At 47.6% G+C, this 70,192-nt stretch overlaps 3 protein-coding genes and 1 long non-coding RNA gene across 5 annotated transcripts; 2 read left to right on the plus strand and 2 right to left on the minus strand.

Annotated features, from left to right (window-relative positions):
- The first annotated feature begins 6,099 nt into the window (after positions 1–6,099).
- Positions 6,100–18,219, plus strand: EFNA1 (ephrin A1). Of its 2 annotated transcripts, XM_081841419.1 has the most exons (5): positions 6,100–6,359; positions 14,427–14,722; positions 15,606–15,671; positions 16,480–16,530; positions 17,617–18,219. In XM_081841419.1, exons 1-5 carry the CDS (start codon positions 6,253–6,255, stop codon positions 17,733–17,735), a joined length of 639 nt encoding a protein of 212 aa, XP_081697545.1. In that variant the 5' UTR covers positions 6,100–6,252; the 3' UTR covers positions 17,736–18,219. The 2 variants fall into 2 exon arrangements, with proteins under 2 accessions (XP_081697545.1, XP_081697546.1); XM_081841420.1 differs by lacking the exon at positions 16,480–16,530.
- LOC309330176 lies at positions 13,235–22,628 on the minus strand. The gene is made up of 3 exons (XR_014151345.1): positions 22,057–22,628; positions 21,733–21,794; positions 13,235–13,456 (listed from the first exon to the last, which is right to left on the minus strand). It is a non-coding gene; the product is annotated as an uncharacterized lncRNA (long non-coding RNA).
- Positions 22,629–47,380: 24,752 nt separating this feature from the next.
- Positions 47,381–58,016, plus strand: SLC50A1 (solute carrier family 50 member 1). The gene is made up of 6 exons (XM_081841415.1): positions 47,381–47,619; positions 48,835–48,912; positions 50,850–50,973; positions 52,964–53,125; positions 56,749–56,868; positions 57,703–58,016. The coding sequence occupies exons 1-6, from the start codon at positions 47,546–47,548 to the stop codon at positions 57,802–57,804; spliced, it is 660 nt and encodes a 219-aa protein (XP_081697541.1). The 5' UTR covers positions 47,381–47,545; the 3' UTR covers positions 57,805–58,016.
- An 8,409-nt stretch (positions 58,017–66,425) lies between these two features.
- Positions 66,426–67,412, minus strand: DPM3 (dolichyl-phosphate mannosyltransferase subunit 3, regulatory). The gene is made up of 2 exons (XM_081841662.1): positions 67,297–67,412; positions 66,426–66,815 (listed from the first exon to the last, which is right to left on the minus strand). Exon 2 carries the CDS (start codon positions 66,793–66,795, stop codon positions 66,514–66,516), a length of 282 nt encoding a protein of 93 aa, XP_081697788.1. The 5' UTR covers positions 66,796–66,815; positions 67,297–67,412; the 3' UTR covers positions 66,426–66,513.
- Positions 67,413–70,192: the final 2,780 nt, after the last annotated feature.

The raw sequence follows: 70,192 nt of genomic DNA on the forward strand, positions 1-70,192 counted from the left end.
ACGGGTCTCCAATCATGTTAAGTTGGAGCAGGGGTCAGCAAACCTTTTCAGCGGGGGGCGGGCGGTCCATTGTCCCTTGGACCTTGTGGGGGACCAGACTATATTTTCAAAAAATAAAAAATAAAAATGAACGAATTTCTGTACCCCACAAATAACCCAGAGATGCATTTTAAATAAAAGCACACATTCTACTCATGTAAAAACACCAGGCAGGCCCCACAAATAAACCAGAGATGCATTTTAAATAAAAGGACACATTCTACTCATGTAAAAACACGGCCGTCTGAGGGCCGGATTCAGAAGGCAATTGGGCCGGATCCAGCCCCCAGGCCTTAGTTTGCCTACCCATGAGTTAAAGCTTAATAATTATTTTCACTATTAATATACCGGTACTTCTTCTTAACTGCATTTCAGTTCAACAATTACTTTGATAAAATACATATTTTGTTATGTGCAAATGGCTTTAGATACCTATTAGGTCCATAAGTTACCATGTAGCATATATTCAACACAAAAAACAGCAACAATTTGTTGTTGACAAAAGACAGCTGGACATACAAAGGGCCCCATTACCTCCAGTAGTTCAGGGCCTCATCAAACCTAAATCCGGCCCTGAACCTACCCAGCGCTCCACAGCATTTTTCCTACCTCTTTTCTAGAAGCAGCTTCCGTCTTCTCCCCTTCCATCTCCTCTTCAGAGCCCATCAGATTTGCTGCCTCAGTCCAGCTGCCCTTCCACCCAGACTCAGCTGCAGCCTATTTTGGCTGATGGCTGGTGGGGCTGCCTTGAGCAAGCCACAAAATTTAGCAGCTTCTTCCCCAATAGATCAATTAAACTTGTGTCTTATACTTGCACACACATAAACATATATCAGCATCCTCGTAGGCTTGGGAATTCTACCAACCAACCCCCCCCCCCAAAAAATAACAGCAGTTTTCAGCATAGGTTTGGAAGGGTCCATCCGCCATCTTGATTCAAAATGGCGTCCAGCCAAGCAAGAAAGAACAAGCTCGGTCTCAGGAAACCATCGCACAAAATTTGGTTGCGATGTCTTGAGAGGTGCCCACATGCAAACAAGCAAAGGACTGGCAGTGTTTCCCAAACTTGGGTCACCAGCTGTTTTCTTGGACTACAACTCCCATCATCCCTAGCTAGCAAGGCCAGTGCTCAGGGATGATGGGAGTTGTAGTCCAAAAAAAACAGCTGAAGGCCCAAGTCTGGGAAACTCTGGATGAACTGGAAGAATAGGATCCAGTTTAATCAATGGATTGATGACATGATGACACTCGCAACTTATGAGTACAGGCATTGTTTTGACAAATATCTTCACATTTGGGACAAGATTATTCAGAATATAGTAGGTTTCTAATAATGATATGCATTCAGACAATAATATTATTTATATATCTATATAACAATTTATGGAGATGTAACTGGTTATATTTATGTCTTTCTTTCTTAATGTGTTTTTTCACTTTTTATCTTTCCTTTCCTTTCGTCACTTTATTTTGTAGAACTGAAATCCTTTAAATAAAATATTAACAAGAATAACTTTTCAAAATACAGATATTATCTATAAATGCATATACATATATTGTGTACATTTATACACACATTCATATGTATATGCATATATAAACACAGAGACACATATGAATCCCTATTTTCATATGCTTTTATACTACTATTTTACTGGCTTTGTATTATATTTTTGCTTTAATTTTATTTTCTATTTTCTATTTCTGACACTGTTTAGTGATACACACACACACACACACACACACACACACACATATATATATATATATGATCAATGCCACAGCCTTGAACTGTGATAAATTTGCTTTGCTGGGTTGGCGGTTTGTTTTTCCAAGTGATGCCTGTCCAGAACTGCTGTGTTTACTGGGCAGGCCTGATGCTCTATTGGGGGGGGGGGGCTGGCTTATTATTGGGCTGCTCAGATTAGTTACCGGCTCCCCATACGTTCAGAGCAAGGTCTGATCTTGCCCTGTTCACATGGGTTATTTGTTCTCGGATTAAGTGGAAGGAGATGAAAGGAGATGAGAGCGCTGGAAACTCATAATTCCCGTTCAAAATTGGGAAACAGAAACATAAGGATTTTGACCCCAGCTTTGAAGGGTTTTGTTTGGGGGAGTCAAGCTTGGAGGAAAACACACAGGTCACTGTGAAATTTAAGGCAACCACCTCAAGCATGGAAGCACCAAATCTAAGAACTTAATTGAGGTTAGAGCTAGCTGGCATGGTGCCTTCTGGTGCGGAACTACAACTCCCATCATCCATGACAACTAGCCATGCTGGCTGGGGATGATGGGAGCAGGAGTCCGACAATGTCTATAGAGCCCTCCCCCCTATGCTGATAGACTCCAACTCCCATCAGCTCCAGTCAGCAGCACAGCCAATGGACAAGGCTCATGGGAATTGTAGTCCAGCAACATCTGGAGGGCCACAGGTTCCCCAACTGTGCCCTAAGACTTAAAGCCACAGGGGCCCTAACTGAATCCCCCCACTGAGCTAAAAAGGACAGAGCTGCGAGGACATCCTTGTGGGATTATTCAGTGTGAGCATCTCTTTGGCCACATCCACAGCCTACATTTAAAGTGCTATGATACTGCTTTAAACAGTCATTACACCCCCCCAAAGGATTATGGGAGCTGTAGTTTGTGCAGAGCATTGCTAGGAGACCCCGCTATTCCTCTCACAGAGCCACAACCTTCAGAGTCGTTTAACAATCGATCCTCTGAGCACTGAGGGTTGCTAGGGACCTCACTGCTTTCATTCCCCTCACAGTGCTACAATTCCCAGAGTGGTTTTATTCCTCTTCCCAGGGAGCTCTGGAAAATGTAGCTCTGTGAGGGAGAACAGCCTTCTCCTCCATGGATTTGTCTAACCCAGGGGTTCGCAAGGCTTACTGGGCATGGGCCGGATCACTCCTGTGGGGATCCTCTGTGGGCCGGACTGGCACAGTGCGATGCCGGAAATCTCATCTGCGCATGTCCACAGCACCAGAAATCACTTCTGCGCATGCCCAGACGCTGAAAATTGTGCCTGTGCAGAAGCGATTCTCGGTGTCTGTGCATGCGCAAAAGCAATTACCGGTGCCACAGACATGCGCAGAAGCATTTTCCGGTGCCACAGACATGCAATTTCTGGCATCTGGGCATGCGCAGAAGCAATTTCCGGAGCCGCGGAAGAGAGTCCCCACGCCAAGCTGCGCTGGTTTAGCACAGCGCGCGGGGACTCACCAAGCGGGCGGCTCGGTTCAGGGGTGGCTCGTGGGCCAGTTAAATGGCCTCTGTGGGCCACTTCTGGGCCATGGGCCTTAGGTTGCTGACCCCTGGTCTAACCCTCTTTTAAAGCCGTCCAAGTTGGTGGCCATTACGGCTTTGTAGAAGCGGATTCTCTAGTTTAACTCACCCTAGGCTACCCTCCTCTCTTCCTCTCAGGGAGCTAGTTTTCAGAGTTGCCTGGGAAGAGGGCACCGATTGTTGAACCACTGTGGAAATCATAGCTCTGTGAGGGGAAGGGGGAGGTATCCCAACAACAACAATTTTATTATTTATGTGCCGCCCATCTGACTGGTTTTGCCCCAGCCACTCTGGGCGGCTCCCAACAAAACATTAACAGCGCAATCAAACATCAACCATTTAAAACTTCCCTAACAACTCTCGGCATCCGTCAAAAACTACAGCTCCCAGAATTCTTTGGAGGAAGCCATGACTGTTTAAAGCGGCATCACCGCGCTTTAAATCTAAGTTCCCTGGGCCCTAACTGTTCTGGGTCAAAAAAGGGCCTGTCGGACTACGCTGGTGTTGCCGTGTCATGTTTTCTGGTGTGACTGCTTGGATCAGCCCTTGTGCAACAAGTTGTTGTGGCACATGGGAGGCCGCATGTAGGCATAGTGCGAGCCTGGACTTGCCCACTCACCTCCTGCTGCCGTTCCCTTCCAGTACATGAGTGTCTGGGTCCCTCGAGTTTACAAGCCTGCTGGTGTTTAAGGAGGCTGCCGCAAAAACTACGCCTGACTCCGTGCCCTGCTTCTCTGGCGCGACCCCTAAGTTTCTTCCATGTGCCAAGAGGCCCATGTGGGGCAGTGTGTTTACGCGCATGCACTGCCCTCTTCGATTTTCCTTTTCGTTTTAGAGAATTTCATTTGCTGTTGCTGGTGTGTGTGTGTGTGTGTGTGTGTGTGTGTGTGTGTAGGTGCATGTCTCTTGCGTTTGTTATTTTCACCTTTAAAAAGGTGTGTATTGGCGGTTCTTCCATTCCTGCACAAGAGATGAGTGCTTTTGTGTGTAATAATGTAAAGCTTCTCTTTGTTCCTATTTCTTTTTAGATTATTATTTATTATTATTATTTATTCAACATATCCATGGAGGTCTCAGGGAGGTTCACAACAAGAAGATTAGACTTTAAAACTATTTCTTTTATCCTTGTACATTATAAAAAGATACTTTGCCTTGAGTATAAAATTTTGTTTATCTTTTGATGAGTATCAATTAAAAACGTTTTTAAAAAATAGAAATGTAAAACTGTGATGAAGGACTATGTTGTCTTGCTGTGTGTCATTTTCTAAGATTGCATGTGTTTGATTTATAACTTATTTCCCTTTATTAAAAAATATCAATATTTTGCTTTCTGTCCAAATAGGTCCGCAGCAATAAAGCACAAAGCTGAAATACAACCATTGTCTAATAAAATAATTATTTAATACAATCATTCATGAAAGATTAAAAGCCCAAAGTAGATAAATAGTGGCTGGTGCTGCAATTCTAAACATACTTACTGGAACAGCCTTGCCCAAAATACGTTGTCCAAATGTTTGAGACTACAACTCCCACCAGCCATGCTATGCATGATCTTATATTCCTCAATCACGTCCACATCTTACTCATCATTTTGCAGAACTCACTAAGCCCCAAATGTTGCAACCTTTCCTCGTAAGGGAGTTTTTCCATCGCCTTGATCAGTTTGGATTACCCTCTTCTGAATCTTTTCCAAGAATATCTTTTTAAAGATTCCTGTGCTCATGTTTCTGAATAAAGGACTGATCTGAGCATCCAGGGTTAAGGGAGTGTGGGGAGCCCTCTAGATATTGCTGGACTCCAACTCCCATCAGCCCCAGCCAGCACTGGTCCAACAGTCATGGATGATGGGAACTGGAGTCCAACAACATTTGAGGGCCGTGGGATCCTCATCACTGTGGGGAAGTTGCTTTATACCAGCTATGACCCTTGTTCTGGGGAACCGTTTTCATCCCAATGCCCATATTCCCTCCTGGGCAGCCTTCCAGGGGCACAGTGGTGGGCGGCATCAAAGTGGGTGGAACCACAAATGCAAATACTGTATTACATTTCTACATTAGGCTTGTTTCTACATTCAGAGACTCACCCAGGGAAGCAAGAGATGCTTGATCTGGGTTCAAGGCACATCCGAGCCCGACAGAAACACTCAAGAAGGATGCAAAGCTGGGCATTTAAATCACTATGCTAGCACTTCCAACTGTAATGGCTTCCCCAAAAGAATTATGGGAGCTGCAGGTGGTGAAGGGGTACTGAGAGTTGTTAGGAGAACTGTGTTGTCACAGAACTACAATTCTCAGAGTAGTTTAACAACCAAGCCCGCTTCACGGGGAACTCTGGGACCTGTAGTTCTGAGCTCCTCTTAGTCCCCTCAGCAGACTACAGTTCCCAGGACTTTCGAGGGGGGGGGGGGAAACCAGACTGTTTTAAAAGTGGCACCATGCCTTTTAAAAACTGTAGCGCAGATGGCGCCAAGAAAAAGCAGACAGCTTTGCTGTTGTGTTTTGCTTTCTGACCCACGTGCAAAGACCCAGGGCGTGGCAGCGGCTGTTGTTGTTAGCGGTGGGGTGTGTGAGAGGCTGACTCCGAGCGGGTCTCTCCCGCGCTCTTTCCCCGTCTACCTCTCTCTCTCTGCGCGCAAAAGTCTCCGCCGCGAGTGTTGCTCTTACTCCGCCTTCCCTCCCCGTCCTAACCAGCCCCACCCAGCCCAGCCCGGGGCGGGGGCCTCCCTGGTGTATAAAGCTCGGCTCTGGGCAAGCTGCCCAGCTTGTAGAGAGAGCGAGATCGCGAAGCGAGGGAGGAGCAGTTTGGAGAGAGCGCTTGTCCGCGCCGTCGAGCAGGCGCCACTCAGCCGCGGCTGTGCGTAAAGGCGCATCAAGCACACTTTGGGTTTTCTACCCTTTTACGAGAGAACCCCAGGCGTCCTCTCCAATGGAGCTGCTGCTTTTGCTGTGGGCCCCGCTGGTGGGCCTCTGGTGCGGGCTGTGCGTGGCGTCGGGAGAGCGGCACACCGTCTTTTGGAACAGCACCAACCCCAAGTGAGTTTGGGGGGAGCGTGGAGGGGAGAACCAAGCCCTCTCCAGCCCGGGGCTGGAGAGTTATCGTCGCCACCAATGCCCAGCCAGAATTTACTTTTTGCGCGTGTATAAAAGGGATGACCCTTGGTTTTGGCGTCGCTCCCGCCCCACCCTGTGATAATGGGGTTGTGTTGGAGGGATCGCATTTGGAGATCCCCGCCTTCTAAGCAGGCACCCAGGGGACGCTTAGGGGTCCGGTTTCCGGGGGTGTTCCACTGGAGGCGCCTTGCAGGCGGGGAGCGCGGCCAGCCTTGGCCAATGATCGCTCCGTTGTTGAAAAATCTGCCGTGTATTGAATAGGTGTGCGTGTCTTTTTTTGCGGGCAGAGGCTTCTTGAAGGAGGGTGCGGACGTTCAGGGAAAGAATGAGTTTCGCCTAGAAACCCCTTCGGTTAGAAGTTAGCCATGGAGGGGTCGTTTTCCCTAGAAGTTGGAATACATCTGGGGAAAGGCCGTGGAGATTATGAGGGGTGGGGATACAGTTGGAGGGAAATAGGACTCTGCTTCCATCCCCTTGGTGGCTTTGGGCACTCTCCGACCTTCCTGTTAAGGGAAAAGGGGCAACTGGCCCTTTAAATCTGGCGTGAAGGCTCTGCAGATGAAAGTTTTCCCCTTTCTTTTCTCCCTTGTTTCCCCACCACCACCACCTCTTTGCCTTAGCTCGCCCCCTCCTGTTCCTGCGCCTGCATTTTGGGCGAGGGCCACCCAGGGCAGCCCACCTCTGGCAGCCTGGCACAGATTTCCCTTGCCAGCCCCCAAGCCTCACTCATGTTTCAGGTTGCCTCTGCTGCTACTCTTTCTTTGAAGGAGGCAGGTTTAGCTTTGCAAAATGGGGATGAGGGGTGGGTTCCTGGACCTTTGGAAGGAGGAGGTGCTGGTTGGGCATAAAAGCTGGAATTCGTAAACATCCACACCGTAGGTCTGCGCTTGGCACCCAGCCCGTACCTCGGCACCGTGACAGAGGCATGAATCAGGTCTTTGCTGGGAAAGATAGGGCAGTGCGGACGGAAAGGACCCTTTGCTTGCCGAGGTGGGGAGAGGGAGGGACGCCTTCTTCACCCCCTTTGCCCCTTGGGGTTCCCGGGTCCGGTTTATAGCATTTTTGAGGAGCTCGTGGTTTTTTAATGAGTTATGTCACGCTGGCTATAATTTATGTATGACGCACAAAGGACCGAAAAGGAAAAAGACAGGTTCTCTGCCCCAAGGAGCTTACAGATCTGTACTTCTGATGGCGCTTGTAGGAGACGCTTTTGTTTGCGTGCTGGGAATTGGAGGGTGGGGTGTGGCATTAAAAGTGGCCCACAGCCAGGGGTGCCAACTTGAATAAAATATTGGGGGGGGGAGTAAGCCTCATCCCACATAATCGATCACATAACTTGGCTCACCATTTGAATGGTAATTCCCCCCTCAAAATAGACTCGCAACAAGATGCATTAGGGAAGGAAGAAGAAGCTCTGCTTCTTGAGATGTTGTTGCAGTTTGTTTAGTTTTTTTTAATAAGAGCTGTAGGGGCTTAGGCTGAAATCCAACAGGTACGCCCCCTGGCATATCTGTTGAATAGCAGCACGGGTTTTCCCCATTTGTTAAAAGGCCCAGAGATTGGTGGGCAAAGGGTTTCCAGCCAGTTCCCGGGGAGTGAAGAGTTAATCGCATTAAGCCATTGTTTTTATGCTGGAAGGTAAGGTGAGGGGAGGGAGGGAGGGAGGGAGAGCGAGCTCTGGTGCCTTTGTTCATTCAGCCTGTGTGTGAGAAGCACAGACATCTGTGTCCTGTTGTGCAAACCTCAAGGCCAGGGATCTGGCTGGCCCTTTCCAGGTGGCCTTCCTTCCCACCCCCCCACCCCCACGCCCGTCCCCCGGCCTCGGGTCAGGTCAGCTCTGTGCTGCTGCCTTGGGTGGGTCTGACCTTGCTTTAATCAGAGCTTTTGTAAATGCTGGCACTGAGTCTTTGTAATAGGCTGAGTGATTGGAGAAGTAAACCCTCCACGCCTAGGGGCAGTGTACCTCTGAATAACATCGCTGGCAGGGAGGTGGGGGGCAGCCAGCAGGGACGAAGGGCTTGTTGCCCTGCTTGGGGAGCACACAGCAGAGGTGTTGGGTTAGCCATTTCTGAAAGCAGAACGCTGGGCAATTTGGGCAAGTTTGTTAAGGCTATCTGCTGGGAATCGCATCTGGGGAGATTTTCGGTTGAGCTCAGGTCTTGCTTTGGGGATTCTTAGAAGAGGCAGAGCTGTGCATCAGTGTTCGAAATTCAGATATATAATCTGATTGCCAAACGGCACCTTAAACCTCGGTTACGGTCGCCAGAACGGAAAGTCCAGGCAGCATTTTTATTTTGCAATGAAATTTATTATTATTATTCATTTCTATAATGCTTTATGTCCTAAAGAAAAAAAAAATCTCAGAGTGGTTTACAACACATTAAAACATCAGATTAAAAAAATGCAGAATAAAACAAATTCAGGCTTCAAGAGAAATATTTCAGATCCTTCTCTAAGTGACATTTGGCTTTTCCCATACAGTATTTATTTACCTGCTTAATTTGTAGAGCGGCCCCATAGCAGAACTACTCTAGGAAGACAGTGTGGTGCAGTGGTTAGAGCAGGCTTCCTCAACCTCAGGTCTCCAGATGTTTTTGGCCTACAACTCCCATGATCCCTAGCTAGCAGCACCAGTGGTCAGGGATGAGGGGAATTGTAGTCTCAAAACATCTGGAGGGCTGAAGTTGAGGTAAGCCTGGGTTAGAATGTCAGGCTAGGCCCTGGGAAATCAGGGTTCAAATCCCCACTGGGAAGCTTGCTGGAGTCAGTCGCAGACCCTTTACCTACCTCACAGGGTCATTGTAGGGGTTAACTGAGGGGGAGGGAATGATCCCCATCGCATGTCAGATTCTCTGCAGTAGCATAAGTGGTGCAGGAATTGGTTCCATAAGAGGTTCCTTTAGTCTGTTTGTAACTGAATGTTCCCAGCTTGGCACTGAAAAAGAGATGCTAGGACTTTTCAGCCTTGTAAGCCCTAGGGAGGGGCGTGCCTGTGGTGAGATCCTTTGGGGATTTAGAAAAAATACGTCCCTGGACTACAACTATAGCTCAGGTAGAGCATCTTCTTTGCATGGAGAATATACTGGGTTCAACCTGAAATGATCTCTTGGAGGGGCTGGGGAAAACTTTGGCCTGAAACTGCTGGAGAGTTGCTGCCAATCTGTGCAGACTAGGTGCGTGAAGACGCTGGCTCTGTATAAGGCAGTTTTCTGTGCTCCTATTGGACTCAGAACCATGAGGACTAGAATCTTAGTGTATTTTTAGGGGAAGGGCTAGATTCACCAAGGATCCGACTCAATATAAAGGAGCTTCCAGAGTTCAAAAAAACCTCCCATTGCCACTGACCACTGGACATGCTGGCTGGCTGTGAGTTGGCTTCTGGCGAGTGCCAAGTTGGCAAAGGCCCCTTGAGGATGATCCGCAGAGTTTTACTTCATTGCAGAAGATGAATCGGGTGGTGATTTCAAAGTTGAGCCTGTCTGCCCCCTGCAGATATTACTGGCCTCTTCTCTGCCTTTCACTGGTGCCTTAAACCCGCCGGCTGGCACTGCCAAGAGGGCAAAGTTCTCAAGCGGTGCAGGCAGCAGGTGGTGGGTCTTGGCCAGCAAGGCTGAATCAGCTTGGAGAAAGTTGGAAGAGAGCAAAGCCGCAGCTGGCCAGCCGCTCCTTCCTTTCCCAGGGTCCATCTCCCCCCTTCCCTGCTAGCCGTGGGCCTCTTCCTTCCCGCCCGGCGCTGGCGAGAGCCCAAGGGAAGGCGCCAAGGGCACGCGGGGCAGGAAATCTTTCTCCTTTTTTAAAAAACCAACATGTTGTTAAGATATATATTTTAACGTGTGTTTTTTCCGCCCAGGACGCTGGAGGCGAAACCGTCTTTTTGGCACGGAGGCTTAAGAGATGGCCAAGTCCGATGCCAACCTGGATGGAGGGGCGGGATGAAGCGGGGGGGGCGTGTACAGCTCCTGCTCCTGCAGGGAGGAGGCAGTTGCTGTGGCGGGTGAGAGTCCAGGCAGAGGAGATTGCAGGGCCCAGATGTGGCCACCTCTGGCAGGCTGGAAAACCCTGAGGCCGCAGTTTCCTTCCAGGAAGGGCAGCCTTAATCGCTTTGTGTTGGCCTGTTGGTTGTCAAAAACAGCAGTGATCACATCCATGCCATACTTTCAAAGCACATTGCTTCCTTTCCAAAAGGATCTTATCCCTCGTGGAGCTACAGTTCCCAGCACCCTTAAACTACAGTTCCCAGGCTGGGAGCAATGGAAATTGGAATCGAACATCTGGGAGGGGACGCAGGCTTCCCAGCTGTGACTCCTTAAAGAACTATTGGACTTACCATGGCTTTGCCTTTCACGGTCAACTTCATCACTCTCTGGAGCAGCCGCTAGCCCATGCTGGCTGCAGATTATGGAGTTTGAAAGCTGCTGAACGCCAGCCCTGCTGAGCCCCAAATAGCCAGCATGCCCAGTGGTCAGGGATGATAAGATCTGTAGCCTGAAACATCTGGAGGACCAGTGTTCTAAACTAGCCAGGTGTGTTTGCTACTGGTGCGGGTCCAATTGCGACTACGTGGAGACAGTGGCGTAGCGTGGGTTGTCAGCACCCGGGGCAAGGCAAGGAATTTGCACCCCCTAACCCGTGGATTTGCGCCCCCTAACCCGTGGATTTGCGCCCCCTAACCCTAACCCCCAGATGTTGTGCCCGGTGCGGCCGGCCCCCCCTGCACCCCCCACGCTACGCCACTGCGTGGAGATTTCTGGGTGCCAGGTTTGGCGACCACAGTTTAGAAACTTCTGCATAGTTAGTATCATTTCCCCTGTGTGTTTCTCCTTCTTGCATACTGGGACAAGCGAATTGCTGTAAGAGCAAGCGACAGCCAAGTGCTGCAGTTGAGATCACAGAATCGTAGCTTTGGAAGAGACACCATGGGGTATCTAGTCCAACCCCCTGGTGGATAGACATTCCATTGTGGCCACTGGTAACCAGGGTTTAAGGTGCTATATGGCGCTTAGCTTATATACCTGAGTTTGTAACACTGCGTTCACCACCCCGAGCTACAGTTTCTCATTCCGTGTTGTACTCCACTTTTATTCAGAGCAGACCCATTCACGACCTGGATTAACTTGGTTCCATTAATTTCTGCACACTTACCTTTTAAGTAAAAAGCAATTGACTACAACACATCAGTGCTATGCTATCCCGGCAAGTGGCTTTGGGTCACTGGTGCAAAAGGGACAGCAACTAAGAAAAGCGAAATAATAACCATCACCTTAGCCAGATCTTTGCTGTGTAGAATTAAATGCCCAGCCTTTGCATGCCAATAATCCCCCTCCTGCCAAAAACAGAAAAAAGCAAAAACCCTTCGAAAACCACCACCACCGGACCTGATGTCATCAGGCACCATTTGTCCCTGAGTGCATCACTCAGTTTTACACTTTGCTGTCCCTTGGATCATGAATTTGGGGGTGCCAGCCCCATCTAAAACTTCTGCCATCAGCTAGCAGCCTTTCTGAATCCCAGTTGCTGGAAACTGCTGGAGGGGTGCTCAGGGTCTCTGCTTGCAGGCTCCCCATAAGCATCTGGTGTGCCCCTGCAGAACAGCACCCTGGACCTGTCAGGATTGGCACCTGCTGCCTTGTGACATCAGGCAGGCGCCTTCCCTGTACCCTTTGGGGCGCTTGCTAAAAGCGATTCTTTTTTTGTTTTGTTTCGTCAAGCCTATCCAGACATGTAGAAACCGCCGTGTGTTGTTAATCTGGTTTTCGCTTATAGCTGATGTTGTTGTTTTTTGGGAGTGTCTAAAAACGCTTGCCTTTTTAAAAAGAGGATACTTGTGTTGTTGTCTTGAGGGCTTGTGGCAACCCAGCGGTGCATAAAGGTCCTGAAATAAATGGATGAGGCTCAGAAGGGCCACTGGCCCTTCTTGTTGCATTTGATTGCACTGTTTTGACAAGGATCAGCCAGCTGCTTCGGGATCTTCCAGGGGGTCAAGACTTCTGGGTGGTGCCCTGGGGCGAGGAGACAGACGGAGGGTGGGTGGGCGACCCCCCCCCAACCCCAGACCCTGCTGCTATCTCTGCACCTGAGGCCAAGATAAGGTGGATCCTTCGTTGCCACCCGCCTCGGGCGGCCAAACCGGTTTGTGGGTTCGTTCTCCTGAGGAGTCTTTCGGTTTCCAAAGCTTCTGTGACTCAGGGCGGAGTCCCTCTTTCCACAGCTGGCTTGGCGAGGCTTTAATAAACACCTTGGCTCTCTGCTGGGAATGTGGGCTAGCCCAGCAAACTTCCAGGGCCAGCCCTGAAAGGGGGAAGCAATGCTCTTGTGTCGTGTGCTCAGTGGGTAGAGCAATTGCTTTCGATCCTGGGTTCAATCTCCAATGGCATCTCCGGGTAGGGCTGGGAGTATCACCTGTCTCCAATGCTGGCGAACTGCTGCCAGTCAGTGTGGACAGCACTGAGCTAGATGGGTCAGTTTTCTGACTCTGTATAAGGGAGCTTTCTGCGTTCCCATTTAAACTATTTTGAACTGTGAGGACTGGAATCTTTCTTGAGCTTTCGCGCCGCAAACTTGCCCATGGAGGAAGCTGCCTTCTACCACTCGCCTAGCTCAATATTGTCCACACAGGCTGGCAGCAGTTCTTCCAGATTTCAGGCAGGGAGAAATTCCCCATCCTACCTGGTTATGCCACTGGAGATTATCTCCAGATAATTTACAAGTAAGCCTGCTGACTTCAGTGGGTCTTACAACTTTTCTTTCTTTGTTTGGTATCACAAAATCCTTAATAAAAACCTGTTTTTTTAAAAAATAAAAACACTAAGCACATGCAGGTTTGCAACCTAAGTTGTGACATCCAGACTCCCCCGTTCAAGTCTCCCCTCTGTGATGGGCTCGCTTGATTAGCCTTTGGCCTCAGTGTTTCTCCCACCACCATCTGCAATATGGGTATAATGTAACTGATTTACCTTGGGGCTGTTGTAAAGATGTCAGCCGGATTAACATGTGTGCAGCAGTTCCAAGGCTCATAAACGCTGTAAAAAAAGTGGATTTTATTTTATTTTTTAGCAAATGGCCAGGCTGAAGTTTGTTCTTTTGGGCTGGGGGGTGGGTAGGGGATCATCTGCCTTGCAGCTATAAGAGAGAGTTGCATAAAGGTTTATTTAAATGCATTTGGTCAACTTAAGAAAATAGTAACACTTAGGTAAAGTGGCAATGATTTAGGTTAAGAGCCAACCCCAAATAATTACCGGAGGGAGGGGTGTTTCAGCAGTCTCCCACTTTGAGGAAGTTGTTTGTATGCATTGTTTTTATTCTATTCTTTAAAAATCCATCTCAAAGATATACAGGAAGAGCTTAACAAAAGCTCCCTTTGAGTAGCGTATGAAAGAAATACACGGAATCCATTCCATAGAAAAGCATGCCGGTTACTTTGTTAGCGACTGAATCAATGGGTTTCCATTTTTTTAAAGTCCGTTTTCTCCCCTCTTTTCATCTGAATAGAATTGGCTGATTCCTGGTCATAGCCATATTGTTGTAAATTTTACTTTTCCAGCCTGGGATGTTGAAGCTATTGGGGGGAGGGGGGAGTTACGAAGGGATTCCTATCTTGCAAGGCTGTTTTGTGAGGATTTCTTGTAACTTTTATTAGCGGGGAGGCGATGGAACTGTGACACTTTTATTTCATTGGGGTGCTGGGGCAATTGAAATGGTATCGATTTCCAAACAGTGTCTGCTCCGCCCCCCCCCCCCCAAGCCTTCTACAAAGGGGTTAGGAGAAAGTTTGTAAGAATTTCCTAGACATTTCTCGCAACATTAACTTTATTGGAGGATGGAGACGAAACAGCATTGGCTTCAAAATTGTGTCTGCCTGTTCCACCGCCACCAACCTTGTCTGAAAGTGCCTACTTTACAGGGTTGCTTGTAAGGATTTCTTAGAGGAAGTTTACGCAGGCGTTAGTTTGCAAGCACTAATGTCGCTGTCGTTCCCTGCTCCTGATACAGGTTTCAGTGGGATAGCTATTCCGTCGAGGTGCGGCTGAACGACTACCTGGACATCATCTGCCCGCACTACGAGGACAGCAGCGTGGCTCCTCACTCGATGGAACGCTACACACTATACCTGGTGGAGCAGGAGGAGTACGAGACCTGCAAACCGCGCTCGAAGGAGCAGATTCGGTGGGAGTGCAACAAGCCAGATGCCCTGCACGGCCCTGAGCGGTTTTCGGAAAAATTCCAGCGCTACACTCCCTTCACGCTGGGCAAAGAGTTCCGGGAGGGCCACGAATACTATTATATCTGTAAGTGTCCGTGGCAGAGAAACCACACGCACACACCCTTAACCGGCTGTCGTTTATTTTTCCGTTTTAGCGCTCCTAAGATTTCTTATCTTGTGTCGTTCTGAGATGGTGGAAGGTCACTTATTTAAGCCCATTTTACAGATGGGGAAAGAGGAGGCTGGCAACGAGAGTAACTAGCCTAAGAGCTACATGGTGGTTTTTATTTCTAACCGGCCCTCGTTATAGGACTTTTAAGGGCCGACCTATAAGAGAGATCTGTCACGGGTTTTTCCTAATGTTTGTGGTTTGGGTTAAGAACATCCACTGGGGTAGGAAGGTTTGTGTTTAACCCTCATTTAAATCCATCTCAGCCAGAGGCCAAGGCTGAATTTTTCAGCAGTGCAGGGAATTGGGTCGGGTTTGTGAGTTGAGGGCCCCCAGATCTCTTGTTTTGGGCCTGGTAATGAATTTGAGAGAAATAGATCAGGATTACTGAGTAGGATATAAATTTTGCAGATTGAACTAAACTAAAATGACTTCTGTATTGGAAATTTGGGGGCTGTTATTGGGGTTAATCAAACTTGATAGGAACAGGATTTGTTGGTGAATTAATTTGGGCAGAGGGTAACGAATGAAAGAGGAGCTGATTTGGGGTGATCTGTGGTAGGGTGTAGTTTAATTGAAGAATTGAAGATAAGTTATGTGTTGTATAATTTTAGCCTCCACCTACCCACCCAAAATAGATGCACCAGTAAATAAAAATTAACCAAAGCTTCTGTAGTCTGTGTCAAGTTACCAGGTCTCAGATTCATATAGACTAGATGTCCCCCAATACCTACACAAAACCACCTGGCTGTTTCAACTCTCGCCAATAAAAATCTCTTTCTCAATTCCTCCCTATTAGCAAAACCTATCCATCACCACGGAGAATCTTGCCTTAAATTGAAAGTCATAGTGGTTGGAAAGAATGGTGAGTTTTCTAGTGCCTGACACTGTCTGTCTGTCTGTCTGTCCGTCTGTCTGTCTGTCTGTCTCTCTGTCTCTAGTCCGGCCTGCAAATGCTGTCTGCCAAGTTCTGCAACAGCCTTTTGCAACCTGGTGCCCATCAGCCCCAGCCAGCATGGCCAATGGGCCAGGGATGACAGTGAAATTGGGGGGGGGGACCAGCTTGGGGAAGGGTGCCTTGGAGAAATAAGACAGATCTGATATGAGTCTCTGTCTCCCCTCCACTTCCTATTCCATAAGGTGAGATACTTGGCAGTTTGGTGGGGAGCGATATAAATTGGGATAACTGTATGTGTGTGAGAGGGGGAGAAGGTTTAAACTCTCCCTGATGCCAATGCTCTGGTCTAATCTCACCCCCCCCACTTTTTTATGTGACTGCTCTTGAGCCTAATAATAATACCTGACACACGTCAGTATTCAAAACTGTTTGCCCGCATCCTCTCCACCAGGCTCCCTCAACCTCGGCCCTCCAGATGTTTTGAGACTACAGTTCCCATCATCCCTGACCACTGGTCCTGCTAGCTAGGGATCATGGGAGTTGTAGGCCAAAAACATCTGGAGGGCTGAATTTGAGGAAACCTGCTCTCCATGTTCCTTGCAAGGGGTATTGCCCCCTAGTTGCAAATAGTATTGCCCCAGTGGTATTGCCCCGCATCAAGAGAACAGGGGCTGCAGGCTGAGATTTAAGTTGGGGTTGAGAACTATGGGCTCAATATTTAGGTTGGCTGTGTTCTGGGGTCCGGCCTTCACTGTGTGTCTCCATTCGCTTTTAGGTCGTATGCCCCCCAGCCGCAGCCCCACCCTGAAGGGGAGACCTCAGTCAGGTAGGTCCATGGGAGAGAGTTTGTTCTGTAGGGGTGGGGTGTGTGGAGGTGCCGCAAAGAGGGGCGGCACAATCAGCCATTTGCAGGGGACCCATTGACAAGAGACCCCTTTGGACCTGCGTTTGCTGTTTTTCCACCCCCCTCGCACTCAGGCCCAGGCAACGGGGTGGTGAGAATGAGGCCACACGCCCCAACACGCATTTATACCATTACGGTACCACTTTAAACAGTCGTGGGTTCCCCTCAAAGACTTCTGGGAGCTGTAGTTTGTTATAGGTGCTGAGACACACACCCCTATTCTCCTCCCGGAGCTACAGTTCCCAGAGTGGTTTAACAATCAGTTCCTCTTGCCTGGGAACTGCAGTTCTGAATTTCAGGGTAGGGGTGTCTCATATCAGCTCTCAGCTCCCTCAGCAAATAAGATTTCCCAGAATACATTGGGGAAAACCGTGACTTTTTAAAGTGCCGTTGTAGTGCTTTAAACGTATGGTGGTGTGGGTATGGCGGGGAAGAGAAAGGAGCTGGCAGAAATGGTGGTGAGGAAGGAGACTCAAGGAGGGAAAATGGAGGGCGTCAGGCCCCCAAAAGGACGGAAGTGAGTGGGTTTAGGAAGTGGTTCAGGAGGAGAGGATTTGAATTTGGGTTGAATTTTGCGTGCCACGTAATTATTTTATTTTTTTAAAGCGTTTATTAATTTTCCAATGCTGTATTGTTTTTAACACTTGATTGGAAGCCGCCCAGAGCGGCTGGGGAAACTCAGCCAGATGGGTGGGGTATAAATAATATATTATTATTAATAATAATAATAATAATAATAATAATAATAATAATATTTCCAATAAGAACATCCAATTAACCTATCAAATCCAATAAAAATAAAAAACTAAAATTAAAAAGTCCAATTGTAATCTTGGACTTCCAAATTGTAATCTTAATTTTTTTGACTTCCCACGTTCTGAATTCCAAAGCATTTTCCACCTCGTAGTCCTGCCTCTCACCATGCCACATATTATTCTTGTCCTATGTGCCCAACTTTGCTGGTTACCAGACCCTTTTCTCATCTGCTTGTCTCTCTTTCCCCGGCAGACGACCCTGATGCAACGATGCTTCGCAGCGTGGGGCACAATTCGGCCCCCCGTCTCTGCAGCCCCTTCACCTTCGTCGTCCTCCTGCTGCCGCTGCTGCTGATGCCGCAGGGGCCCTGATGGCACCCAGTTTCCCAGCATGAAGCCATCAGCAAAGGGGGCAGCGCCTGTTCTGTTGCCGCCACACACACACACACACCCAACACAGTGTGGTGTGGGGGACGCGAGTCTCCACGGGCCAGCAATGCGTCCGTGTGATGCGGAGGTGCACCAGTCAGTTTTAGCAGGCTGAGCACCGGGATCAAATCGCCGGCAGCCCTACGAGGGATGTGGCTGGTGTGGTCTGGGACTGGTGAGGGGTCTTGTGGACAGATATCTCCCTCCAGCAGACAGACATGGACCAGATGGGGGGGACTCTCTTTGGCTCCCCGGCGGCAAACAAGGCTTGGATGGATCCGGCCCTGCCACAAAGGTTGTGGCGCTGAGATTCCTGCGGGCAGGAATGCCGCCTTGTATCGCGCCCTGTTGGTGGTGCTTGTGGACTTTTGGGCACACCATGAAACTGGAAACACACAGTTACCTTGGGACTCTGTACAGTGCAAAATATATATATGTGACTATCAAACAGGCAGGACCTGGAATTTTTGGAGTGGGGAGGAATCCTCTGTTTTGTGTGCTTTGACGACGACTCTTCCCCCTGCCTGCGCCCAGAGTTCAGAAGACCGCTGCCTTGTACCTGAAAGCATCAAACTGGAGACCAGTCGTGTTGAGGATGTGATAGATCAGACTGAGGGCCTCACCTGGTCCAGCATCCTGCTTAGAATCATAGAATCATAGAGTTGGAAGAGACCACAAGGGCCATCGAGTCCAACCCCCTGACAAGCAGGAAACACCATCAGAGCACTCCTGACATATGGTTGTCAAGCCTCTGCTTAAAGACCTCCAAAGAAGGAGACTCCACCACACTCCTTGGCAGCAAATTCCACTGTCGAACAGCTCTTACTGTCAGGAAGTTCTTCCTAATATTTAGGTGGAATCTTCTTTCTTGGCAGTGGTCAGCCATTTATCTCCAGGAAGCACTACCAGTCCTCCCCGTGCTGCTTACCCATGGCCACTATCCGCTTCTGGTATACTGCCTCTGCCCAGGGAGGTTTCATTTTCAAGTCTGGCAGGATGGCGGACATTTTGTGTCTTGTGTACGCAAACCCGTTGAGGACAGCAAAGGGCAATGCCCCTGTTTGGCACAGGGTGATATTCAATCACAAGGACAGAGAAATGAACAGACTGCAAAAATATATATTTCTGTGTGCGGAGGGGAAGGGGAGATAACCTTGTAGAGCTTTTTACCTCTGTAATATATATATATCTATTTTTATACTGAATAAATGACTCCAGAAGAAACGTGCTACATCAGTGTTTGTGCTCCGCTGCAGTGCCGATCCGTATGAACTTGCAGGTCACCTCTGGTGTAGGGGCAGAACCCAGGAATGGGAGGTGATTTGAATGTTGAGGGGTGGGGCCTGGTGGTGGAATTGGCTGCTTTTTGTGGGAAATGGGCTATTTGCAGAGTCTGAGTGGCAGAGACTCCTTTTGGACCTTGAATATTTTGGAGACACTTTTCTCCCTACAGATAGGTAGCCGTGTTGGTCTGCCATAGTCAAAACAAAACAAATTCCTTCCAGTAGCACCTTAAAGACCAACTAAGTCAGTTCTTGGTATGAGCTTTCGTGTGCATGGTATCTGAAGAAGTGTGCATGCACACGAAAGCTCATACCAAGAACTGACTTAGTTGGTCTTTAAGGTGCTACTGGAAGGAATTTGTTTTGTTTTTTCTCCCTACAGATCCTCTTGGTGTTCAGGGTGTCATGGTGGGGGGAAAGAACTTTGTCCACGGCAGCGCCTAAGTCATGGGTAGGCAAACTAGGGGCTGGATCCTGCCCAATCGCCTTCTAAATCTGGCCCATGGATGGTCCAGGAATCAGCGTGTTTTTACATGAGTAGAATGTGTGCTTTTATTTAAAATACATCTGTGGGTTATTTGTGGGGCATAGGAATTCGTTCATTTTTATTTTTATTTTTCAAAATATAATCTGGCCCCCCACAAGGTCTGAGGAACAGTGGACCGGCCCCCTGCTGAAAAAGTTTGCTGACCCCTGAAAGTTGTGGAGTTTCCACAAAGATGTATCCACCACCTTCATTACAAAGCATCAGCCCTTTGCTGAAGATGCACTCCGGCCTTTGAGACCAGATACATATTTTCGGACCCACCCTCTTATCTTGACTAATCTGTTTTAAACTGATTTTTAATAGGGTTTTTTATTATTACTGTAACCAGCTCCCTGGAACCTGATGGTGAAGGGGCAGCTAAGAGATGGAAATAATAATTACTATTTAGTTAGTTATTTGAGACATTAATGCACCGCTTAAATATCCGCATTTCTAAGTGGAGTGTGTAAAAATAAATATCGCAGAAAACAGGAAGATTTTTTTAAAATTATCATATAAACGAGCACCACCTTAACATGCCTGTTGGAACAAGGAAAATTGTAGCAACGGAAGTATAGCAAGAACCTACAAGTCAGGCTAGCTCAGGCTTCCTCAACCTCGGCCCTCCAGAAGTTTTTGACCTACAACTCCCATGATCCCTAGCTAGTGTAGGACCAGTGGTCAGGGATGCTGGGAATCTTAGTCTCAAAACATCTGGAGGGCTGAGGTTGAGGAAGCCTGGCTAGCTTTTGCTGTTAAATATTCTGTCACTTGAATTTTTACTTTATTCCAGAAAACCCAGGGAAGTAGGACAAAATGTCAAATGTTGAGACTTGAGGAATTTTACTGATCTTTTAAGATTGGTTTGCTACTTTTGTATATACTTTTGTGTATCGTGTGACACCCCCCCCCCTTGGGCATGCTACAATGGCTGTTTTTTTGTATTTCTACAGGTATTTTTTTTATTAATTTTGTCAATGAGGCCATTTAACCTTTCTTTTCCATAAAGCAGCTGAGCTGTTGTTTCCATTTTACGGACCAGAGACCTGGTGAATGATTAACGTCTCAAGTTGATGCTAATCAGGGACTGGTTTGAAACCAGAGTATTCGTTGATTCCAATCTCTCTGCTACATTGCACTAGCAAGTGGGGGCGCGTGGATATGAGAACTCTCCGCTTTCATTTTAAACAACCCCCTGCCATGATTCTAGTCCTTAAGGGCTGCACAAATCCACTTGACAGTGTGTGGACTATGTTTCTAAAAAACCCAGACGGAAGAGTTGCTGAATAAAGACTTGCAGTGATGGGAGAGGGTGAGAGTTTCGCACTTCTGCTGTGAGCAGCAGCAGCAGCAAGTTAACTTGGTTTTCAAAGGAGTGAAAAATAATGGAAATGTGTGACATCTGGGCACCTGCATTGAGTTTGCTTAGTTCCAGAACAGCTCTGCAAAAATTACATTGCTTACATTCGTTTTTAATACATACGTACTAGGTAAAGGTAAAGGGACCCCTGACCATTCAGTCCAGTCGCAGATGACAATAGCAGTACCTATTTATCTATTAGGCTCTGTGGTTTAGACTACTGCGCCACTCGCATCCCACTGTACAGTGGTACCTCAGGTTAAGTACTTAATTCGTTCCAGAGGTCCGTTCTTAACCTGAAACTGTTCTTAAACTGAAGCACCACTTTAGCTAATGGGGCCTCCTGCTGCTGCCGCGCTGCCGGAGCACGATTTCTGTTCTCATCCTGAAGCAAAGTTCTTAACCTGAAGCACTATTTCTGGGTTAGCGGAGTCTGTAACCTGAAGCGTATGTAACCCGAGGTACCACTGTACTGGCAATTGTTAAAGGGTAAATCGTCAAGAAGGCATTAGCTCCTTGCCCCATGGAGCTTACAATCACAAATTTACCCCAGGGTAGGATGGAAGTGAGAGAAAATTTGGGGAAGGATAGAGATTCAGTTAAAATGTACTGTACTTACCAGTAGCTTTGCCTTTTAGTAAGGGACAAGGACTAAGATAGGAGCAGACTCGGGGGCCAAACGTACCTCCAGCCCTGAATATTGGGCCCTCAAGATTCTCCCCAGGTCATGCCCATTCCTGAGCCACACCCCTTACCAGCCCTGCTGCATACCTTGCTTGAGCTTCTGCCCATCTGGAATGTGTCTTGGAGCTCGGATCATGCTTTTTCCTTGCCTGGGTGGAGGATAGAGAAGGGCGTGTGAGAAACTAGCCTACTTTGGAAAGGTAAAACCTAAGAGTCATTTCCCCCACCCACCACTTCCACAGGCATGTGGCCCCCAGAAGCTTCCCCAGACAGGAATTTGGCCCTTGGGGTGAAAACAGTTTCCCATTGGCGGACCAAGATAGTTGCGCCCAAAGGGTTTGGAGAGAAGGGTTTGGAGGAGGCTTTTAAGACAAAACTGGGATGATCACAGACTGATTCTCTGCCATGTACCTCTCAGGGAAACCTGTAGAAAGGTGAAAATGTAATTGGTTTGTTGATGATGCCTCAGCAGCAGGGGGCTTATCAGACAGGCACAAGTCATGGAAGCAATTTGTCTGGTGCTGTGGACTTGTCTGTGTTTTGTTGTTGTGCATTCGGAGTCAGGGAAAGTGACCTGACCCAGACAGGCGGCTGTTACTCAGCTGAACCACAGCGGCTGCTTTTGTGGTCTTTGTCAAAAGTTGGTTTTAGGGTCACTGTTTTCTTGTGCTTCCTTTGGTTTTGTTTCGTTAGCTGGAATACAATTCCTTTCCCATATCTCCAGTCACATCAGGGAGAGGCTGATGATTCGCAGGCTCAGACGGGTGTGAGACAGATCATCTGTGGTCTGATCTTGTGACTTCTGTTTTTATCTTCTGTGCTTTAAAGCAGACTGGGGCTGCAGACACACCATACTTTTAAAGCACAGCCTTGCCTCAAGAACCCTGGGAACTCTAATTCACCCCTCACAGAACTACAATTCCCACCAGCACCCTTAACAAACCACCATTTGTTAATCATGGAGGGTTTGTTTGTTTGTTATATTTATAAACCTCCACCTTTGTCCAAGGAGCTTAAGGTGGCAACATATACCGTATTTTTCGCTCTATAATACGCACCAGACCATAACACGCACGTAGTTTTTAGAGGAGGAAAACAAGAAAACAAATATTCTAAACGAAATAGTGGATATATGATTTTTGTGGTTCATGCTGTGGCCACAGACATGTGATCTGACCGTGAGTTTGGAGTAGCCCAATGCAAAAATCCTGAGGATCCATGTGGATCCATGCTTTGTAACCACGGAGGAGGGAAGGGGAACCATGGATCCTCTGCTCACGACTGCAGCAGATCCCCCTGCCACCCGCAGGCATTCGCTCCATAACACGCACAGACATTTCCCCTTACTTTCTAGGAGGAAAAAAGTGAGTGTTATGGTGCAAAAAATACGGTAGTTTTACCCCTCAGTGGCATAGCGTGGGGGGTGCTGGGGGGGCCGGCCGCACCGGGCGCAACATCTGGGGGTTAGGGTTAGGGGGCGCAAATCCATGGGTTATGGGGCGCAAATCCATGGGTTAGGGGGTGCAAATTACTTGCCTTGCCCCGCCCCGGGTTCCGACAACCCACGCTACGCCACTGTTCCCCCTCCCAATTTTATCCTCACAACAGCCCTGTGAGATAGGTTAGACTGGAAGATGGTGACCAGCCCAAGGCCATCCATTAAGCTTCATGCCCGAGTAGGGATTTGCACCCATAGTGTGACAATCTCTAGGCACTACACACACATCATAGATTTAAAGCACATTATTAAGCCCAAAGAATCCAGAGAACTGTAGTTCCCCCCTGCGCAGCGCTACAGTTCCCAGCATCCTTTTTAAAAACTACAGTTCCCAGGATTCTTTGTGGAAGGGAAGACGCTTTAAATGTGTGTTGTGTCTGCAGCCTCAAGGAAGGGAAGAGAGGTGCTGATTTTCATGGAAGCAGTAGCAGTCACAGGCTGTTGAAATAACCTGGAGGAAAAGGATTTGCACCCCCTCAAAATAAAGCCCCTTAATGCTCCTGCCTTAAAGCAGGGTGAAATTAACAGCAGTGGATCTGACTGCACTTTGCTTGACAAGGCCTAGTGCAGAAGGTGAGGCCTGTTAGTAGTAGGTTGTGCGGGGATTGTATGGACTCGGGGCACAGAGCCCCCTATAGGTATGGAAAGGTATTGAGACAGTAATATCGGTCCTGGCCATTGGCTGCCCTGTCAGCACGAAGCCTCAGGATTGGCTGGGACTTCTTATGAAATTCTTCGGGCCTCCTCCCAATATTCCACAGAGGAATCTCTGGGAGTTGATGTGGTGTCTAGCAAGGGCCACATTCACACCATACATTTAAATCACTACAATATAAACAGCCATGGCTCCCCCCCCCAATGAATTCTGGGAGTTGTAGTTTAAGGGTGCTGAGAGTTGCTATGAGATCCCTATTCTCCCCAAGCTGTAATTCCCCGAGTTCCCTGGGAAGAGGGATTGATTGCTAAGCCACTTTGCAAATTGTTGCTCTGCGAGGGGGATCCTAACAATTCTCAGCACCCTTAACAAACTACAGCTTTAAATGTACGATGTGAAGGTAGCCAAGGACATTATTGGGTGGGGCAAGACCTGGGTTCAAATCCCTGCTCTGCCATGTACTTCAGACCCTCCAAGTGTCCCTACTTTCCAGGGGCAGTCCTGGATTTACAGAAGCTGTCCCAGTTTCTCATTTGATCCCAGAATGTCCCGCTTCTCCTTAGGACGTCCCTATTTTCATCGGATAAATGTTGGAGGGTCTGGTACCTCACCAGGTGATCTTGAGCCAAATGCTTTCTCAACTGAACCTCACAGGGTTGTTGTGAGGCTCAAATGGTGGCCAGGGGAAGAGCCATATATATAGCCTTGTTCTCTGTGGATAGATGAAATTGGAAAGTCCTTGGTACTTGTAAAATCCCCTTTTTTTTTTTGCTCCAAAGGTGTTTGCCTTTGTACCAGCACACACACACACACACTCCATTGCATGTTGCTCAAAGCTTTTTGTTCACTTAACCACACGCTGTACACCTTTGGAGTGAAGAAAGACATGACCTTTCAAAATGGATTGGAACTGGTTTTGAAAAACCTATGCTGTTTGCAGGGGTTCAGGTCTGCAACCAGACCACCTCTGCCACGCTTGCAAATGTTCCATCCATCTGTCCTGCAGAGCCTTCAGAAGCTGCCTTGTGCTTATAGCAAGCTGATCGCACTCAATTTCTATTTTTATATATCATGTCTGAAATGTGTCAGCCCTCCTGCTCGGCCCTCTGGGTTTCAGAGTCTTTTGAAACTTAGGAATGCTTTAGCTCACAGATGAACCTCTTTGCACAGCTAAAAGTCCTGTGGCACCAGGGGGGAAAAACTTAAGCAGGTGGTGATGGCACAAAAGAAAATAGATTATAGACTAGTTGAATCCGCTTTGTCAAATGCTCGCCTTTGGCAGCAATTTTATATATTTGGGTGTAAAGTAGAGGGGGTATTGTAAGCCGTGAGGTTAAAAGGAAATAACAAAGGTGAAGAGTACAGAATGAGGGCTTGCTGGGATACAGCCAGTGACCCATCTAGTTCAGCATCCTGTAATGAGCGTGGCCAGAAACAAAAGTGGGTAGAGCAAATAATTTAAATTTTATCTTGCTACCATAGGCTAGATTTTATGTGTGCACACATCTTCCTTCAGAGGAACAAAATGTATAAAAATGGTTCAGGGACATGGTATGGCCAGGAAAAAGCACTCGATGAAAGCAGGGCGTGTTTCTGTGAGAGGTGTGGCCTTGGTGAATGTCCTGAGGGCCAGATAAGAGAGGCTTAAAGGTAAAGGGACCCCTGGCCATTAGGTCCAGTCGTGGCTGACTCGGGGGTTGCAGCGCTCATCTCGCTTTACGGGCCGAGGGAGCCGGCGTACAGCTTCCGGGTCATGTGGCCAGCATGACTAAGCCGCTTCTGGTGAACCAGAGCAGTGCACAGAAACGCTGTTTACCTTCCCGCCGGAGTGGTACCTATTTATCTACTTGCACTTTGTGCTTTTGAACTGCTAGGTTGGCAGGAGCAGGGACCGAGCAACGGGAGCTCACCCCGTTGCGGGGATTCGAACCGCCGACCTTCTGATCGGCAAGTCCTAGGCTCTGTGGTTTAACTCACAGTGCCACCCGTGTCCCCAAGAGAGGCTTAGAGGGCCGCATTTGGTCCCAGGGCCTAAGATTCCCCACTCTGGTCTTCTTAAAATGAAACATTCTATCTCTGTCCCGCCCTACCCGCCCCCCAAAGAAATTATCCAAATGGCAAATAGGAACAGCTGGAACATTTGGAAAACCGTCTCCCTTTCTAGCTGCCTGGAACATCCCTCCTGCCTTCAGCAGATGAGGCCCTCTGAGCTGGAGCTGTTGACCTTCGCTGCCCTGCCCGCTGGGGTTCTTTTGATTAGCTAATTAATTAACTGGCTTTACAAAGGGAGGAAAATTACCCCGGGGAGGGGTGGGGAGAGAAAATTAGCAAAGAGGGCGATGGGTCGGAGGCGAGAGTAAGCTGTGCTTATTGAAATGCCTCTAGGCTGGGTTTCTCCAGAAGAGACGATATATGGAAGCTACAACCCCGCTTGCCAGTTTCAAATAAGGCAGGCACGTTCAACTTCCAAGCGACTGCGATCTACTCCCAGTATAAAAAAACTGGCTTGTTGTGACCAAAGTTGTTGAGCTGTGGGGGGCCATCGACCAGGGACAACCCCGCAATGGACCAGTAGATCGCGATCGACCGGTTGGACATGCCTGAAATAAGGCTTTGGTCCTATGGTACCACTTTGAACCGCCATGGCTTCCCCCAATGAATCCTGGGAGCTGCGGTTTGTGTGGGGTACCCAGAGTTGTGAGGTGACCGCTGTCCTCCCAAAGCTACAATTCCCAGAGTTCCCTGGGAAGAGGGATTGATTGGGTTAACTGTTCCTGGGAACTGTAGTTTCTTGAGGGACCTGAACATTTCCTCTCCCAGAGCTACAATTCCCAGAGTGGTTTAATAATCAATCCCTCTTCTTTGGGGAACTCAGGGAAGGGAAATACGGTGGACTCTGTTCAATTTTCAGGACCCATAACAAACGACAGTTTCCAGAGCTGTCATCTTTGAGGAGAAACCATGACGGTTAAAAGTGTTATCACAGCGCTTTAAATGTTCTTGCTGCTGTTTTATTATTATATGCCTCCCATCTGACTGGGTTGCCCCAGCCATATTTTGTTCCATATTTTGAACGCAATAAAGCACCAACCATTAAAAAACTTCCCTTTACATGTATGGTGTGAATGTGACCTAAGGTAGAGGAATTTGAATTTTCCAGTTATGTGATTGACTCGCCTACTGAAAAGGGTCATTCCAGAGGTGCCCCACTGAGTCTGGCTAATCTCAGCGCCCTTTATCCTGGGAGCTTTTACCAAAACTGTTGCTATCTCTGCGTGGGATACTGACAAGTCCAGGTGGCCTAATGAAAGTCGATTTGGTGCTCCTACGCTACAGATCTGCTTCCCAAAACAATTGGACTTCTTGCAAGAACAAAAGTGGCTGGGAAGAATGCACTGGAAAGGTGGGGAAATGCTTGCTTGAGCCAGCTAATGACTCTCCTGCAAATAAATCTGCATGGATTCTCAGTAAACAGTTTGTCATGGTCTCACTTCCCCACAAACTCTGTGCAGGCAAATGCTTGAGAAATAAGGTAATCTGGAAGCCACTTTTCTGGATCTGGGAAACGGTTGTATAGCTCAGTGGGTAGAGCATCTGCTTTGCCTGCAGAAGGCTGCAATTTCAATCATCAACATCTCCAGGTAGTGTTCAGAAAGCCTCCTGCTGAGGTCGTAGAGTTGCTGTATTCTGAAGAGCAAAAAAAGAAGAAGACACTTTTATGGCCATTCAAGGCAAATAAATTCAACTTGTCCCAAATTTTAGCCCTCAGTTTCTCATTCTTCAAATCTTAAATTCAGTCCTCCACATCCCACAGCAATTTATTTTTTAAATTGTCATTAAAATTTATCTGCAGTTAGCGCAAATTTCTCCCAATAAACACATGTAGTTTATACTAACTTGGGAAAGCAATTTTCCTAAATTTGCATTCGTATATGTATATGCATTCGTATATGTTATATGTGGCGCTGTGGGTAAAACCTCAGTGCCTAGGATTTGCCGATCGTATGGTCGGCGGTTCGAATCCTCACGGCGGGGTGAGCTCCCGTCTTTCGGTCCCAGCTCCTGCCCACCTAGCAGTTCGAAAGCACCCCTAAAGTGCAAGTAGATAAATAGGTACTGCTTTATAGCAGGAAGGTAAATGGCGTTTCCGTGTGCTGCACTGGTGCTGGCTCACCAGAGCAGCTTCGTCACGCTGGCCACGTGACCCGGAAGTGTCTGCGGACAGCGCTGGCCCCCGGCCTCTTAAGTGAGATGGGCGCACAACCCTAGAGTCGGACACGACTGGCCCGTACGGGCAGGGGTACCTTTACTTTTACCTATGTTATTTTCACTAGGAAATTCCCCAATATATGCATTTCTCTTAATGTTGTTTGTTTGGAGAACTGCGTCGTGAAATTCGGATAAGTGCCAATTTCGAGGGACTGCTGTGTTTTCGCTTCTGGAAGGAGCAAATTTAATAGATCCTGTTTTAAAGGCATACTGGATTAAAATGTCTCCTTCAACCCTCCTCCTGCCTCAAACTACTGTGCAGAGAGCTGCTGTGGTTAGTCTGTGCAGACATAGAATGGAGGTAGATGAACCAAGGGCTCAACTCAATATAATACAGTGTATCTCCCTATTTTCCAGATCTCAGTCAAGATCAAACTGCAGCCTCTTCCTTTGTTACATCCAAAAACACCTAGATTGCATCATCCTTCGCTGGGAGGTGGGGATAAGTGTTTTGTTTCCCAGCTATTCAAAAGGCAGGCTATTGAGAACAGTCAGCCAATCCCCCTAACAAAAAACGTTTATGTGCTTGGCAACTGTGCTAGGATGATTAAGTCCGCAACAATATTCCTGGCTCCATCAAACCCTCTTCTACAACACAGTTCCAATCTTATGGCAAGTTATTATATCTACCGTATTTTTTCACTCTAAAAGACGCACCAGACCACAAGATGCACCTAGTTTTTGGAGGGGGAAAACGAGAAAAAAAATATTCTGAATCTCAGAAGCCAGAACAGCAAGAGGGATCGCTGCACAGTGAAAGCAGCAATCCCTCTTGCTGTTCTGGCTTCTGGGATAGCTGCGCAGCCTGCATTCGCTCCATAAGACGCACACACATTTCCCCTTACTTTTTAGGAGGGAAAAAATACGGTACTTGTAATTATCATGCTTCATCCGATTCCCATTTTCCGCAAAGTTTACGTATATATGGTCTGAAGAAAGTAGCTGTTTGTTTTCTTTCTGTATCTATTTATTTTTGCTTTCTCCCATAAAACTAGAATTCAGGGATTCTTTCCCTGAATTCAGTCAAATAAAATAATGGAGGAGAGGTTTTTTAATAATTGTATTTGTATTCCCTGCTCCCCTTCGTCCAAGGAGCCCCAGCAAAGCTTCATGATCCACACCATACATTTAAAGCACGCTATTTCCCCCAAATAATACTGGGAACTGCAGTTTACCCCTCACTGAGCTGCCATCGGTGGCACCTATAACAAACTACAGTTCCCAGGATTCTTTGAGGGTGGGAAAGGCACTTTAAAGCAGGAAGCCTAACGTTTTCCATTATTAGCTAAATAAAGCCTCCAGGTTCAGAGGCAGTATACATTTGAATACTGAACAAGATGGAAAAAACGTCATGACCCCGTATCAGGCTGCATCCCACGTCATTTTAACCTGCACATCTCACAATAAATAAGGTGTAGCTGGAAAATATGACACAGAAAATATGACAATAGATCCTGCCCCCTCTCTGTTCCACAGTCACAGCTGTGCAGGTGTCCTGCTGTCTATATTTTCCAGGCCCCAGGCAAGTGCTCCCTGTGTGTTGCAAGCAGTGATCTGAAAGCACAGCTGGGTGAAGGCCGGCCAGCCGGCCGGCGTCTCCTGTGCCAAGATGGCAGCCCTCCTGTCAACAGCAAGGCAGAGTCAAGAGAGGTTGCGATTGGAATTGCTCAGTTTTCTAGAAAAGGATGAGGAAGAGTTCCAAGGGCCAGAGAGAGAGGTGTCTGGGGGCCGTATTTGCATAACCTCCAACATTTCTTCGATGAAAATAGGGACATGCTATTCCATGATGATGATGATGATGATGATGATTTTATTATTTATACCCCACCCCTCTGATTGGATTGCCCCAGCCTCTCCGGGCAGCTTCCAACAGATATGAAAACATAATAAAACATTAATACAGTGGTACCTCGGGTTAAGAACTTAATTTGTTCTGGAGGTCCGTTCTTAACCTGAAACTGTTCTTAACCTGAGGTACCACTTTAGCTAATGGGACCTCCTGTTGCTGCTGTGCCGCTGCCATGCAATTTCTGTTCTCATCCTGAAGCAAAGTTCTTATTTCTGGGTTAGTGTAACCTGAAGTGTCTGTAACCTGAAGCGTCTATAACCTGAGGCACCACTGTATATATGTATTTTAATAACTTCCCTATACAGGGCTGTCTTCAGATGTCTTCTAATGGTGTATAGTTACTGATCTCCTTGGCTCGGAGGGTCGCATAACTCCACAGCCTCCAACATTTCTCCGATGAAAAATAAGGACGTCCTAAGGGAAAGTGGGACATTCAGGGATCAGATCAGCAACTGGGATGACTTCTGTAAATCTCTGGAAAATAGGGACACTTGCAGGGACTGCATTTGGCCCACCCTGAAGTTCTAGCGCTATGAGATGGAGCGCAATATCTCTCTCCACTCACACAGACGGATGATGTCACAAACCTCTGCCATGTTCCTCCTTGGCTGCCTTCCTCCCTCACCACCAAAAGAAAACAAGGAGCCAAAATGTTTGACTTGTTCTTTGTGTACAAAATGTTGTCATTGCCGCTTCTCAAGCCTGTAGACTTTTTGGGTTCCCACAGTGCGCCGGCTCTGAGCCAGGTCAGTCTCAGCACTGGTCTAACCGGCACGGCAATTATAATGTCATGGCATAAGTAGCAGCTAGATGAGCATGACAGACGCGGAGGAATGAGTGTGGCGGTTAGGCTGACTTGGACAATCAAGCAGTTTACAGAACACCTAAGTATTTTTATGGAATAAACCTACTAGACACTTGTCACCTAAAGGTCTCCATGCAGCTGACATGAAAGAAAAAAACAGGCCCATACATAATACCGTCTGGCGTCAGGCTAGGCATGGGTGGGCCAAGGGTCCATGCCCCTCAGCTGTACCATTTTAAACGGGACATCCCAGATTTACAGAAGCCATCCCGGCTTCTGATTGGATCCCAGAATGTCCCAGTTTTTGTTTTTGTGGCTCTTTTTTTGTTTTTGTGACTGTGTGGAACCCATTTTAGCTACTGATTGATAGATTGATTGATTGTGTGTATGACTGCAGTACATTGTTTACTGCTTTCATTTTATGGATCCATGGTCTCGTTAGATAGTAGAATTCATGTTAAATTGCTGTTTTAGGGGTTGTTTTTAAAAGTCTGGAACAGATTGATCCGTTTTGCATTACTTTCTATGGGAAAGCGCGCCTTGGTTTTGGAACGCTTTGGTTTTGGAACAGACTTCTGGAACGGATTAAGTTTGAGAACCAAGGTCCCACTGTACTTATTCTTCAAAATAAAATGAGGACGATCCTCAGCCTCTACGTGGCTCGTAGAACGTGTAAAGTTTGTGGGAAATTGGGGCTCCGGAGTTATTTTCCCTACAAGTGAAGATGAAAGCGTTTGAGACTACTTTTTTGTCTGGGAAAAACTCCGACTAGGGGGAACACCTCGATTGAGGTTTAAGAAAGGGATGTCTGGTGTGGAGGAAGTGCACTGAGAAGTGAGTGAGAATTCCTCTCTCTCTCATCAAACCAGATGAAACTCAGCTCAGGAGAATCAGGCAAGATAAGCGAAAAGGGGGGGGGGGAGAAAGCCTTCTTCACACAATGCATAATTAACGTGGAATTTGTTTCAACAAGGTGTGGCAATGGAAAACAGGCTCGGATGCCTTATGAAAGTGGATCTGACAATTTCGGGAGGTGGAGAGAGATGGAGGGTGCTAGGAAAATTCAGCAGAGCCTCCATGTCCAGGGCAGGCTACCAGATTGCTGAGAGGGGTGGGCATGCGCAGGAAAAGGCAAATTGCATCTCCTGGTTTTGTGGGCTTTCCAAGAGGCGCCTGGTCTCCTCTCTGCACTCATTGGCCTGTGTTCACTGCTAGTAAGAAGGATATCATCCATAGATAGCTCAGTTAGAAGAGCATGAGACTCTTAACCTCAGGGTTGTGGGTTCGAGTCTGGCATTGGGCAAAAGATTATTGTGTGGCAGGGGGCTGGACTAGATGACTCTCGTGGTGCCTTACAATTCTCCGAACTTGAAACTTTTCAAACCCCTACCCCCTGCCGTGGATCAGCATAGCTATCTGAAATCCCACCCACCCAGGCCTTGTATTTTGGGGTGGGGGGTGTTGAATAAAAGGAGCATATCAACACAGCTAGTTCCCTTTGGTGGCTGTCAATTACATCCCCCAAGAATTTTCAAAAGCGTTTGCTTCAAATGAGGCCTTTTTAAAATATATTTTAAAAAAAACATCCCAGAATGCACATTATTTTTCATAATGCATGTTATCATAACTTTGAACAGTTTTTGACGCCTCAGCCAGCCGTTCCCGAACGCTAAATTATTCAGACCTTCAAAATTCATTAGCACAGCGACAAGGTTGCGAGATTTTGTTCACAGGTAAATGAGGCGCCGCTTGTTGCGGTGGGCGGAAGGGAAGAGACGAGGCGCTTTGCCACTAATTCGGGTTTTTAAAATTAGGTAAGATTTCAGGGCAGGGTGAGGAGAGAGGGTGTGTGCATCCCCCCCCCCCCCCGATGATAATTTCCAGGGGAAAAGAGAGGGGTGTTTTTCCTCCCTCTGATGATAATTTCCAAGGAAAGGCCAAACAGAATGATTGTGGGGAGCAGTAGCCCCCCCCCCCCCGTGAAGAAAGCTTACAAAATATGTGGCTTTTAAAAAGGTCGTCTCAGCAGCATCAGTATTTCGCAAGAGAGATGTCAAGCACATGCCTGGAAATTTAGGTTTGTGCAATTAAAGTGGATTAATGTTTGCAGCCGGCCCAGCACAACAAATCCACTTTTAAAAAACAACAACACTTTTTTTGTGGTTAGGGAAGGTAATGGGAAAGAAGCTGAGACACAAGCAAAATTGGATGAAGTCTCGCGGTCTTATGCCCTCCCTGCAAACAAATCAGAACAAATCCTAAAAAAAAAAAAAAGACCAGGCAATAGGCCACATTCACGCTATATATTTAAAGCACTATTGTGCCACTTTAAACAGTTTCTCATCAACGTTTCCCGGAAACTGTAGTTTGTTAAGGGTGTTGCAAGTTGTGAGGAGACTGCCCTATTCCCCTCACAGAGATGCAATTCCCAGAATTCCCCTGAGAAGAGACATTGATTGTTAAATCACTCTGGGAATTGTAGTTTTGGGAGGTGAACAGGGGGTCTCCAAACAGGTCTCTGCACCCTTAACAAACTACAGTTCTCAAGATTCTTTGGGAGAAACCATGGCTGCTAAGGGTGCGCAGACTTGTTAGAAGATCCTTATTCAACCCCGCCCCCCCCCCAAAAAATATACACTTCCCAAAGGGGTTTAACAATCAAGCCCTTTTCTCAGGCAGCTCTGAAAATTGTTAGCTCTGTGCGGGGAATAGGGACCACCTAGTAACTCTCAGCAACTATATCAAATTGCAGCTCCCAGAATCCTTTGGGGGAAGCCATGATGGTTTAATGTGCTCTCACACCAGACACTCAAAGCATAATGCACCCACCCTGAAGAATTATGGAAACTGTAGTTTGTTATGGGTGCAGGGAATTATAGCTCTGTGGGGTGCAAACTACAGTTCCCATGATCATTTGAGGGGACAGTGGCAAAGCACAAATTTCAAAGGGTGGCTGTGTTTGCTGATTCAGAAAGTACAAATAAAAAAAAAGCCTACCTCTAAATGCAAAATGAATCTAATTTATCCCTCACCTCAGCTGACCACTGTTGGAAACTGGATCCTGGGCTAGGTGGAACATTTGGTCCAATATATCCAGGCAACCTGCTTGCTGTTGTGCCAGGCAAATTCAAGCTTGGCTTGCGACGCCAGTATACAAATTTGGCACAGGGTGTACGCAACATGAAGCGAAAAGGCGCTGTGTGCCTATGAAACAGGCGCAGGTGGGAGAGAAAGGAATGTCCTTTGATCCTACCTTTGTTCCCAGAGGCCCTTTGAGTTCCTTGCCAAAACTTCACTTTTAACTTCCCACTGCTGGGATCACCGCAGGGAATTGTTTTCATGTTCCATGGAAGGCAGAACTGTCACGAGGAGACCAACACGGCAGGGCTGCTAGTAGGATCGTTGGAAGATTCAGGGTCACAAGACCAGGACACAAATTTGCAAAACATTTAAAGATGCTAATCCCTCCCCCTTTATGTTTATATTATTTATATTATTTATATTATTTATATTATTTATATTATTTATATTATTTATATTATTTATATTTATTATATTATTTATATTTATTATATTATTTATATTATTTATATTATTTATATTATTTATATTATTTATATTGGGTGTGTGTGTGTGTGTAGGTAGGTAGATAGGTAGGTAGGTAGGTATACCTACATTTTAGGGGGAAATTTGTCTGCCTTGGTAAACCTGGGCATCTCTTAAAATACCATCATCAACTTTTGCATGGTATATCCTGAGATCAAGGCGCAACTTTTCATCTACGTTTAGATGCAAACGGATGCTGTTTTGAATCAATATGGTCGACTGAATCTTTCAAATTGGACTGATTTTAACCCCTGATTTCAAAACTGCACTGATTCCGCCCCCCCGGCCCCAGTTTCTTAGAATTCCCAAGCCATGGCGAGTATGCGGCTGCTAGTTCTATACACAGAATACAGTGTGTGTGTTTGTGTGTGTGTATTATATTTATCATAGGATGTGTGGGGTGTTAGGGGAAGGGTAGTACCTCGGGGGGACGACACACTGAGGAGGAGTTTTATGCTCCAAAGCGAAGCCTTTAGGAACATTGCAATCAAACGGTTCTTCCTTTTCAAGAGAACGGGGTGAAAGTTATTTTACAGCTCGGACATAAGACTACCAGGTTGATGGACTAAATGGAATGGACAGTAAGGACTGACATAACCCGAGACCAGGAAAAAGGGATGTTGGATGAAAATTGGAAAGTCTATAAAGAAAAATTTTTAATTTGGGGAATTAGTGTAAAATAAATGAATATTAGGGAAAATATTGGAATGAAACTGTCTGGCTTTAGTAGAAATGATCTTATATCTTTATACATAACTCCTTGAGTTATGTATGATCTTTATACATAACTCCTTATATGTATAAATAAGCATTAAGTTTTAAGTTTCAAGGTGTTTTATGGCAAGATAAGGTTAAACAAAGTAACGCAAATTCTTAGTAGTAAAGTTATAGAATAAGGTAAAATTGGATTATGAATAAGTGAGAATGTAAAGTTACAATATATTAAGATAAATTATTAAGATAAAAGCAAAAATGGAAAGGATTTGCTGAAACTGCTAATTGAACTAGAATACAAAAAAGGGAGGTGTGAGGAGGTCAGGGAAACAAGTAAATGAAAGACAAGACATGGAAAGATTGAAATGTTTTTAATTGTTTTTCTTTTTCTGTATTTTGTATTTTTCTTATTTTCTTTTTCTTTTTTGTAACATTTTTGAAACTTTAATAAATATTATTTAAAGAAAGAAAGAAAGTTATTTTACAGACAATGGAACTCTCAAGGAAAACACAACTTCTGAAATAAGATATTGGAGCGCTCCAAATCATTTACCCATGAACATGCACGGGTAAACTAGTAGATCTGGCTCAAAGGCCACACATGAAGAGCTGCATGCATCACAGCAATGCCTCCCTAGTTGCAATTATTGCATAATTAGAAGGTTATTGCGCAGCCTTAGAAGGCTGTATAATCTTCGAAGGGGGTGTCACTGCGATTATCCCAAAGGGACCCCGTTTTTATGAATTTGCCACTACACAACTGGGCACATCTTTTCCCTAGCAGCTGGCATTTGGAGGTAGACTCCCTCTGGGCATGGAGGTTCTACTTAGCTAGCACAACTTATTAGCTTTGCGGTGTGTGGCGGCGATTCAGAAAAAGAAAAAAAAACTGCCAGTGGGGAACACACCTTTGATGATAATATTAATCTGCAGCAAGATTATGAGTGGTGGAGAAAGTGAGTGGGAATATTTTCCCTTACCTCATTTTCCAAACAGCAGGGAACACCCTTCCCTAAAGAGAGGCTGCAGGTTTAAGATCACAGTGTAGAAAAGAGAATCGATTGCCTTGATTATGGAAGGTGTATTATGTGCTTTTATATGAGGGGGAGATGCAGCATGTGGGGTTGGTAGCCAGCTAAGCCCTACTCAGAGTAGACCTGTTGACATTCACGGACCTAAGCTAGTTGTTTCCATTCATTCTGATGGTCTTACTCTGAGTAGGACTGGCACTGCATAGCTAGAAGTCTTTATTCCCAAAACCAATAGCTTTGCCTGCAAAGGTCCACTGGCCTGATCCGGAAGTCCTCCTCAGGGAAAGGGTTTTTCTGGTCCTCACAAAAACAAGGGCAGTTTAAGCTGTCTGCAAGGGCAGATTCCCCTCTTTCCATAGTGCTGCAACAGCTTTCGTGTGCCAAAAGCTTAAGAAATAGTTGCATCATCACGTGCTTCAGTCTCCTCTAGCGTTGCCCAATTAACTCCAAAGCATTTCACAGCCCGGAAGCAATCTGCTGAGGCTAGGCTGGTGGTTCTGTCGTCGAGCTGCAAGAGCAGAAAAGGGATATGGACACCGACTGCATGTGTGCTGAGGCGAAGAGGCGAAGAGAAGTAAAATCAGAATTGCTTGGGTGAGCCCCTCTGTACGTCAGTCCAGGCCAGACTTTGGTCACAGTCACATCTCGATTTAAAGCAATATCATACCACATTTAAAGTACAATCATACCACTTTTGTAAAAAAGGCATCGTTTCTCCCCAAAGTCTCCTGGGAACTGTAGTTTGAGGGTGCTGAGAGTTGTTAGGAGAGCCCCCTATTCCCCTTGGAGAGCTACAATTCTCAGAGTTCCCTGACAAAAGGGATTGATTTGTACGCGTCTCTGAATTGTAGCTCAGTCAACCGCTCTTCCCAGGGCATTCTGGGAATCGTTATCTTTGCTTTGAGAAAGAAAACAACATGGGAGCCGAAGGAGAAAGCAAACACACATATTTATAAAGATGTGTGCAGTCGGGAGGGCTCTGCCCATCCAAACTACACCCCAGGAAGTTTAGCTTTTACCAAATATATAATTAGCTTGTGGTACTCTGGGCCGCGGGGTTATTCAGAGGGTAAAAGCATATGGGTTGTGTTTTTGTTTTTAAACGGGAAGGGAAAAGTGGCGACAGCGAGGAGCAGAGGGACGGATGGAAGAGTCTGGCGGGGTCATTTCAGGCCACAAGCTTTGATTGATACAGTGGTACCTCGGTTTAAGAACAGCCCTGTTTACGAACTATTCGGTTTACGAACTTTGCAAAACCGGAAGTAGCATCCCGGTTTGCAAACTTTACCAGCAATGACAAACCTAGGCAGCATCTTAAAAAGTAGAGACATCACCTTGCCGACAAAGGCCAATATACTTAAAGCTATGGTTTTCCCACTAGTAATGTATGGAAGTGAGAGCTGGACCATAAAGATCGCCGAAGAATTGATGCTTTTGAATTATGGTGCTGGGGGAGACTCTTGAGAGTCCCATGGACTGCAAGAAGATCAAACCTCTCCATTCTTAAGGAAATCAGCCCTGAGTGCTGACTGGAAGGACAGATCCTGAAGCTGAGGCTCCAATACTTTGGCCACCTAGAATCATAGAATCATAGAGTTGGAAGAGACCACAAGGGCCATCGAGTCCAACCCCCTGCCAAGCAGGAAACACCATCAGAGCACTCCTGACATATGGTTGTCAAGCCTCTGCTTAAAGACCTCCAAAGAAGGAGACTCCACCACACTCCTTGGCAGCAAATTCCACTGTCGAACAGCTCTTACTGTCAGGAAGTTCTTCCTAATGTTTAGGTGGAATCTTCTTTCTTGTAGTTTGGATCCATTGCTCAATGTCCGCTTCACTGGAGCAGCAGAAAACAACCTTTCTCCCTCCTCTATGTGACATCCTTTTATATATTTGAACATGGCTATCATATCACCCCTTAACCTCCTCTTCTCCAGGCTAAACATGCCCAGCTCCCTTAGCCGTTCCTCATAAGGCATTGTTTCCAGGCCTTTGTCCATTTTGGTTGCCCTCCTCTGGACACGTTCCAGTTTGTCAGTGTCCTTCTTGAACTGTGGTGCCCAGAACTGGACACAGTACTCCAGGTGAGGTCTGACCAGAGCAGAATACAGTGGCACTATTACTTCCCTTGATCTAGATGCTATACTCCTATTGATGCAGCCCAGAATTGCATTGGCTTTTTTAGCTGCCGCGTCACACTGTTGGCTCATGTCAAGTTTGTGGTCAACCAAGACTCCTAGATCCTCATGAGAAGAGAATACTCCCTGGAAAAGACCCTGATGTTGGGAAAGATGGAGGGCACAAGGAGAAGGGGACGACAGAGGACGAGATGGTTGGACAGTGTTCTTGAAGCTATGAACAAACCGCGGGAGGCAGTGGAAGACAGGAGTGCCTGGCGTGCTCTGGTCCATGGGGTCATGAAGAGTTGGACACGACTAAACAACAACAACAACAATGAACAGAAACGGAACAGTGGAAGGGCACCAGCAGCGGGAGGCCTCATTAGGGAAAGCACACCTCAGTTTAAGAACGGTTTCGGTTTAAGAACGGACTTCCAGAACGGATTAAGTTCGTAAACCGAGGTACCACTGTAGATTAATCAATGGAAGCTTTTTCATTGGTTTTGAACCAGGGGCATTTTTTTGGCCTATCTGAATAGATTACCCTGAGGCTTTGGGCCCTAATTTTGTTTTTTTAGGGGGGCCTCTAGCGACTCACGTTCCCCATGGGGAACTTCCTAAAATGGCCGATCCCAGCAGGACTCCCTGTCGGCGATGACAGTGAGTCCTGCTTGCAAAGGAAATTCCAGTAGCTGCCTTTAAGCTCCTGTTGTTCCTTCATACTTACCAGCTCCACACCTGACATCGCAGATTATGTCAGGTGTGGGGAAAGTGGGGGTGAACCAAGAAAAACAGCCCACAGGCTCCATAGGGATCCAGTGGGCCAGAGGCAACCAGCCCCTGTCTGCTACATCTCCCTGAGAACAAGAGTATATCTCAAAAAACAACTCGTTGGCGATGTTGTTGGCCATGTCATGTCCGACTCTTCGTGACCCCATGGACCAGAGCATGCCAGGCACTCCTGTCTTCCACTGCCTCCCGCAGTTTGGTCAAACTCATGTTCACAGCTTCGAGAACACTGTCCAACCATCTAGTTTTCAGTCATCCCCTTCTCCTTGTGCCATCCATCTTTCCCAACATCAGGGTCTTTTCCAGGGAGTCTTCTCTTCTCATGAGGTGGCCAAAGTATTGGTGCCTCAGCTTCAGGATCTGTCCTTCCAGTGAGCACTCAGGGCTGATTTCCTTCAGAATGGATCGGTTTGATCTTCTTGCAGTCCATGGGACTCTCAAGAGTCTCCTCCAGCACCATAATTCAAAAGCATCAATTCTTCAGCGATCAGCCTTCTTTATGGTCCAGCTCTCACTTCCATACATCACTACTGGGAAAACCATAGCTTGAACTATACGGACCTTTGTTGGCAAGGTGATGTCTCTGCTTTTTAAGACGCTGTCTAGGTTTGTCATTGCTTTTCTCCCAAGAAGCAGGCGTCTTTTAATTTCGTGACTGCTGTTACCATCTGCAGTGATCATGGAAAGAAAGTGAAATCTCTCACTGCCTCCATTTCTTCCCCTTCTTTGGCCATATCCACACACTTTTAAAAAGCTAAGATACCACTTATGGCTTGTCTCTCCCCCACCCCAATAATTCTGGGAATGGCAGTTTTCTAAAAGAGCTGAGAATTTTTAGGAGAACCCTGCCCCCCAGAGCTAAAATCCCCACAATGGCCTAACAATCAACCCCTTCCCAATTTGCGAATTGCAGCTCCTTTGGTGGAATAGAAGGGGTCTCCTAACAGCTCTTAGAACCCTTTCATATGAAGTGGCCTTTAGGGTGCAATCCAGTTCATGCTTACCTGGGAGGGAGAATCTGTCCATTTCATTTTCTCTCAGCTTCTCATGTCTCCAAGCTTCAATTCATTTCCTCACATCTCCAAAGCACTTTGCAATTTATTTATTTATTTATTTTTAATCCTCACCAGTATTTTAGTTTGGGATTCTCCTAAAGATGCACGTTTTTGGAAACAAGTTTGTCTTAACAGACATATTTTTTGCAAAAGGCATTTTCCCAAATATAAAGCATTTTTGGTATGTTAGCGTTGCTAATGGATATTGTACACTCTGAACCCTGTGAGATTCACTTCTGTACACATTACTAGGCTACAAAACGGCCTTGCAAAATTCAGAGCATTGCAGATTTCATCAGACATCTCTGTGTTTTGGTTTGTGCATTGATTTAGAAAGTGCAGATTAGGTTAGTTTGTCTGGAACCCAATTTCTTCCCCATCCCTACCTGGGAGCGGACATCATTCAACCACTTGGGCCTTACTTCTGAGTAAATGCGCGTATAATGGCATTGTGGGTCCAGGATTGCTTATTCCATAAAGAAGCTCATTTGTTTCTAAGGGATCACAAGGTTTTTTTAACATCTCCACCCCCATCGTTCTACCCGGACATTGAGGTCCAGCACCGAGGGCCTTCTGGCGGTTCCCTCACTGTGAGAAGCCAAGTTACAGGGAACCAGGCAGAGGGCCTTCTCGGTGGTGGCACCTGCCCTGTGGAACGCCCTCCCACCAGATGTCAAAGAGAAAAACTACCCCCAGACTTTTAGAAGACATCTGAAGGCAGCCCTGTTTAGGGAAGCTTTTAATGTTTGATGCATTACAGTATTTTAATATTTTTTTGGAAGCCGCCCAGAGTGGCTGGGGAAGCCCAACCAGATGGGCGGTGTATAAATAATAAATTATTATTATTATTATTATTATTATTATTATTATTATTATTATTATTATCACTGCTGAGGTTTGAGCTACATTCACCATTCCCTCTATATCTGGCGTTTCATGGTTAGCACTTTTCCATATGTAGCCAAAATGGCGCTGTCCAGGCAAGGTTGGAGGAAGGTTCCCAGAAACACAGCAAATATTTCCCCTTCCCCAACATTAAGGAGAGGACAGAAACCCCAAAACAGCCCAGTGAGGAATGAGCAGGCTCAGTGTCTGTCATGCAGTGCTGACAGACTGCTGGAAATTGGGGTGGAGAGGGGGGAAAGTAGGGCGGAATGGAGTATCGTAGAGAAGGGCAGGACTGGTTGGCCAGCACCCACACTGCAACGTTTGGTTGCAGATCCCACTCACATTCACTAAACAGAACTGCTGAATGGATGGATCGGACCGTCCATAAGCAAAAGATAAAACAGCCTAAGCGTTTTGGAATGGGTCGACAGAAAAAGGAGACAGAGAATCGATCTGTCCTTCCATCGCATCAAAGCCATTTCTGCCACGAACTGGGAGTGGGCAGCAGTGGGCTAACTTTGGCTCCCCTGCCCTCTCCCAGTCGCCCCAATTCCTGACGGCTTCTCCGCCAAGCATCTCGTAATGAGCAGTGTGAAGAGACAGGATGCCAGACTGGAAAGACCAGAGGACAAGCCCTGGCTGGAAGTGACTCTACCTTGTGACTATGTCGCTGCGTGACTCGAACGCAGAACCTGTCAGGCTCAACCTCAACGGCCCTAAGCTCAGGCAAGTCACTTTCTCTCTCCCTGTTTCTCAACTGTCAAACGGGGCTCACAACATACCTAAGCCTGGAATGCTGTTTGCTGTCACCCGGGTGTCATTCAAAAGCTCATGTGTGTTAATTTCATATAAGTTGCTTACAGATTGGCGTGAAGGCTTCCCTTTTATAAAGCTAGGTGCTATATACTAAGGCAGGCTCTGAGGACGTACAGAGTGATTTTCTCATCCCAAATCGCCCATACACTTTGAGTAAGAGGATCGAAAGATGAGATCTTGTGTCAAGTCTATGGCCTAACACAGGCATAGGCAAACTTGGCCCTCTGGCTGTTTTGGGACTACAACTCCCATCATCCCTAGCTAACAGGACCAGTGGTCAGGGATGATGGGAGTTGTAGTCCCAAAACATCTGGAGGGCCAAGTTTGCCTATGCCTGGCCTAACACCTGCTCCAGCAGTCGGGGTAATCATATAATAAAAGTCCATTTTAATATTGCTGATTGCCTTGGAATCTTACAATTTTGAGCTAAGGCATATAATATCTATGCATAGTAAGTTTTATTTTTGAAACTACAGTATTAAAATATTACCATCTTTGCAGAATGACTATAGAGCAAGGAATCCTGGTTACATAATAAATGCATATGAAAAAGGAAACTTGTGACTTCAAGTCATTTTTGTGGAAAGATGGGTTTTATTTTGCTGCTGGTAAACAGCAGACACCTGACTGGCTCTTTTGTCTTTCCTTTCTCTATACTTTTTCGACGCAGCTGTTCTGTGCTCATAATTTATTTTCCAGCTCCAATATCGAGTGCAGTCGATTCGCAATCTCCATTGCTTAGCGTAGCCGATCCTAGCAGCCGTCTTCAAAATGGGATCTTGATGATTATTTGGTACATCTTTCATACAGTGTAATAGAAATATCGACGGGCCTAAAGATAATTCTAGTCCAGGGAGCACCACTTTATGCCCAAAATAATCTGGACAGTTAAAGACTGTAGGCTCCTTGCGGGCAGGGACCTGCGGCCTGGGCATTACTGTGTACACTGAATATGCTGCATTGAATCAAAGGGCCATAGCTCAGGGGTCCCTGAATCAAGATCCTGGGTTCAGTCTCCAGTTAGGGCTGGGAGAGTATCCTGTTTGAAATACTAGAGAACCACTGCCAGTCAGTGCAAGCATTATTGAGGTAGGTGGACCAATAATCTGATTCTGTATAAGGAAGCCTTCTAGGTTCCTATGTATATACAGTTGTTGTTGTTGTTGTTGTTGTTGTTTAGTCGTTTAGTCATGTCCGACTCTTCGTGACCCCCTGGACCAGAGCATGCCAGGCACTCCTGTCTTCGAGAACACTGTCCAACCATCTCATCCTCTGTCCTCCCCTTCTCCTTGTGCCCTCCGTCTTTCCCAACATCAGGGTCTTTTCCAGGGAGTCTTCTCTTCTCATGAGGTGGCCAAAGTATTGGAGCCTCAGCTTCAGGATCTTCCAGTGAGCACTCAGGGCTGATTTCCTTAAGAATGGATAGGTTTGATCTTCTTGCAGTCCATGGGACTCTCAAGAGTCTCCTCCAGCACCATAATTCAAAAGCATCCATTCTTTGGCGATCAGCCTTCTTTATGGTCCAGCTCTCACTTCCATACATCACTACTGGGAAAACCATGGCTTTAACTATATGGACCTTTGTTGGCAAAGTGATGTCTCTGCTTTTTAAGATGCTGTCTAGGTTTGCCATCGCCTTTCTCCCAAGGAGCAGGCATCTTTTAATTTCGTGACTGCTGTCACCATCTGCAGTGATCATGGAGCCCAAGAAAGTATATACAGTAAATGACAATAACAAACATCACAATTGGAGACAGATCTGTTGGAATGTAATTTTAATGTGCTGTCTAAAATGTATAAGATGTTATTGGAATGGGAGACGAAGGATAAGCAAGTAAAATCCTCAATGATACAATGGGTAATAGATATTGGTTATAATATTGATACGGAAGCATGGGAACGGTTGTGGAACAGAGATATAAAATTCACAGCGTCTTATGGTTTATAAGAGAAAACTATATGAAAATGTTATATCCATGGTATCTAACACCGAGTAAACTGGCAAAAATGTAGAAATCAAAATCGAATAAGTGTTGGAAATGCAAAAAGAAAGTACTTTTTATCCTATCTGGTGGTTTTGTGGTACGGTCAAAGCTTACTGGGAAATGATATATAATGAATTGGAAAAGATGTTTAAAATAGCATTTGTAAAAAAAAAAATCCCCAAAAAGCTCTCCTTTTGGGAATTATTGAGGCAGAACTACCCATACTGCATAAAAAATTATTCATGTATGTGACTACAAGAATGTTATTTGTCCAAAAATGGAAAGAAGACGTCCCAATGAAAGAAGAATGGATACAAAAACGTATGGAATATGCAGAAATGGCAAAACTTACTGGAAAAAATAAGAATTCAAGGTAACAAACTTTCTATTAAAAAATGGAAATGGTTTATTGAAATATTTACAAACTGCAAACAGATAAGAACATTGGCAGGATTACTGTGATACATATTTAGTATATATTTCAAGTAGATAAATACATGAATAAGTTAATTTGAAATATGCAGGAAATATAAAAAAAATAAATTTAAGGAACCGCAGGAAGAGGAAGAAAGTCAAGTTCTGAAATGTTAGAATGATTGTAAAACTATTGTAATGTATATATATAAAACTGAAAATCATAAATAAAAATTATAAATATCAACGAGCAAACTGGGTTGGTGTAATTGTAAAGCTTTATAATTCCAAATGTGAACACTCACAGAATGACCATTAGTTCGCATGCCACCTTCATTATACACCTTTAGGCGCCAGGTGAAAACATTCCTTTTCAACCAGACCTTGTACTGAATGACAGCCGAAGCCCTTTTAAATGAGTTGTGGGAAGGGGGTGGGTTATTGGCTGGCTGGTGTCCTTATTTTTACTATGTGTTTTGCAGCTTTTATATTGTAATTTTATGTAGAGTTGGAAGGTCCCTTCAGAGGTCCTTTAGTCCAACCCCCGGCAATGAAGGAATCTTTTGCCCGAGGTGGGGCTCGACCCCCAAAACCCTGAGATTATTAATCTCATGCTCTGCCAACTGAGCTAGCAAGCTACAGTTCCCAGGAGACTTTGGGAGAAGGCACGGCTGCTTAAAGTGATACAGTCGTGCTTTAAATGCATAGTACAGACGGGGCATTAGCTGGGTGCAACTTGGAACATGTTGAACAACCCACTAACACAACATAAATACTGCTTTTTTATTGTTATAATTATAGCGACTCGTGTAGGGTCCCTCTGGAAATATTCTATTTACATCTCTCTCTCACACACACCCCCCCCCCTCATCCCACGCAATCTAACTGTTTGGGTGCATCTGCCGAAGAATAATGACTCAGAAAGATGAACAATTAACTTTCCTTCTCCTTTTTCTCCGTTGTTATTGTGTTCGGTTGTGTTCCGTATCGATCTGTTGTCTTAGGCTGCTTAACGCTTTGTTCAAGCCAATTGTCTCGCTTGCTAAAACTCTTAATACTGCATGTTTGTTTAAGGGGAGGCAGGAGAAAATGAACAGCAGGACAGAGCCTTGATGACAAAGTCCCAGGACCAATTCATTCCTCCAGAAGCCCCAGCACCTATCTCTCCCCCCCACCCCCACTTTTTAAAATCCCATGGGCAGGAAAATGAAACAGATTTTGAGGGTAGGCCTTGCAACCAGCTAAGCTCTACCTTTAAGCCTCAGGAATTGTGTCCCTTTCCCATCCTCCCCCCACCCCACCCATTTCCCACCCAGTCCTTGTTTCAGCCCCAGAACCTCTTGTCCCTTTCTTGTGCTCCACTGCAGATGGTGACAGCAGCCACGAAATTAAGACGCCTGCTTCTTGGGAGAAAAGCAATGACAAACCTAGACAGCATCTTAAAAAGCAGAGACATCACCTTGCCAACAAAGGTCCATACAGTAAAAGCTATGGTTTTCCCAGGAGTGATGTATGGAAGTGAGAGCTGGACCATAAAGAAGGCTGATCGCCGAAGAATGGATGCTTTTGAATTATGGCGCTGGAGGAGACTCTTGAGAGTCCCCTGGACTGCAAGATCAAACCTCTCCATTCTGAAGGAAATCAGCCCTGAGTGCTCACTGGAAGGACAGATCCTGAAGCTGAGGCACCAATACTTTGGCCACCTCAGGAGAAGAGAAGACTCCCCGGAAAAGACCCTGATGCTGGGAAAGATGGAGGGCACAAGGAGAAGGGGACGACAGAGGACGAGATGGTGGGACAGTGTTCTCGAAGCTACCAGCATGAGTTTGACCAAACTGTGGGAGGCAGTGGAAGACAGGAGTGCCTGGCGTGCTCTGGTCCAGGGGGTCACGAAGAGTCGGACACGACTAAACGACTAAACAACAACAAGGAAACAGATGCTGGGGCTGAACCCTAGAACCCATTGTTTAAGCCCCAGCGCCCCTCCCCACCCATTTTACACGGAAAAGAAAATAGGTTCAGGGGCTAAGCTCCATCACCCATTACTACTGCGTCACAGCCCCAGGACCTCTTTCCTCCTTTTCAAAAAACAACACAAAGGCAGATGTTGAATCCTGGAGCCCATTATGCCCTTGTTTGAACCCCAGCACCCATCCTGACCCCCCTCCCTTTCTTTTAACCCTATAGAAAAAAATAGGTGATGGGCCTTGGAAGCCATGAAGTCCTTGTTTGAGCCCCAGCGCCTCTTTCCCCTGCCCCTTAAGCAAGGGGTGGGGGAGCTTTTCCATCCTGAGGGCCACATTCATTTCTCGGCAGCCTTCCAGGGGCCACATGCTGTGATGGGCGGGGCCAGAGGCAAAAGTGGGTGGAGTTTCTACACACTTTTGCACCCGGACCTCCTTGGTATTCCTTCTCTTGAGTTGCCTCGCCTCTTCCCTGCTGCTTTATAATCCAACAGGAACAAGAAAATAGGTACAGGGGCTGAGCCCCAGAGCATCTTCCTTCTAAAATCCAATAGGGAAATAAAAATAAAATAGGTGCCGGGACTGGGGCCTGGGGCCCATTTCCCTCTGTGTGTGAGCCCTGGAACCCCTACCTCTCTTTCAAAAGCCAATAGGGGGGAAAATAAAGAAAATAGGTGCAGGGGCTGAGCCCTGGGGCCCATTTCCCTCCATGTGTGAGCCCCAGAACCTCTATCTCTCTCCCTTTCAAAACCCAGTAGAGTGGGGGGGGGGATAAAGAATATAGGTGCAGGGACTGAACCCTGGAGCCCATTTCCCTCCATGTGTGAGCCCCAGAACCTCTATCTCTCTCCCTTTCAAAACCCAATAGAGTGTGAGGGGGGGAAATAAAGAAAATAGGTGCAGGGGCTGAGCCCTGGGGCCCATTCCCCTCCATGTGTGAGCCCCAGAACCTCTTTCTCCCTTTCAGAACCCAATAGAGGGGGGAGAAATAAAGAAAAGAGGTGCAGGGGCTGAGCCCTGGGGCCCATTCCCCTCCATGTGTGAGCCCCGGAACCTTTCTCTCTCTTTCAAAACCCAATAGAGGGGGGAGAAATAAAGAAAAGAGGTGCAGGGGCTGAGATCCCGTCCCAAACCATTCGCGATCCCCTTTGCTTGAGCCCGGGCACGCATGCTTCCTGCCCCTTAGGGAAGCCTTGAAGGCCGCGCCCGGTCGCCGGGTCCGCCCCGTCCGAGGCGGAGCCGCAGCCGCTTTGGCGGCGGGGCGGAGCGGAGCGGGAGGCGGGTCCGGGCGAGGAGGATCCGGCCGAGGCGGGAAGGAGGGCGGCCGGGCGCCCCATCGCGGGGGGTTTGCCCGGGAGGGAGGGAGGCAGGCAGGCAGGCAGGCAGGCAGCGCTTCCCCGCAGGGCTTTCCCCGGGGATCGATCTCGGACGGAGCCTCGGCGATGGGTCCGGTGGGGCTGCAGCTGCTCTCGGGGGCCTGCCTGCTCTTCTCCCTGGGCATGTTCGGGACTGGCCTGTGAGCGCATTTTTTGATGGGGGGCATTGGTTGTGGGGAGGGGGCAAAACACGTGAAGGTCTGGGGTGGGGGGGTGGGGTTCTGGTTGGGTCAGGGATGTGGGGCTGTAGCAGGTGGGGAGGTGGATCTCCTGCCCTTCTTCCCCAGCAGGTGCCAGGCTCTGCCCCCGAGATAGACACGTGGGGCTCCCCCAGCGAAATCCCGCCCTGTGCACGTGTGAATGCGAGGTGTAACACGTATCGCGGTGGGGCAGAGCTCCAGCGACGTGTCTCTGGCTGAGAGGTGTTGACAGTAACAGTTTTATGGGGCGGACCTACCAGGAAGTGGGTTGCTATGGAGCAGGATATATGGGCAAGAGGCTCAGGTTCAGATCTTTATTATTCTAAGTGTTTTCTCTGCTCCATCTTTGGTTCAGTGCCACACTTATAATTTATGTGGGTTAAGGCATGGGGTGTATTTTGATGTGGGGCAGGCAGAACCAAGGATGGCATGGGGAACACAGACTACGTACACAGTTAGAGCACACATACACCCCCCCAAGGGACGCGGGTGGCGCTGTGGGTTAAACCACAGAGCCTAGGACTTGCCGATCAGAAGGTCGACGGTTCAAATCCCCGCGACGGGGTGAGCTCCCGTTGCTCGGTCCCTGCTCCTGCCAACCTAGCAGTTTGAAAGCACGTCAAAGTGCAAGTAGATAAATAGGTACCGCTCCAGTGGGAAGGTAAACAGTGTTTCCGTGCGCTGCTCTGGTTCGCCAGAAGCGGCTTAGTCCTGCTGGCCACATGACCCGGGAGCTGTACGCCGGCTCCCTTGGCCAATAAAGCGAGATGAGCACCGCAACCCCAGAGTCGGCCACGACTGGACCTAATGGTCAGGGGTACCTTTACCTTTACCTTACACCCCCCCCCCAAAATGCTGGGAACTGTAGTTTGCTCAGGGTGCTGGGAATTGTAGTGCAGTGAGAGGAAACGACGTTTCCCAGGATCCTTTGGTGCAGGCGTGGGTGCTTTAAATATGAATACGAAAACGGGGTCAACTGGGTATGTGAGTGGGGGAAACGAGCATGGATGGATCCGGCGTAGGGGTGAAGAGATGTGGGGCAGAGCGGTGGGACGGGTGATGGAGCTATGGGCACACAGGCACCTGGTTGTAATCAAATGGGCAACTATGTCAGCCTCCATGACGACAAGGTATCCTCTCTCGCCTCTTCTCCAGGTCGGACCTGAAGCAGATGTTTGCAAGCCAGAGTGTGGAGAACATCCAGTTTCTGCCGTTCCTCACCACCGATGTCAAGTATGGCCTGGGACTTTTGGGGGGAGCTCTGCTTAACGTGGTTGTGGAACCTGTGGCCCTCCAAACGTTGATGGATTCCACCTCCAACCATCCCTGCTGGCTGCAGGGGCTGATGGGAACTGGAGTCCAACACGATCTAGAGGGCCGCAAGTTCCCCATCCCTGCTTTACACCTATGTAGGTGCATTTAATAGGTGGTCCCTGATTGGTTGGGACCACCTGTGTCTAGGACAGTGTTTCCCAACCTTCTGCCTCCAGCTGTTTTTCGGACTACAGTTCCCATCATCCCTGACCACTGGTCTTGCTAGCTAAGGTTGATGGGAGTTGTAGTCCAAAAACAGCTGGAGGCCCAAGGTTGGGAAACACTGGTCTAGGACAAGGGTGGGGAGTGTGTTGGTCCTCCAAATGCTGCTGGACTCCCATCTCCCCTGACCTTTCGCCATGCTGGCTGCAGGGGCTGATGGGAATTGGAGTCTAACACGATCTAAAGCAGGGGTCAGCAAGCTTTTTCAGCAGGGGGCCAGTCCACTGTCCCTCAGACCTTGTGGGGGGCCAGATTAGATTTTGAAAAACAAAATAAAAAATGAACGAATTCCTATGCCCCACTAATAACCCAGAGATGCATTTTAAATAAAAGCACACATTTTACTCATGTAAAAACACCAGGCAGGCCCCATAAATAACCCTGAGGTGCATTTTAAATAAAAGGACATGTTCTACTCATGTAAAAACACACTGATTCCCGGACAGTCTGCAGGCCGGATTTAGAAGGCGATTGGGCCAGATCCGGCCCCTGGGCCTTAATGTGCCTACCCATGATCTAGAGGGCTGCAGGTTCCCCATCCCTACTTTACACCTCTGTAGGTGCATTTAATAGGTGATCCCTGAGTGGTTGGGATTGCGCAGAGCGGGCTCCTGCTGCTGCGTGTCTTTGGGTGGTCTTTGGGCAAGTCTGCACAAGTGCAGAGGTTTACCCTTTGGGGTTGGAGCTGCAACCTGGGCGATGTAAACAAGGTTGTAGTGTGAGCTCTGCTAAAACCAGCAATTGTTCTGCACCAGATTCCGCAGCCTAAATAAACCATATTTTTCTATGGCTGCATGATTTCTTATTTTGCTTGATTCATACTTTATTCTCTTGTTTTTATTAAAGATTTTCTTGATTTACAAAAGTATGTGCAATGTCTCTCGTATTTTTTTCCATGTAACATTAAAACATTTTTTTAAAAATACTTTATTCTGATTTGCTACTCATGCAAGACACTGAATGCTGATGATGGTGATAATAATAATAATAGTAGGAGTAATAATAATAATAGCAATCTGCCAGAAGATAGGAAATGAACATTTTTCTTCCCCTCTTACATTATCTTTATTATCATCATCATTATTAATTTCATTTGTTGCATATCTACTACAAAAATGTCTTGAGGCAACGTAACAATACTGAAAAATGCATTATATTTTAGGGCATCTAAAAACAACAAGCACTCAAAATGATCCCCGCCTGTATTTCTAACCCCAACTATTGGGAATAATATTAAATTCAACAGGTCTTGCATCTGAGTAGACATGGTTAGGGTTGTGCTGTAATTAAAAGAGCAGCAGACAGAAATCCCACCTCCCTCTTACCAAGTACGCATGATTGTTTGGGCGGCTTTGCCCATAAGGACTAGAGACTTGACATCTTACAAATGCAGCCTGAGGTTCTTGGGACGCAGAGATCTTGCACCTGGTAGCTTAGGCCATGATTCTGCTGCAGGCTAACTTGAGCTCTGGGTGTACATAATTGTGATATGGATATTAGCAGAGATGCAGTTCTTTTGGCACCCAGACCCCTTCTGAGGTACGTCCTGTGCCAGCTACACTGTGTGATCTGGAGTTACCAGAATGGCTGTCCTCGTTAAAAGCAACAACTTTTACCTTCTCTTTCCCCATCAGTAATTTGAGCTGGCTGAGTTACGGCTTCCTGAAGGGAGACTGGACTCTCATCCTCGTCAACGCAGTGGGCGTGACGTTGCAGACTCTCTACATCCTGGTCTACTTCTACTTCAGCTCCGAGAAGGTGGGTGGGGATTGTGGCCCAAATCAGACATGTTAACCACACTGGAAGAGCCCTGCAGGATCAGGCCAAAGGCCCATCTGGTCCAGCATCCTGCTTTCTGGAAGGCCTGAACCCTTTCTCCCTGAGATGCTAGCTTTTTACATACGGGGAGGACTTTCCTGGCTCGTGAGCCCTGCTTAAGTAGTACAGTCTAAGGAAGCCTGTACCATGTGCCGTTTTCTAACGAGCGCCGTTTTCTAACGAGCGCTCGAATTGGCTCTTTGCTGGCACCCTCAAGCCTACATTCAGAGGCTGTTGACTCAAGAGGGCTGGTATCTTGAATCAACAACAGGCCACGTTTTGATGGGCCATAAATTTTCCATAGTGTTCCAGCCACGCCTGACTTACTATCCCTGGGTCATTTGCAGGGCACGGCGGAAGGATGGAGGGAGACTTCTGTATTACACACACAAAATCAGCATTTTAACAACCAAGTGCCTTGCATGATTTTTTTAAATGTATATATTTAATGTGCATAATGTATATAATTATTATTCATTGCACTTCTTAAGTCACTTTTCTGGTGAAAAAATAAACTCATAGCAGCTTCCAGTAGAATACGAAAAATTGAAACCAAGCTAAAATATAGCTTGGCTGGTAGTGCATGAAGACTCAAGGTCATGGGTTTGAGCCTTGATCTGGGCAAAAATATTCTTGCATTTCGCAGTGTTGGACTAAATGGTCCCTTCCAACTCTACAATTCTATGATTCTAGGAAAAGATAATAAAAGCTAACAACATGCATAGACATCAAAGGTGGTCTAATACAATACTAAAATACGCCACGATATAAAATTTGCTAATTTAAAGCCTGGCTGAAAAGAAACATTTTGACCCGATCCTTAAAAATAACTGGTGATGGTTCCAAGCATAACTTCCCTGGGGAGAGCCATGACTGCTTAAGGTGGTTATGATACTGCTTTTAAGTTAAGGTTACCAGATTTTTTTCAAAGAATCCGGGGACACTTTTTTGAAAAAAAGAGAAAAAAAATTATTAAATTATTTTTTTCAACAAAGAAGTAATATCTTCTCTTCTGTGGTCTCCTCTGTCGCGCGGCCTTCCTCTGGGCCCCAGCCTGCTCTTTTGGAGTGCTAGCCGCCGTGGAGTAGGCTTGGGTTGGGCCTGCCCTCCCGGTGATCTCCCACCTCTCCACCTCAGCGGCGGCAGGGCTCCCCTCTTTTTTCTCCTTCCTCTTTCTCTCTCTTCCTTCTCCTCCTCTTCTCCTCCTTCTCCCTGCGTCGGCTCCAAGGTTTTCCTGGCCCTGGAGCGCCGCTGGGCAGTCGACTGGGTGGCTGGGCACTTTTGCTCCTGGCTCGATTTGGGTCGTGGGGTGTGTGTGTCAGCGGTTCCCCCAGTTGGTGCACCGGGTGTCCCTGTTTCCCCAGCGGCAGCAGCAGCCTCAGCATCCCGGAGCCAGCCTGGTAGCGCAGTTGGCTCTGGCTGGCTTCAGGAGCTGCTCGCTGCCATGGCACCCTCCATTTTGCCTCGCCGGAAGTCCCCATATGATGTGTCTTGTGCCGTTGAACCAATCATGCAACATTCATTCCCTACTAATAAATCTACAACACTTAAAATATAAATCCGGGGACATTAAATGAAATCCGGGGACAGATTTGTAAATCTGGGGACTGTCCCCGGGAAATGGGGACATCTGGTATCCATATTTTAAGTACATGATGCAGATGGGAGCAAGAAAACAGGTTCCCGATCTTATGTAGAAGTCTGGGATGGGCAGCCTAATGGTTAGATTCCAGCTTTCATCAGCCCCGACCAGTAAGATCCGTGGTTTGGCATGATGGGAGTTGTAGGCCAGCAGTGTCTGAAGGGCTATCTGTGTCCCATCCTTAGTTTAAATAAGGAATTATTTAAATAATAATAAATGGAGTAGAAGTTTAAATAGTGAGTGTTGTTGATTCCAAACAACCACCTCCTTTTCTTCTCCCTTGTCTAGCGGTCTGTGCTGTTGAAGACCATGGCCTTATTGGCAGTGCTCCTCCTCGGTTATGGCTACTTCAACCTGCTGGTTCCGGATGTTTCCGTGCGCCTGACGCGCCTGGGTCTCTTCTGCAGCCTCTTCACCATCACCATGTACCTCTCGCCACTGGCTGACCTGGTATGCTACAAAAAAAGAAGAGATTGCCATCCTCATAAACTAGCATATAGGAGTAATATTGCCCTCTCAACAAAGGAGACAGGATGCAGCCATTGTGGCCAGTAGTACTGATATTCCCATTTCCTATTAGAATCTTCCGGGCCCCTTCTCAAGCCATCCAAGTGGGCGGCCGTCTTGTGGGAGAGTTCCACAGGCACCGTGTGAACCTAAGATCATATAAGAAAGAGATTGGTTGCTGGGCCGGGCCCAAGGCCCATAATAGTCCAGTTCTCTTAATGAGTGTTGCGGTTCTATTGCTCTACGCATTTCAGGGCGAACCAGTTTTAATCGAGGCAATTCAAAACCGTCATTTTAAATCCCCAAGTTTTAAAAAAAGGGCTGATTTGAAATTGCTAATGGGAACTCAAGTTTGCCGTTGGCACGCTGTATGTTTCCCAAGCGTACATTTTCAAGTGTTTGGGTTTTTTTTCTACCCGGGCAAGCCTAGAGGCATGAACAGAGTTTCAAGGGCACATTTTTGCCAGGGGAAAAAAACACCCCAGGAGGCTGCGAAGCAGGCGTAGCCTGGTGAGAGTTACAAGGGCCAGATAGGAAGGTTTAGAGGGCCGCATTTGACCCCCAAGTCTGAGGTGTGTCCGCCCTCTGGTCATTCAGCTGACCAATTAAATATAGCATCCTGGAAACTGTTATTTGGAAGGGCCAGGATATAAACGGATTAAGGGTATTGTTGGTTTTTTAAAAAAGAAATGATTAAGATAGGTGAATTTACGACTAAATAAGTGCCTGCCCTCAGATGGCATAGCGCTATCAGGCCTAGTCATCCCTGTGGCTTCATCCTGTGTTGCGTAACTCTCCGCTTTGGCCCCGATCCCATCCCCACCCTGCTTAGCCATCCAAAACATTTGCGCACCACAGCTCAGGTGTCTAGAGAGGCTGGTGCCTTTTCCTGTGATGAGACAACGGCAGGACCAGAATCTTCCGGAAGCCAGGCCTGCCTGCCAGGTGGCGGCGTGGCAAGTCCTTCATTATTATTGTTTTCTTAAGGTGAAAAGGAAATGTCCTTGTTCAGAGAGAGAGAAAGAGAGAGTGAGCATTCATGATCCCGAGAAACCAGATAAGTTGCAGGACTCAGGTTGTTGAACGAACACACTGGTCCCAGTTCACTTGGAACTGGGAAGTGTGGTTTGGTGCAGGGATCTGAGAGGAACTAAGGCCTGCGGGCCAAATTCAGCCTTTAAGAGGTTTTCGTCTTCTTTTTCTGGCCTGCATGACTTTTCCCAGACTAGAGCTCCAGCTGTTGTTGGACTACAACTCCCATCACGCCTTGCTTAGCAGAGCTAGTGGTCAGGGATGATGGGAATTGTAGTACAAAAACAAGCCAGAGACCCAAGTTTGGGAAAACCTGGCTCTGGGTGTAGTGGTTAAGAGCAGTGGACTTGTAATCTGGTGAACCAGGTTCGCTTCCCCGCTCCTCCACATGCAGCTGCTGGGTGACCTTGGGCCAGTCACACTTCTCTGAAGTCTCTCAGCCCCACTCCCCTCACAGAGTGTTTGTTGTGGGGAAGGAAGGGAAAGGAGAATGTTAGCCGCTTTGAGACTCCTTCGGGTAGTGATAAAGCGGGATATCAAATCCAAACTCCTCCTCCTCCTCCTCTTCCAGTGGCGTAGCGTGGGTTGTCAGCACCCGGGGCAAGGCAAGTAATTTGCGCCCCCTAACCTGTGGATTTGCGCCCCCTAACCCGTGGATTTGCGCCCCCTAACCCGTGGATTTGCCCTAACCCCAGATGTTGCGCCCGGTGCGGCCGGCACCCCCTGCACCCCCCACGCTACGCCACTGTCCTCTTCTTCTTCTTCTTCTTCTTCCCTCTTCCTCCCTCCCTGGGCACCGCCGCCTCCTCCCTCCCTCCCTCCTCCTGGCTTCTCCTCGCCCTGCCTAGAGGAGGAAGGGGACTGGGCTTTGTTGGTGCCAGCAGCAGCAGCAGATATCAAATCCAAACTCCTCCCCCTTCTCTTCCTCCTTGCTGTACCCTCTCCTTGAGAGCTTTTTCCTGGCGAAAATATGTCCTTAAATAGCAATTGCCTGCCTGCATGGGGGATGCACCTGTGTGTAACATGGGGGATGCACCTGTGTGTGTCTGTGACTGACAAGAAAATCACCTGCTGCACAAAGGGAAGAGTCAGACCTGATACATAAGAAGCTGCCTTATCCACAGTCTATTGGTCCATATAGCTCAGTACAGTGGTGCCCCGCAAGACGAACGCCTCGCAAGACGGAAAACCCGCTAGACAAAAGGGTTTTCCGTTTTGGAGGTGCTTCGCAAAACAAATTTCCTATGGGCTTGCTTCGCAAGACGAAAATGTCTTGCGAGTTCCTGCAGGTTTTTTTCCCTCCCCCCCCCCTTTTCTAAGCCACTAAGCCGCTTATCAGCTGATCCGCTAAGCCGCTAATAGCGCTAATCCGCTAAGCTGCTAATGGGCTTGCTTCTCAAGACGAAAAAAACGCAAGACAAAGAGACTCGCGGAACGGATTCTTTTCGTCTTGCGAGGAACCACTGTATTGTCTACTCTGAATGGCTGGGGAAACCCAGCCAGATGGGCAGGGTATAAATAAATTGTTGTTGTTGTTATAATTGTTGTTGTTGTTGTTGTTGTTAATTGTTGTTGTTGTTATAATTGTTGTTGTTGTTGTTAATAATAATAATAATAATAATAATAATAATAATAATAATAATATTCTGACTGGCAGCAGCTTTCCAGGGTTTCAGGTTCCGCACCAGCCCTACCTAGGGATCAAACCTGCGACTTTCAGGTCCTGCTGGCAGGTTTCCCATCGGGGCATCTGGTTGGCCACTGCGAGACTGGGATGGGGGACCCAGGTGGGCTTGGGGGTCAGGTCCAGCAGCCAGGCTCAGCTTCGGTCCTTATGGTCTGAGCACAATTCAAAGTGTTGGTGCTGACCTTTAAAGCCCTAAACGGCCTCGGTCCTGTATACCTGAAGGAGCGTCTCCACCGCCAACATCTAGCCCGGACACTGAGGTCCAGCACCAAGGGCGTTCTGGCGGTTCCCTCGCTGCGAGAAGTGAGGTTAGAGGAAACCAGGTGGAGGGCCTTCTTGGTAATGGCACCTGCCCTGTGGAACGCCCTCCCAGCAGATGTCAAGGCAATAAACAACTACAGTGGTATCTCGGGTTACAGATGCTTCAGGTTATAGATGCCTCAGGTTACAGACTTCGCTAACCCAGAAATAGGACCTTGGGTTAAGAACTTTGCCTCAGGATGAGAACAGAAATTGCGCAGCGGCAGTGGGAGGCCCCATTAGCTAAAGTGGTACCTCAGGTTAAGAACAGTTTCAGGTTAAGAACGGACCTCCAGAACAAATTAAGTTCTTAACCCGAGGTACCACTGTATTTTACTTTTAAAAGACAACTGAAGGCTGTTTAGGGAAGTTTTTAATCTCTGACGCTGTATTGTTTTTAATATTCGGTTGGAAGCCACCCAGAGTGGCTGGGGAACCTAGCCAGATGGGTGGGGTATAACTAATAACTTATTATTATTATTATTATTATTATTATTATTATCAGTTCTGACACCTCTGAACCAGACAATTCTTTGCGTCTTCGCAGGCCAAGATCGTGAGGAGCCGCTCCACACAGTGCCTCTCCTTTCCGCTGACAGTCACAACATTCCTGGCTTCGGCCTCCTGGACCTTGTATGGGATTCTGCTTCAGGATGTTTACATTGCGGTGAGCAGCGCACGTTTGTGTGCGCCAGATTTTTGTGCACGTGGAGGTGCCACGGCAGTGTCCGTTGAACGGTTGTGCCTCCGTCTCTGCCCTCTGATAAATCATGCGGCATTGATTTTAATTAATTAAACGGAGAGGCCAGTAAACCACCCTCGGCAGAGAGGAACACGAGAGCGGGTGGTGGTGATGCAATTGGATTTTTTTTAATCGGTTTTTCTCCACCACCACCCCCCTTCTCCTGTTTGCCCTTCACCTCATTCCTCCCCATATCTCCCTCCCGGGTTAAGAGATGTTAAGATGCTGCCTTATGCAGAGTCGAATTTTTGAGTCCACCGAGCGCAGTGTTGTCTGCACTGACTGGCAGTGTCTCTCCAGGGTTTCAGGCGGGGGTCTCTCTCCCAGCCCCCCGCCTGGAGGAGTGCCATTGGGGACTTTCTGCAAGCAAAGCAGACGTAGGTATCAACTTACAGATTTGAAAATAAGGGACCAGCAGCCTCGAAAATAAGCGATCAGCAGCCAAAATAAGGGAGCAACAATTACTTTGATGAAATACATATTTTGTTGCGTGCAAATGGCTTTAGATACCTATTAGGTCCATAAATTACCATATAGCATACATTCAACACAAAAAACAGCAACAATTTGTTGTTGACAAAGCACAGTTGGACATAGAAAGGGCCCCATTACCTTCAGTAGCTTATTTAAGGGACATCATCAATAAGGGACAGCAGCGGGACATGGCGCTGGGATAAGGGACTGTCCCGCCAAATAAGGGACGCTTGACAGCTATGAAAGCAGATGGTCTGCCCCTGACCTCCTTTCTGCCTCTTCCAGGTCCCCAACGTGCCAGGCATAGCCACCAGCCTCATCCGGTTCTGGCTCTTTTGGCGCTTCCCTCCGGACCTCAACAAAACCTACAAGTCGCTGCAGGCCTGAGGACCCAGGGGATGGGTTTTATGACCGCCCTTGGCCAAGGAAGGGGGAGAAGTGCTGAGTTTCGGCTGGGTGTGGCTGCTGCAGCTCTCCTTGCGCCCTCAGGAGCCACCCCCCCGACCATCCGGACTGTGCAAGTGGACTCCACGAGGGGAACAATTCCTCCTCCTCCATCTTGGGCTGTATGGTGCAGACTGAAAACCAGGGAGCCAGAGGCCCCCAGTCCTGCCCCAGAGCAGGAAAAGGATGAAGGAACCAACCCATTCTCTCTGCTGCTTTTCCAGGGTACAACAGTGGCCCGCTGGGTGCTGCTGGACTACAACTCCCATCATCCCTTGCCCATTGGCTGTGCTGGCTGACGGGAGCTGGAGTTCTGGAACATTGTTGAACTACAACTCCCATCATCCCTTGCCCATTGGCTGTGCTGGCTGACGGGAGCTGGAGTTCTGAAACATTGTTGAACTACAACTCCCATAATCCCTTGCCCATCAGCTGTGCTGGCTGATGGGAGCTGGAGTTCTGGAACATTGTTGAACTACAACTCCCATCATGCCTCACCATTGGCTGGAGCTGATGGGAGTTGGGGTCCAGGAGCATCCTAACCAGCCGCCCACGTTCTTCACCCTACGCCTAGGAGGTGTAAAAGTGGAGACCCCCCCCCCCGCTCCCCAAAAAGAAAATGCTGGGTGCCTCCTCGCTTTAATGCATTACTTCCAGAAGGCGACTTTCTCCCCCCGTTCTGCAGACAACCGTTTCTGCCGCCCGAGCAGCGAGGACATCACAGTTTCCGCCTCCGTCCTCCGTCCGTGCCTTTGGACCAAGTTCTCTGCCCCTGCTTTCCCCTTCGTCTCATTGCCCCACAAACGCCCCCTCCGCCCCTGTCTTCTTCCCCCAGTCTCTGAAGCGATTCTTCTGCTCTGAGCTCCGCAAGAGAACTTTCCTAAGAAGCTGTGACTTTCCACACGAAGTGCCTTTTAATAAAGCAGGTTGTTTTCTGGGAGGAGAACGCGTCTTGCATCCTCCTTCTTTCTGTGTAGGAATTGAGGAAGCTGCCATTATACCGAGTCAGGCCAGCTGTCCATGTAGCTCAGTATTGTCTACACTGACTGGCAGCCACTCTCCAGGGTTTCAGGCAAGGCAGTCTCTCTCTGCCAACCGGGTGCTCTGCCACTGAACTGTGGCTCTTTCCTAGAGATAAAGTAAGGTTCCAGTCCTCATGGGTTGATTGAAATAGGAACATGAGAAGCTGCCTAGCTCATTGGTCCGCATAACTCAAGTGTTTTCTACTTCACTGGCAGCAGCTCTCCAGGGTTTCAGGCAAGGGGTCTTTTCCCAGGAGATGCCGGGGATCAAACCTGGAACCTCCTGCATGCAAAGCAGATGCTCTGCCACGGAGCTACCGCCCCCTAGAAAGAAAGATCCCAGTCCTTTCTTTTATCCCGGAGAGGGCAGTTGCCTTCTCTGGATGCATCTAATTGACCACTATAAGAAACAGGAAGCTGGACTAATTGAGCCTTTGGCCTGGTCCAACAGGGCTCTTTGGTTGGTTGGTTTATTGACAATTCAGTGCATTTGGCACGCTGCTTCTGGGCCAAAAAGACTGTCAGAGTGGCTTACATCAATTAAAACAAGGCAGTCCTTCCCCAAAGGCTTACAACCTGAAAAACAGCAAAAGAGGGAAGAGCATCAGGGAGGGAAGAGGAAAGAAAGCAAACTCAGGCGCCAACTCTCAGATAGCAGTTCTTACATAATGACTGGCTGGCACAGAAAGAGCCCAGGGGTAGGAGTGCCCTTTCGGCAAAGCTGGTGGAACAACCCTGCTTTTCTCTTCTTCATCATCATCATTTTTAATTTATATACAGTGGTGCCCCGCGAGACGAATGCCTCGCAAGACGAAAAACTCGCTAGACGAAAGGGTTTTCCGTTTTTCAAGGCGCTTCGCAAGACGAATTTCCCTATGGGCTTGCTTCGCAAGACAAAAACGTCTTGCGAGTTTTTTCCCTCCCCCCCTTTTTCTAAGCCGCTAATAGCGCTAATCCGCTAACCGCTAATAGGGGTGCTTCGCAAGACGAAAAAACCGCAAGACGAAGAGACTCGCGGAACGGATTAATTTCATCTTGCGAGGCACCACTGTACCGTCTTTCTATCTTACAATAGTCAAGGCGGTTTACAAGCTGAAGAAACAAAAAATGTACATCTTATAGCAATCTAATGCAATACAAAAATGTGACAATAAAACATAACTTTAAAATAGGGACTTCCGGGTTGGTGCCATCGCCGAATGGCGGACTCCCTCCGAGCTCCGGAGGGAGCCTGCTCGGCAGGGGCTGGGTCCTACCGCGCCGGCAACGCGGGGACCCTCAAAAACCATGGGCGCTGAAACCCATGGGCATGGTGACTCGGCGGGCACCGTTTGCGCCCCCCCGACCCGCGAAGGAGCCTTTTTAAAGGCTGCGGAGCGGGTGCCGGGGGGGTGTGGTGCTATGAGTCCTCCGCTTCCCCTGCCGAGCGAAGCCGCATGCCATTCGGCGGAGAGCGCTGACTTCTTCCATTGAAAATTTGGATCAAAAAGAACAACCCGTGAGTAATTGGAAACGACTTAAAAAGGGGAGAATATTTTTTTTTAAATTCGGAGCGAGCGGGGGAGGTGCAAAAAGGAAGTCAGTCTCCCCCCGGTTGTAGAGGAATTAAAGCAAAGGATTTGACAACTAAGATCGAGTGCTACCTTATTTTGATAAAGTTACTAATTTCACGATGGAAAACTATAAGATTGGGCTGGAGGAGAAAAGTAAAATGTGAGCTAAAAGGCAACCCCCCCGTGAACCGGGAGCGATCCGCGAGAGCGCCAGGAGAGGAGCAACAGAGGCTTTGACAGCTGTCAAAGGAGCTGTCAAAGTTGAAGAATAAAAAGAGAACTTTGTTACGAGGACTTTGCCGGTTATATTCGTTACAAATTGGATATTAACTGTTTAAAATAAGGAATAACAAGTTACTTTGACTGTTAGGTGTGATCTGGAAGGAAATTGAGTTACTATAATCCCTCTAGAGGGGATGTGGGACACTACAAGTATTGTTGGTATGAAATTTGAATAGGACTTTTTATCTCCTGGGAAACTGCAGAAATGGAATACTATTTTGTCTACAGAGGTCTCTACACTAAAGGAGACAATAGATTTATCTATTGAAGAATGGAAGGGACTTGACGTAAAGTTTTGTTCCTGAATAACAAAGCCTCTGTAGAGGATTTAGAAGCTTTTGGAATTAGAACATTTTTGCAGGGGAGCGGGAAATGAAACTAGAGGAAAGTGAGGAGAGAGAATAACAAGAACAACATGAACAATAAGAATTGGATAAAGTTGGAAGTGGGAACATTTGGGACATCCAGATTTGAAAGTCTAAAGAAACAAAATTGGAGTTTTTGCTCTTGAATACAGAGATTTGGATGGAAAAAATGGGCCTTTTTGAGATAGAGTTTTTCCAAGATTGGACGTTCAAAATTAAAGATGACCAAAAAGGTGGCAAAGACTTAAAAAGACGGCAAAGTGGACTTGTGAAGGATTTCGGCCCAGATGTGGGATCTCCAGGATGACAGCAGGGATGGACACTGGGGAACGCAACCGGGAAAGGGGGGGGGGGATATTGGAATCCAAAGGGTGTTAAACTATATTTTATTTCTTTTTCTATCTTTTTTTATTTTAACCTGTTCTGCATATTAAAGAGGGGAACTCGTGGAAGGGAGCGGGGTCGATTTTAGGGGATGGAAAAACATTTTTAACATTGGGTTAATCATAATAAGTTTAAAATTTGGGGTAAGAACTTGTTGAATCTATTTGAAGGAATTGGAATACAAAAGGGGGTGGGGCGGGGAAGTCCTGAAACGATATCAATGAAAATAAGGTTATAAAATGGATGTTTTATTTTTCTTTTTTCTTTTTTCTGTTATATTTGAAAATGTTCAATAAATAATATTAAAAAAATAAAATAAAACATAACTTTAAAATAGGCAACCTACATCAAAAAAGTAACATTCAACAATCATTAGAATAATGTAAAATAATATCAACATATAAAAGTTAAACAGAAATCCACTCGTTACAATAAATAATATCTAAACTATAATCAATAAAACAACGACAAGCCACAGTACATAAAACAATACAATACACATTGAGAAGCAGAGACTAGAGGGTAGAGCAAGGCAGGTGGAAGGAGGCCTTGCCTGATGGAGTCTCCCCCCGCACAGTTCTTCCTTCAAGAACAGTTCCATTATGAGGACTCTTGCGTCCACCACCCAGCAGGAAGTTCTCCTGCACAAGTTGCCTTGATGTGCTATGCAAGGGCATCTTCTTCCTTAGGGAACTTGGGGGGTGGGGTGGGGTGTCCCCCCTTTGAACGTCTCCATCTCCTGCCCCAAAACGGGCTAATTGCGGAAGCGTTCGTAATTCTCTCTGGGAGTCTGAACCCATTTCTAATCCCAGAGCTGTCCTGTGGTTCACAGCAGCACCATGCCTCTGTTCACGTGCAGAGTGCGCCTCCCTCGCCAACAGGTTCTCGTGATTCAGGAGCCAAGATTTCGTGACCAGCCTCCTCAGAATATATCAAGTGTGCTGTACTCTAGGGAAAAACGCACCACACCTTCCCGGTCCTCGAAGCCACCGATATCCCCGGAAGCCAGTCATTAGTTCGCTGCTGCTAATTATCCAACTCACTTTGCCACACCAGCTGTGCAGGTGCTAATTTTAAAAATCTAGGAAATCCTGGCTTTGGAACAAGGAGAGACTTGGCAGGACCAGGAGGGCGGGAAGGGCCCGGTTTATGGCAGAAGCTCGTCTGACGCACAGGGCAGGCTGTTCTGGACAATCGCGGCCTCAGGGGCTGCGTTTGGCACCGCGGAACAAGAAATGCAACTGTGGAGAGAGGATAACTTTAAAGAGAAATTGGGTCAACTAGCATTTTGGGCAGAGGTTGCAAGCTTCTGAGTCACAGGATTCTTTCGCAGACTATAGAGTCCAGGAAAGAAAGAGTGGGTTGTATTGAACATTGGATAAAGGGACCCCTGACCATTTAGGTCCAGTCGTGGCTGACTCTGGGGTTGCGGCGCTCATCTCGCTTTATTGGCCGAGGGAGCCGGCGTACAGCTTCTGGGTCATGTGGCCAGCAGGACTAAGCCACTTCTGGCGAACCAGAGCAGCGCACGGAAACGCCGTTTACCTTCCCGCCAGAGCGGTACCTATTTATCTACTTGCACTTGGACGTGCTTTCGAACTACAAGGTGGGCAGGAGCAGGGACCGAGCAACAGGAGCTCACCCCGTCACAGGGATTTGAACCGCCAACATTCTGATCAGCAAGTCCTAGGCTCTGTGGTTTAATAAATAGTGGGTTGTATTGAACATTGGATACCCAAGAGTAAACCTACTGAAGTTAATGGGCATGGCTGACCCGGGGGGGGGGGAACATTCCAATGGATCTGCTCTGAAACAGCTTCAACTTGGCTTTCAAACCTTCGCTGCAGCACAATTTTAAAGGATCCCTTTCTGCTCCAAGCCTTCTTTGATTCCTATCATTCCATATTTTTAAAACTTGATTACAGTTGTTCTGCTGCCTTGCAGGGTATCTTCGGGAGAAGAAATGGCTAAGGAGTGAACTCTGCACACATCTGGAGCGGAGTCCCTAAGACAGTTGGGTGGCGCCTTGTATGCCTCCTTCCGGCATCTCCTGCACCCAAGCTGGTGCCAAACATCTTGCTCTGCTTACCTTTGGACCACATCTTTGAGGCCGAGAGGGGGGGTCTTGTTGTGTGGGCAGCCCAGAGCCTCCAGACCATGGGTCGGCAAACTAAAGTCTGCGGGCTGGATCAGGCCAATTGCCTTCTGGATCCGGCCTGTGGACAGTCCAGGAATCGCCATGTGGATCGCCAGCGCACACATTCTTTCCCTCACTGAGAGCCAGTGTGGTGTAGTGGTTAAGAGCAGTGGACTCGTAATCTGGTGAACCGGGTTCGCATCTCCGCTCCTCCACATGCAGCTGCTGGGTGACCTTGGGCTAGTCACACTTCTCTGCAGTCTCTCAGCCCCACTCACCTCACAGAGTGTTTGTTGTGGGGGAGGAAGGGAAAGGACAATGTTAGCCGCTTTGAGACTCCTTTGGGTAGTGATAAAGCGGGATATCAAATCCAAACTACTACTACAACTCTTCTCCTTCTTCTTCTTCTTCTTCTTCTTCTTCTTCTTCTTCTTCTTCTTCCCTCTTCCTCCCTCCCTTGGCACCGCCACCTCCTCCCTCCCTCCTCCTGGCTTCTCCTCGCCCTGCCTAGAGGAGGAAGGGGACTGGGCTTTGGTGGTGCCAGCAGCAGCAGCAGCGCTCGAGCGGCCACCATTGTAAACAGGCTCAATTTGGGCTTTGTTGCTGCTAGCCCCTCTCCAGAACCCTTTCACGCACCACTCATTGTCCCCCCACCGCCAGCCCCTGCCGCTTGCAAGACACGGGTAAGCAGCCACCTCGACTCATCCAGTGCTGTGGAGAAGGGAGGGGAGAATCGGGGGGGGTGGCTTATAGTCCGGCCCCCCACAAGGTCTGAGGGACAGTGGACCAGCCCCCTGCTAAAAAAGTTTGCTGACCCCTGCTCCAGAAACACGGCCCAGGCTTGCGCCCCAAGGAGGTTGCTTTAGTGCTGCTAATGCAGCAGTTTGACTCCTATTGTCTCTCGAGGCAGACAGACGCCAACAACTTTTGAGTAGAAATTAGGATGCAACCTGATGCTTGAGAAATGGTTGTAAAGCCGCAGGAAGAGGTTTTGCTGGATCAAACCAGCAACCTCTTTTCACAGCGGTCAATCAGATCCTTCCAGGAAACTCTCCGTTTGGTCTTAAGTCAAAACCAGGGGTAGGCAGCCTAAGGCCCGGGGGCCGGATGCGGCCCAATCGCCTTCTCAATCTGGCCCGGGGACGGTCCACGAATCAGTGTGTTTTTACATGAGTAGAATGTGTCCTTTTATTTAATATGCATTTCTGGGTTATTTGTGGGGCACAGGAATTCGTTCTCCCCCCCCAAAAAAAAAAATATAGTCTGGCCCCCCACAAGGTCTGAGGGATGGTGGACCAGCCCACGGCTGAAAAAGGTTGCTGACCCCTGGTCAAGAAGAAGAAGAAGAAGAGTTTGGATTTGATATCCCGCCTTTCACTCCCTTTAAGGAGTCTCAAAGCGGCTAACATTCTCCTTTCCCTTCCTCCCCCACAACAAACACTCTGTGGGGTGAGTGGGGCTGAGAGACTTCCGAGAAGTGTGACTGACCCAAGGTCACCCAGCAGCTGCATGTGGAGGAGCGGAGATGCGAACCCAGTTCCCCAGATTACGAGACTACTGCTCTTAACCACTACACCACACTGGCCCTCACAAGACCCTCCTTCCCTGTTACTCCACAGCCCAGTATCCCTTTTCAGCAGCCAATCCAAAACTTCTAAAGAACCCCACAAGCAGGCACAGAAGCAACAGCCCTGCCTCCCCATTCACCCTCCTTGATATTTTCTATTCAGCAGGGTATACTGCCTCTGAACCAGGAGGTTCTACTTGCCTCATTTTTAGGAAACTTTCTGAACTGACGACTCATGCAAAACTGTATCGTGGCAGCGTATGAAAAAAGCGTTAAAAAGACCATGGAATTATGAAATCATGAAATGCAGGCCAAACGTCCCACACTGAATCAAATTAATTATCTAAAAATACCTGGCAGAACAGAAATGTTTTCAGCAGGTGACAAAATATCAGGATTTCAAGCACCTTCCTGATTTCAACAGGAACAGTCTTCCAAAGTTACGGTGCCAACAACAAAGCCTTAAGTTTGCATGGAAACTAGGCCATTTTGGGATCCAGTTATAAGGCAGAAGGGAAATTTCCACGACCACCCTACCCTAAAGGCCCATGCGGAGCCACTGTGTGTATCCTTATCAGAGATCAGGTTGGGGATATCTTGATTGATTGATTGATTGATTGATTGATTTCATTTATTATATCCCACCTTTTCCTCCAAGAAGCTCAAGCTGGCATACATGGCTTCCCCCCTCCTTAAATCCCTTAAACAACTCTGGAAGGTAGGCTAGGCCGAGTGGCAGCGACTGGTCCAAGGTTACCAAGTGAGCTTTGTGGCCAAGTGGGCATTTGAACTCGTCTCCCTGGTCCTAGTTTCTAATTGCTACACCACCATCGGCTCTCTTTACATGTCAGTCCTGACACACAAGGTGCTTAAAAAACAACAACACCCACCACTGAGAGTTATCCGGAGCATGTGCAAAGTGCTTTTCTCTCGCCCGCTTCAGTTCAGCTAACCGATCTAGCCCAGCTATCCCCAACTAGTCTGAGGGACCCATCACCGCCCCTGTTGAAGAACACAAATGAGATTCTCTTCATCTCAGGAGCCCCAATGTGCCAGTGCCGGGGAATAGACAACCCATCAGCTTCTTCTAATGCTGAAAATAGGGCAGTGTATATTCTACAATTCAGGGGGGGAAATGTGTAATATGGTAGACACTGGTTCACAATCTCTTGCCTCGCACCGGCACCGAGGCAATCCACTCCCAGCAGATTCGATTCTTTAAAAAATCCACCACCAGGCCACCAAAGAGCTCAGTCATGTTCTCTGAAATTTTATTTATTGCTCCAGACGGGGTGCTTCTTTCCACCGGGGTGCTGTGCTCAAGTCCTTGCGGCAGGGAGGGTCAGAACCGCAGTCCGCGGCGGGAGAGGTCTTCCCGGGCCTCTCGGATCTGCTCCTGCAACTCTTGCGCCGCCTCCTCGCAGTCGTTGAAGGTGGCCAAGCGGTAGCCGACGACGCCCAGGGAGTAGCAGCCAAAGGCCACCAGCAGGTAGGTGGGCAGGGGCCACAGCACTTGGTGCCAGGCTGGGGGCAGCGGGTCGAGCCCCAAAAGGTTGAGAGTGAGAGCCGCCCAGACGGCGCCCAGGATAGACAGAGTCCACAACCACTGCAGGAGTTTCGTCATGGCGGCGCAGCTGAGCGAGCCTAGGGAAGAGGAGATGTGTCAGCACTCGGGAGCAAAAGTAGGGCACCTCTGGCCTGTGCAGCCCTCCAGACTTCTCTGCCTGGCCCTGCGGGACCTTCTGCAAGCCACACCCCTCACCAATCCCGCTTTGCACCCTGCTTTGCCTGGCTGGGAAGCCCTGGTCCCTCCCACTCTACCCACTATGCCACACTGCCTCAAATCCACAGACAAGGCATCCATTTGGCCGCAGGCTTAATCCGTGATAAATGGTCAGTGGAGAGACGAAGTGAGGAACACTAATGGCTCCCCACTCTCGTAGGAAAGGCACAGGAGCCCCGCAAGAGAGTAAAGTTGGCAGTCCCAAGCGTGCTTCCTATGCATTTAAAAGAAGGAATGGGGTAAATGCTATGATTTCTCCAATGCAATCCTCCCAGAATTCTGCAACAATTGCCCATCTCCCCCACCAACTGTCAATTTCCTCTCCTAGGCTGGAATTCCCACCTGGAATTTCCTTCCTGGTCAGCAGCGACGCTGTATTCGGGATTCTGCTCTGGCGCTGGGTTCCTGTGCGCGTCGCGCGCGGGGTGACGCCGTCTCCCCTTCCAGCCAATCACCGCCGCCTCCGGGAGATAGACATTAGGCTGCGCGCCGCGGTGCATTCGGGGAGTTGTAGTTTATTTTCTCTCTCTCTCTCTCTCTCTCTCTCTCTCTCTCTCTCTCTCTCTCTCTCTCTCTCTCTCGTCCCCAGCAAAGCTTCATAAACCTCTCCCGGGGCTCCTCTCCTCCCCGGAGTTTCCTTTTCTCCAGCCTTAGGTGATAAAAAGGTAGATAAAAAAAGCCTTAGGTAGAGAAAAAGGGCGCCCCTGAGCATGTGCAGAGTATTAACGCGTTGCAGTCGCGTGACACGCACTTGGGACGGGAGGGGATGCCCTCTTGGGGCGAGGGATGTTGCGGAGCTGGAAAAGGTTGAGAAAACGGGGGCACCCCCATTGATCCAGGGACTGGAGCAACTCCCCTGTGAGGAAAATTCACAACGTTTGAGGCTTTTTAGGGAAGACAAAAGGCGACTCGGGGCGGGGAAGGGGGAAGAGGCATCATACTGGGATATAAAAACATTGAATCATACGAGTTGGAAGGGATCCTGAGGGTCATCTAGCCCAACCCCTTTGCAATGCAGGAATATGCAGCTGTGTGAACCTGCAGCCTTGGTTTTATCAGCACAAAGCTCTAACCAGCCGAGCTATCCAGGCTGGGGAGAAAGTCGATGGAGAAATCCGCTGCCCCGCTTCCCTCTCTTGTAATAAAGTCCTGGTACCCGGGGTCATCCAAAGAAGAAGAATGCGGGAAGGTGCAGGGCAAGTAAAAAGGGAAAGACTTCTGCAAAAAGCCAGTAGTTCATTTTACACTTATTTATTTACTTGCTGCATGAGCTCAAGGTATCCTGCATGGCTCTCCCACCTCCTCATTTAATCCCCACAACAACCCCTTGAGGTAGGGCAGGGACTGCTTCCCGACATTATGCCCAGTGAACTTCGTACAGCCGCGTAGGGATTTGAACCCAGGCCTCTCCCAGATCTTGGACCTGGGACCCTAACGACTACACCACACCCCCAGCTTTAAACTATGAGATTCGTTCCCCCGAGAGGCATCGATGATGGCCACTGACTTCTCACTTGGAAGGCTTTAAAAGAGAATTAGACAAATTCAGCAGGGAGAGGGGTTTGGTTTAAGAGTCCCTCTCTTTTCCCATGGGACTCTGGGAATTGTAGCTCCCTCTGCGAGGAGGGGGGTCCCCTAACAACTCTTAGCAAACTATACTTTCCAGAGTTCTTAGGGGGAAGCCATTTCTGTTTAAAGTGGTATGGTACTGCTTTAAATGTGTACTTCAGAGGGGGGTCTAATTGGCTAGGATCCTCTACATGCAATCTTTTATACAGTGGTACCTCGGGTTAAGTACTTCATTTGTTCCGGAGGTCCGTTCTTAACCTGAAACTGCTCTTAACCTGAAGCACCACTTTAGCTAATGGGGCCTCCCGCTGCCAACGCGCCACCAGAGCGCGATTTCTGTTCTCATCCTGAAGCAAAATACTTAATACGAGGTACTATTTCTGGGTTAGCGGAGTCTGTAACCTGAAGCGTATGTAACCCGAGGTACCACTGTAATTTCAAAAGCTTTTATAAACGGCCTCGGTCCTGTATACCTGAAGGAGTGTCTCCACCCCCATCGTTCAGCCCGGACACTGAGATCCAGCACCGAGGGCCTTCTGGCAGTTCCCTCATTGCGAGAAGTGAGGTTACAGGGAACCAGACAGAGGGCCTTCTCGGTAGTGGCGCCCTCTCTGTGGAATGCCCTCCCTTCAGATGTGAAGGAAATAAGTAGCTATCCTATCTTTAAAAGACATCTGAAGGCAGCCCTGTTTAGGGAAGTTTTTAATATTTAATGCTGTATTGTTTTTAACACTTGATTGGAAGCCGCCCAGAGTGGCTGGGGAAACTCAGCCAAATGGGCGGGGTATAAATAATAAATTATTATTATATATATTATTATTATAAACTGCTTAATATTTTGTTTAAAAATCTCTTTAAGCAGCGTACAACATAAATAATCCAATGCCAGCTGTGCTGAGACGACGCCCATTGAATAGAATGGGCATGACAAACTTTGAGTCATTCATGTGCTTGGAGGTTCCAGCCCTTGTCAAAAATATCAAATTATATGTATTTTTCTCCATTATAGCTGTGTGCCAGAGTGACCAGTACCAAGTGTTCAGTGTAAGATTTTGGGCTGTTTTCCACTGAGCTGCAATTACTATTTGCACTGCACAGATCTTATATAAGATCAGTCCTTTGACAGTACAGTGGTACCTCAGGTTACATACGCTTCAGGTTACAGACTCCGCTAACCCAGAAATAGTGCTTCAGGTTAAGAACTTTGCTTCAGGATGAGAACAGAAATTGTGCTCCGGTTGCACGGCAGCAGCAGGAGGCCCCATTAGCTAAAGTGGTGCTTCAGGTTAAGAACAGTTTCAGGTTAAGAACGGACCTCCGGAACGAATTAAGTACTTAACCCGAGGTACCACTGTATGGTACCGTCAAAAGTATTCAGCAATGTTAATTTTGGGCAGCAAACAATAGTTTCTTTCATGATATTTATCCTTTCTGTCAAAATTAAAAAAACAAGCCCGTCTCATTGAAAAACCAAAACGTTGCACAAATCCAGCAAAACACAAATATAATAAACAAGAGCATGTAAAAAGCAGGAGTTTGAGGAATTCAAAGAAATTAAAACAAAGCAAACCAGGGCAGGGCTCCTGTTCGCTTGCGCCTCCTGCCTGGATCGGTGCCCAGCTGGGCACGAACTCTGAACTTCCCTGACCGCTGATGTCAGAATGGGGAC

This window comes from Podarcis erhardii (genome assembly GCF_964252035.2).
Source record: "Podarcis erhardii genome assembly, chromosome: 15".
NCBI classification, from domain to species: domain Eukaryota; kingdom Metazoa; phylum Chordata; class Lepidosauria; order Squamata; family Lacertidae; genus Podarcis; species Podarcis erhardii.

Bases quoted from the DNA above. Each gene is read 5' to 3' on its own strand.
- EFNA1 (XM_081841419.1), top strand. From the start codon at position 6,253: ATGGAGCTGCTGCTTTTGCTGTGGGCCCCGCTGGTGGGCCTCTGGTGC. The intron at 6,360-14,426 runs GTGAGTTTGGGG...CTCCTGATACAG, and splicing joins TGGAACAGCACCAACCCCAA to GTTTCAGTGGGATAGCTATT. The intron at 16,531-17,616 runs GTAGGTCCATGG...TTTCCCCGGCAG, and splicing joins GAAGGGGAGACCTCAGTCAG to ACGACCCTGATGCAACGATG.
- SLC50A1 (XM_081841415.1), top strand. From the start codon at position 47,546: ATGGGTCCGGTGGGGCTGCAGCTGCTCTCGGGGGCCTGCCTGCTCTTC. The intron at 48,913-50,849 runs GTATGGCCTGGG...TTTCCCCATCAG, and splicing joins TTCCTCACCACCGATGTCAA to TAATTTGAGCTGGCTGAGTT. The intron at 53,126-56,748 runs GTATGCTACAAA...GCGTCTTCGCAG, and splicing joins TCTCGCCACTGGCTGACCTG to GCCAAGATCGTGAGGAGCCG.
- DPM3 (XM_081841662.1), bottom strand. From the start codon at position 66,795: ATGACGAAACTCCTGCAGTGGTTGTGGACTCTGTCTATCCTGGGCGCC.